At 42.9% G+C, this 72,089-nt stretch overlaps 1 long non-coding RNA gene across 1 annotated transcript in view; it reads left to right on the forward strand.

The window, feature by feature from the left end:
* Positions 1 to 917, forward strand: part of LOC101700052 (uncharacterized) — an 11,388-nt gene extending 10,471 nt beyond the window's left edge. The window contains exon 2 of the long non-coding RNA XR_001182637.3: positions 1 to 917. This exon is cut by the window's left edge and continues 370 nt beyond it. This is a non-coding gene — a long non-coding RNA (uncharacterized LOC101700052).
* Positions 918 to 72,089: the final 71,172 nt, after the last annotated feature.

Below are 72,089 nucleotides of genomic sequence, written 5' to 3' on the forward strand. Positions count from 1 at the left end.
TTTGCCACATTTCCGATTCCAGGAACCGGCTGGAATAACAGGAGATGCTCACCTCCAGGAGCCTGGCTGCAGGACTACTTGGCAAGACGAGTCCTCTGCCGAATGGAAAGTCCTGCTGTTGTGCTTCAAGTGAGCTTCCCTTGGAGGGCTCGCTGCCCAGGAAGTCAGTGCGGGGCTGCAGTGTGGAAGGCTCAGGACCAGAGCCTGGCTGCTTTGAGTGGGAGCCAGCTGAGGCTGTGCAGGGGGACCCGAGCATGCTTCACGGCCACTCTGGGCTGCATTGAGGAGAAGACACTGTGTTGGTGGGAAACGCTGCTGTCTGTCCTGGGCAGTGAACAGAGAAAGGCCTAGGAGCTAAAACAGCTGCTCTGTCACTTGGGCTCCTGCTAACCCTAGGCCACTGAACTGGCTCTGTGTCCTTATCTGAAAAATGAAGATCTACATAGTACACCTTCGAGAATAAGCCACATGAAGAAAGACTGCTAGTACTATGCGCAGGGCCTTATAGGAAGGGCCAGTTATTGGTTGAAGGGTCATGGCTGTCTAACAACCATAACTCCCAAGAGGTTGGGGAGGTGGAGAGGAGACAGAAGGCCAGCTATCAAATGAAAGGGCAAGCAGAGAATGAACTTACCCTGGGGCAGGCATGGTGGCGCACGCCTGGGACCCCAACACTCAGGAAGCTTAGGCAGGAATATCAATGTCAATTCAGGTATAGCCTGGGCTACACAGGGAGTTCAAGACCAGCCAGAACTACCTATTGAGACCTCATCTCAAAAAACAAACACAAAACAAACTAACAAAAAGAATAAACTTACTACAATAAAGGCATGCTTACTTTATCCATCCAGTTATCTAGGATAAAGATGGCTCCTGAGTACTTGTTCACCAAATGTACACAGATTAAATCTTCTCAATGACTCAATCCTGGAAGCATCTTCTTTGAAAGTATCCCAGGGGGAGTCTTTTGGGGAGCTTGGTGCTGCTGCTGTTTACCCTGTAATGCACAGGGCTCTTAAGTGGGAAGAGGCACTTCCTTTGTGGCTGTTCAGGGTGGCTTTCATGCTCTTTCCTCTTTGTGAGACTGAATTGTTTATTGAACCCCATCTTCCAGCAGTGCCTTATAAATGATCTTGGATGTTTGAATACACACACTATCTCACTGGCTCATCGAGCAATCTAGAATTGTAGATGAGAGCTAAGCTCACGTCCCTGTTTTACAGGTGGGGAAGCTGAGGCTCGGAGGGATAACATAGTTTGCTGAGGTCCCACAGCTGGGAAGAAAGGGATTTAGAATCTGGACCCCGCTGGTCTGACTCTCAGACTGGTGATTATTCTTCTCCTCTGCTGTGAGCTCTGCCCAGGGACTTGCTGAGCCCAAGTCCTGGCCGGTGTGGGAAAGGCAGGCATGGACGACCTCGAGGGTGGGGGAGCAGTGGTGTTTCACTGAGCAGGGGTGTTCTCTGAGCACTGTGGGTGTCTTGTCACGGGAGTATGTAGGATCCATGCTCAGGCAGGAGACTCCCTTCCTTTGCTCTCCACCTGGGCTGTGTGGGAAGGAATTCTGGGTCACAACCACCATCATTAGAATATTAATAACATGTTCTTGGGAGAACAGCCTAGATGTCCTCCCACCCAGCTCGGCACCAAATTCTTGGTGTTAGACAAAGGGCTCCTCGAGGATTAGCCAGACATTCCTCCCAAGCCTCCTCACAACCTCTCCCAGCCTGCCACCCTCCCCCTCAGAGCCTGGCACTGTTGGACGGGGACATCTGGGAGCTTGAGGGCCACTGCCCAGCTGCGGTCAGACATGGAGCTCCCTCTTGGCACCCAGCTGGCTCTCACCAGCCAGTTTCCCTCCTCACACATGATTTTACAAAACCAAGACGCGCTTTCTCACTGGCCTCACAGGGAGGTCGGTCTGGCTTTGAGTTCAGGTGCCACCGTCTGGGGAGATGGGCTGTGGGTGGAGGGGCTCAGGGAATCCTGTCTGAGAGGATGGCTTGCAGGCTGGGCTCAGTGAGGAAAAGGGGAGGCACAATACAGAGGGAGGGAAGAGCAGGCAGCAGGGCCCTGCGATGGGAATGAGGTCAGGGAGCCCCTGGAGCAGGGGCAGGGCTGCGTGAGTGAGGGGGGTCGAAGGAAGCTGCAGGGGCAGCGGGGCAGATGCCAGAGTACAGGCGTCCCTTCAGGTGCCAATCGCCTCCCTCCCACGGGCCCCCACAGGGGTGAGAACCTTCCAAAGTCGGATTTCATGCCAGTTTGGCCTCCTGTGCCATAGTACCATTTCTCCCAGGGCCAGGGGACACCCCAATACAAGAATGACCATAGGGCTGCGTGGTTTTCCTGATTCTCCAGCAGTGAAACAGGTGGGTGGAGAGCAGGACCCACAGATCCTGGTGTGGCTGGGATGCCTCCCCCGTGGGTGTGGAGTCCAGTGAGGAGCACAGCCAGCCAAGCAGGTGGTCAGGGCGGCAGCTTGTCTTGGAGGGCAGGGCACAGAGGGTACAGCCGGAGCCCAGACCCTTTCCCAAGCACTGGGGGTGTGCGCTGTCTGCAGATGGCCTTGGTCCTCCCTTTTGGGGAGCAGCCCTTTGGGGAGCAGTGAGTCCTCAGACCACCACTCGCCTTGCTCCAATTTATCAAGTACACGTCTGACTCCTCTCTTGGCAAGCAGACTTCGGGGGAGACAGAGAAATGACCTTATTTCCCTTGTCATTAAGGCTGAGCAGGGACTGAATTAGCTAAGATGAAAAACACCAGTGGCTAGCTTTGTCCTCATCCCCGGAGCTTATAATTAGGCAATCATTTCTCAGCTCTGGCTCATCAGCCTGTGCATGAACCTCACATAATAATTACAGATGCGCTTTAGAAACGTGCTGAGTGTCTCCTCTGTGGTCTAAGCCCAGCCAAGTCCCAAGCACTGTTTTAAAGGGGACATTCACTGTTGGCCTCTTTCCTGGACTGATGCAGAGCCCCTTGCCATCTGCGTTGTTTGCTACTGTTGGTTCGGGCTGCTTTCAAATTCATTGCTGCTGCTTCAATTTCTGAGCTTGCCCTGTGACCTTGATAACCAACTCTATTGTGTCCACTATCACTGGGGTTCCCTCTCAACCTGTGCCTGGGACCCCTCTAACCCTGGCACTCTCCCCAGGGTACAGTCTCACTATGTCCTCAGGGAGCTCCCAATGCTCAAATTAACAAGAAGAAAGCTCTTAGCATATTGTCCTTTAGAACCATCCATGTTGTCTTCAATGACAGAATTTTATTCTTGTTGTGACCTAAAAAAGCCTACCACGGTGTATGTAAACCATATGTTCTTTATCCATTCATCGGCGGAGGAGCCCTTAAGCTGTTTCCATATCTGGCTATTGTGAATAACAGTGCATGACGAAGAGTGGATTGCGATATTCTTACCACTGGCAAGGATAAGAGTGCTAGGTGAAAAATACGTGGACTAGCCGGATTTAATCAGTCTGCAATGTTTGCATGTATCATAACATTACCTTGTAGCCTGTTAAGTATATATAATTGTTACTTGTCCATTTGAAAATTAAAAATGAAAGACAAACAGAATACAATAATGCAACTGGCCACTCAGCCTGTTGTATTCCAGTGCCCCTGCGGGATGTGGAGTCTTCCTCCAGCTCTAGGAAATGGACTCACTCAGCATCTGCACAGACTTCCGGGGCCCTGGCTCTGTGCAGGTGGGGAGCATGAGGAGAGGGCGAGCTGTGCAGAGCAGAGAGGAAGCAGGACCGAGTTGAAATGAGCTCTGCATGGACCGGTGACACCATGGTCTCATCTGTGTCATGGAGGCCACGATTGCTGCCTTACACGCTAATGGGTGCTTGGGACTCGCAGCAGCAGAGATATTTAAAATACCCGGTGTTCAGGGATGTGTAAATGATCAAGAGTTGCGTACAAACATGGGCACACTTACAGACATACTCACATATTTTGTAATGAAAAAGAAAATAAAGCGCTATTGGCAAATCTTGAGAAATTAATGTTTCTTCTGCTTAAAAAAAAAAATCCTGTTTTTTTCTCCCTTGCCTACCTACCAGCAGGTAAATTGGATTTATCAAATGAGTCAGTCAAAATGAGATTAGTAACTTACTGTGAGTTTCCTAATATAAGGGCCCAGTGTGTGGTTTTGTGACTAGTATCAGTGCCTATGTGTGTGTGTGTGTGTGTGTAATAAAATTAAATTCTTATATCCATGCAACATTGCAGGGCCTTTTTATATGCGTTCTCCTGTTTCACTTGTACAGCCACTTGGTGAGATATGCTGGATTATTTTCACCTGATGGATGAGGAAATGGCCAGGGATTTAGCTCAGTGGTTCTGCCACCTGCCTCGCAAGTGCAAGGTCCCGAGTTTGATCCCCAGTACCAAAAAAAAAAAAAAAAAAAAAAAGAGTATCTGAGGGATGAGGAAATGAATCTCAGAGAGATTAAGGGATTTTTCCAGTCACATGAAGAGTGGATGAAACAGACAAGGTTCAATCTCAGTTCCCATGGCCCCACATTGGGGTTGACAAACACATACACATAAGTATATACTAAAATATGGGCAGAAAAGTAGGCCATGGTGATCTGTATACACATGTAAATCTCTACATAAATATCACTTATTTATAGGTATGTAATTATAGGTGTATCATTTTATTTATTTATTTATTCATTTATTTTAAAAAATTCTTTTATTGGTACATTGTAGGTATACAACACATTTACATTTCTCATTGGGAATTTATACCTTTACATGATGCATCTTGGTTCTTATTTTTTCCCCCTTCCTAGCCCTCCCTTCCCTATTTACAAAGACTTTATTTCCATTTTTTCCATTTCTCAGCATTTTTCCTTTCCCTTCTTTCCTTTCCCCTGCCCCTCCCACTACCCCTACCCCTACCCCTTTGGACCTTTTCTTCCTATTTTGCATTATCAATTATTCATTATAATCATTGGTACATTTTAGGTATACAATATAATGACATTCATCATTGGAAATTTGCAGCTTTACATAGTCTCTCTTGGTTCTTATTTTTCCCCCTTGCCCAGCCCTCCTTTCAATACCTTCATTCCTCCCTATTTACAAAGATTTTTTTCCTATTTTTCCATTTTCTCATATTAATTCCATACCCTTCTTTCCTTTCCCCTACCCCTCCCACTTCCTTCCCCTTTGCCCCTTTTCTTCCTATTTCACATTACCTATTATACCTTTTAGTCCTTATTTACACTTTCAGTTTCTCACACCAGAGAAACTATTTACACATGTGAGTCCTATTCATTTCACTTAAGAGTATTGCCTCAATGTGCATCCATTTAGCTATAAAGGTCTCTAATTTCTCATTTTTTATGGCTGAGTAGTACTCCATTTTATAAAAAAAACAGATTTTCTTTATCCAGTCTCCAGTTGATGGGCATTTGGGCTGTTTCCAAGTTTTAGCTATCACAAACTGTGCTGCTATGAACATAGGTGCACATATATCACTGTGGTATGATTCTTTTAATTTTGGGGGGAAGATCCCCAGCAGTGGAATAGCGGGGTCAAATGGGACTTCCAGTCCTAGTTCTTTAAGGTATCCCCATACTGATTTCCACAGTGCTTGCACTAGTCTACACTCCCACCAGCAGTGGAACAGGGTTCCTCTTTCCCCACAGCCCTGCCAGCAATTGTTATTGGTTGATTTCATGATAGTAGCCATTCTTTCAGGAGTGAAGTGAAATCTCAGCATTGTTTTCATTTGTGTCTCTCGAATGACCAGTGATGTTGAAAATTTTTTCATGTATTTATTTGGTGTTTCTACTTCCTTGTCTGAGAAATGTCTGTTCATTTCAGATGCCCATTTTCAGATTGGGTCTATAAATTTGGGAGGTCTGATCTTTTTAAGTTCTTTATAGATTTGAGATAGTAGACCTTTGTCTGAGGAAAAGCAGGTGAAGATTTTTTTCCCACATTGTGGGTTGTCTCTTCACACTGCTGGTGGCTTCTCTTGCAGTGCAGAAGCTTTTTAATAAGAAGAGATCCCACTTGTTGATTGTTTGTGCTAGCTCACGGGCAACTGAGGTTTTGTTCATAAAATCTTTTCCTACATCGATGTCTTCAAGAGTTCTACCTAACCTCTGTTCCAACTGGTTCAGAGTTTCTATTTTAATATTTAGATCTTTAATCCATTTTGATGTTAGTTTAGTGCATGGTGAGAGATACAGGTCTAATTTTAATCTTTGGCAAGTTGGAACCCAATTTTTCCAGCACCATTTATTAAAGAGGCTATCTTTCCTCCAGTGAAGGTGTTTGGTTCCTTTGTCGAAGATGAGATGGCTGAGTGTGTCTGGCATTGTTTCTGCATCTTCTGATCTGTTCCACTGGTCCTCAGGTCTGTTTCTTTGCCAGTACCATGCTGTCTTTATCACAGTAGCTTTGTAGTATAGTTGTAGGTTGGGGATTGCAATACCACCTGCCATGTCTCTGTTACCTAGAATTGCTTTTGCCATTCTGGGATTCCTCTTGTTCCAAATGAATCTTTGGATTGTTTTCTCAAGGTCCGTGAAGTATGCTGCTGGGATCTCAATTCAAATTGCATTGAATCTATATAGCAGTTTTGGAAGTATGGCCATTTTCACAATATTAATCCTTCCTATCCAGGAGCAGGGGATGTCTGTCCATTTTCTGATATCATCTTCAATCTCTCTTTTCAGAGTGCCATAGTTTTCAGAGAAGAGGTCTTTGATTTCTTTCATTAGGTTGATTCCTAGGTATTTCAGTTTTTTGGATGCTATTGTGAAAGGAATTGTTTGCCCTATTTCTCTCTCAGTGAGTCTGTCATCGGTGTAGAGGAAAGCTATTGATTTTTGTATGTTGACCTTGTAACCAGCTACTTGACTGAATTTGATTATTAAGTCTAGAAGACTTTTGGTGGAGTTCTTGGGATCTTCTATATAGAGTATCATGTCATCTGCAAATAATGACAATTTGAATTCTTCATTTCCTATCTTTATTCCTTTTATTTCTTTCTCTTGTCTAATTGCCATGGCTAATGTTTCCAGAACTATATTGAACAAGAGTGGTGATAGTGGACAACCTTGTCTTGTTCCTGATTTTAGTGTGAAGGATTTCAGTTTTTGACCATTTAGTATGATATTGGCTGTTGGTTTTTCATAGGTGGCTTCTATCAGTTTGAGGTACAGACCATCTATTCCAATTTTTTGTAGGGTTTTTATCATAAATGCATGTTGGATTTTGTCAAATGCTTTTTGTGCGTCTATGGAGATAATCATATGGTTTTTGTCCTTGGCTCTATTGATACAGTGTATTACATTGATTGATTTGCATATGTTGAAGCATCCCTGCATCCTTGGGATGAATTCCACTTGATCAGGATGTCTGATCTTCTTGATGATCTTCTGCATTCTGTTTGCCAGTATCTTATTAAGGATTTTTGCATCTATGTACATTAGTGAGATTGGCCTATAGTTCTCTTTTTCGGTTGGGTCTTTCTCTGCTTTGGGGATCAAGGTGATGCTTGCTTCCAGGAATGAATTTGGGAGTATTGCTTCCCTTTCAATTTCATTGAAGAGTTTAAACAGTAGTGGCAGCAGTTCCTCTCTAAATGTCTTGTAGAATTCAGCAGTGAAGCCATCAGGGCCCGAGCTTTTCTTAGTTGTTAAGTTTTTAATTATGTTTTCAATTTCATTGGTTGATATTGGGTTGTGTAGAATTTTTAAGTCTTCTTTGTTCAGCTTTGGTAATTCATACATATCTAGGAATCTGTCCATTTCTTCTGTGTTTTCCATTTTATTGGAGTATAGGTTCTGGAAGTAGGTATTGATGATCCTCTGGATTTCTGCTGAGTCTGTTGTAATTTCACCCTTTTCATTCCTAATTGCATGGATTTGGGCCTTTTCTTTCCTTTTTCTGATAAGGTTGGCTAAGGGTTTGTCAATTTTGTTGATTCTTTTGAAGAACCAACCTTTGGCTTCATTGATTTTTTGTATCATTCTCTTAGTCTCCATTGCATTGATTTCTCCTCTGATCTTTATAATTTCTTCCCTTGTATGAGCTCTGGGGTTGCTCTGCTCTTATTTTTCTAGAAGCTTGAGGTTCAGCATCAGGTTGTTTAATCAGGCTCATTCTGTTTTCCTAATATGCATATTCACTGCTATGAATTTCCCTCATAAGACTGCTTTCATTGTGTCCCATAGATTCCAATATGTTGTATTGTCATTGTCATTTAATTGAAGGAACTGTCTGATTTCTTCTTTAATTTCCTCTGTGAGCCATTGGTTATTCAGAAGTGTGTTGTTCAATTTCCACATGTTTATGAAATTTTTCCAGTTTCTTTTCCTATGGATCTCCAATTTCATCACACTATGGTCTGATAATATACAGGGGATAAGTTCAATTCCTTTGCACTTACTTAAACATGTTCTATGTGCGAGTATGTGGTCTATTTTGGAGAATGATCCATGTGCAGCTGAGAAGAATGTGTATTCTGATTTTGTGGGGTGGAAGACTCTGTAAACATCTGTTAAGTTCATTTGTTCAAGAGTTTGATTGAGTTCTAGTATTTCATTACTTATTTTTAGTCTAGTTGATCTATTTATTTGTGACAGTGGGGTGTTGAGGTCTCCCACTACAATTGTATTAGTGCATATATGACTTTTCATGTCTGTTAGTATTTGTTTTATATAGTTGGGTGCACTAGTGTTTGGTGCTTAGGTATTTATGATTGTCATCCCTTCCTCTTGGATTGTTCCCATTGCAAGGATATAGTGTCCTTCTTTGTCTCTCTTCATCAGTGTTGGTTTGAAATCTACTTGATCTGCAAAGAGGATTGCTACTCCTGCTTTTTTTTGGGTTCCTGTCACATGGAGTATTGTTTTCCACCCTTTAACTTTCAGTCTATGAGTTTCCTTTTGAATTAAGTGTGTTTCTTGTATGCAGCGTATTGTTGGATTTTGCTTCTTGACCCATTGTACCAGTCTATTTCTTTTGATTGATGAATTGAGACCATTAACGTTGATGGTTATAACTGAAACGTATTGACTTGTCATTGCCATGCCTTTTTCTTTTTGTTGGGTTCTCCCCCTTGACATTTAATTTCTTGTCATGCCAGATGGGTTCATTCTGCTTTGCTTCCTGGGGTTGTAATCTTCAATATCTGTTCCTAGGATATTGTGTAAAATTCTTTGGCGTGCTGGTTTGGTATTCATGAAGATCCTCAGGTGCTCTTTTTCATGAAAGTATCTTATTTCTCCATCAATTTTGAAAGATAGTTTTGCAGGGTACATCAGTCTGGGTTGGAGGCTGTTTTCTTTTAAGGCTTGGAATATGTCACTCCAAGCTCTTCTTGCCTTGATGGTTTGTGTTGAGAAGTCTGCTGTGATTCTGATGGGCTTTTCTTTGTATGTGATTTGTTTCTTTTCTCTAACTGCTTGTAGAACTTTGTTCTTCTGTTGAGTTTCTGGAATCTTAACAAGTATATGCCCATGTGTAGATTTTTTTTTGATCAAGGCTATTTGGAGTCCTATATGCCTCACTTATCTGTATGTCAAGCTCTTTTCCCCTGCTTGGGAAGTTTTTTTTATGTCATCTGCACTCTCTCTTGTTTCTTCATTGACTCCAATCAGTCTTATGTTATTCTTCTTTGCATCGTCTAGCAGCTGCTGGATTGATTTCTCATGTTCCCTTATAATTTTGAAGCAATTTTTCTTTTCCTGGTCATTAATTGCAATCTGATTTTCTATATCTGAAATTTTGTCCTCACATTGGCTCATTCTGCTGTGTAGACTTTCAGTGGAGTTTTTCATGTCCTGGAGTTCTATTTGCATCTGTTATATGGATTCCATTTGTTTCCTATGTTGGGATTCCATCATGTTCCTCAGCTCCTCTCTAGATTTATTAATCATGTCTTGCACTAGGAGCACAATTTCTCCTGTTATCTGAGAAATTATTTCTGATTTCATTTTTTCCAGATCCCCTTTTGTTGCCAGTTCAGTGGGTCCAGGTGGTTGAGTATCAGAGTGTTCCATGTCATTTCCCTTTGGGGTTGCTGTAGGTGATCCGGAGGTCTGGTTTTGAGACTTATTTACATGTTTTCTCATTTCAACTCAGAGGGGCAGGGGGGGTGCTGTTGGCATCCGCGCAGCTCACCTCCTCTGAGCTGGGAGAGGTGGGCCAGGGGCCGGGAGCGGAGGGACTTTTGGTGGCCCAGAAGCCCCTTCCTCTGGACCAGGAGCAGTGGGACGGTGGCTCAGAAGCCCCTACCTCTGGGCAGGAATTCTTTAAATGCTGAGAACTTGATTAGCTCCAGTACAGTGGTCTGGTGGTCCGGTGTCCTCTACATCTTTGTAATGTGGAACCAGGTGGCTGTACAGAGAAGAGGCCAAAGGAGCCGGGGGAGATCCAGTGGATTGCTGCCAGGGCGCGGGCTGATTCAGTGTTTTCCACATCACTGGCGACCTCGGGACCAGGACCGAAGACCTGCCTGTCTGCAGCGGGCTGATTCAGTGTTTTCTGTGAGACTGGCGACCTTGGGACCGCATCCGCAGACCCCCCTGTCTATATGTGTATCATTTTAAAGAGGAAAGAGGCATTTGCCTCTTTATCTCATATGGCTGCTGTGAGAAATTGAAACAAGAGATAAAAATGTCCCTAGTGTTCATGCCATTTTGGGAGTTTATTTGGTCGAGCTGTGGAGTTAAAGGATGGTGAGCAGGCTTGGGAGGAAGTTGGACAAACTGAGAGTCGCCAGCTGAGGAACTCAGGTCTTGGCTCTCCCTGCTGCTTCCCCAGTGATACCAGGCAGAGGATAGCACAGACACCCGAGGGTGCTGGGTGTGGCAGGCCCGCTGTGACTCTCCCTGTCCCCATGGCCACACCACACCCACCTCAGGAAACCTCTTCCTGCTTCCTCTTTGTGTCTGTCATTGGCTCTAACTAAAGGCTTTTCTCCCTCCCTCCTTCTTTCCTTCCTTCCTTCCTTCTTTCCTTTCTTCCTTCTTCTCTCCTTTCTTTCCCTCCTTTCCCCCATTTTCCTTCACTTTTTCTTTTCCTTCCAATAACAGCAACTACCCTATCTCTAAAGGCGTGTGCCCAAGGAGGAATTCACTAGGAAACTGCGCCCCATGTTCTGGCTGCCTGCAGAACTCCCACTGGTGTCAGGGAGATTTCTGGACCTTTAATGAGGGGAGAATTTGATCCTCAGACTCCTTGTTAAGATAAAGGTCTGGCTGGTTTATTAACTCCATCCAGCTGGGCATAGACTCACAAAGGATTAAATGCTCCCTGCTTGAGACTGATCAGGGTCACAGAGAAAACCTGGCTTGGATCTCGTGGGAAAGGGGAGAAGGGTGATTCTCCACCCTCTGCAAGAATCCTTTCCTGAGAGCCTAGAGCAGTGGGTGGGTTCTCTTCTCTGCAAGAACAATGTGGTCTTCCTCTTCCTTTGGAGCTTTGCTAGGTTTGGTGCAGGGATGAGGTGCTTAGAGGAAAGTCATCCAGCTCGTTCATACCAAACAGAGGCAGAGGACAGGAAAGAAGCCCTTATCTAGGGCCACAGCATCAGTGGGGTAGTGGGGTGGCTCTCACCCCTACTGTATGCCTCCTCCAGCCAAGCAGTCCAACCTCTCCCTCTCCCTTCTCAGGCCCTTTTGGGTGAGCCTCCTTGGGGCTGGATCTTTGGAGTTAGCTGTTGGACCATGGGCAGGCACCTCAGGGGTAGAGCCAAGCCTGGAGTCTGGGCCAACCCTTCACCCTGTGGGCACCTCACGCCGATTTCCTCCCGCACTGCTTCCTTCCAAAGCCTCTGAATGTGTATTCAAACACACATCTCTATTCGAAGTCTCAATACCTCGACATTAGCAGTAATTTAGTGTTTGTGTGATTCATAGCAATCGATATTTTTAAATGCTTACTATGTGGCTGTTCATGTATTTTTATTTATTAGTCCATGTTTGCAGCACACAATGTTTACAGTCCTTGTGGAAAGTTGTGCCCGTGCATAGTGCATCTTAATTCCCTTTTTATCCCTTTCCTTGCCCTCCATTTCTTCTCTCTTTATCTTCCTTTCCCATTTGAGAAAGATATGTCTCCCTACTTCTTATCTTTTATTTTGCTTTTTTTATTTGGATTTCTCATATTGAAGCAATATTGAAGCTTGTGTGTCTGATTTATTTTACTTAAAATTACAGTATCAAGGTGCATCTTTTTTCCTACAAATGACTCCAGTTTATCTTTCTTAATGGCAGAGTAGTACTCTATTCTGGGCAAATACCAAATTTTCTTTATTTTTCATCTGTTGATGGATATATAGGTTCCTTCCAAGATTTAGCTATTATGAATTGTGTTGCTATAAACACGGGTGTGCACATATCACTGTAATATAATGTCTTTAACTCTTTCAAAAAAATACAGAGAAGGGAGATCCCTGGGTCAAATGGGATTCCTAGTTTCAGTTTTTTAGGAATCTCTATAATCGATATTAAGAGCGATCACTTCAGTGATCTCAGACTTCCGGTTTGAGAACTATTTTCACATACTTCTGCATGTTCAGATGTCCTCTATGATTTCTCTGGCATTAAATATTATTATTTCTCTTCTCTGTAGGTAAAGAACTTGCAGGTCAGAAAGCATTGCCTTAAATTTCAGCAAAAAGTACAGCGGAGACATGATATTCAAGTGTCAGTCTTTTTTTTTTTTGGTACCGGGGATCGAACTTGGGTCCTTGTGCTTGCACAGCAGGTGGCCAAACCACTGAGCTAAATCCCTGGCCCCTCTAGTGTCAGTCTTGTGACCACCCTACTGTATTGCACTGCTTGCACAAGTAAAAAGCAGAGTGTGATGCAAACTGCAGATAAACCTGCTGTTGAAACAGCTGGAACATGATGAATGAAGCAGGGTATGGGGGACTTTACACAAGAGGTAGAGAGCATTAAATGAACTTAGAAGGAAGAATATTACTGAGGAGAGAGGTAAAGAATTAGGAGTGTGTGTGTGTGTGTGTGTGTGTGTGTGTGTGTGTGTACCATTCCAGACAGAGGCAGTAACCCTGGTTGTCTTGGGGAATCATGGTATACCTATGGCACGATGAACTTGAAGGCCCACACCAGAGGTGTATTCATGAGGTGGTGAATGAGGAGGCAGGTTGAAGGAGACGGTCCCTGAGGTTGATGTGGGGAAGCTTGGATGCAAATCTTCAGCTGTAACTTGCTAGCTGTGTGACGCTGGGCAAGTCGAGAAACTCAGCTCGTTCCTTTTGTGCAATATGGGTCTGATAATAACTACTGCAACGCATTTTCAAGCAGGAAGCGTACCTATGTATCAACACCACATGGCCATCATGGTTGTTTCTATCTAGAGGTCCCCCCAAAGCCTGATGTGCTCACAGGTGGGGTTTGGGGAGGTGTTGGATCACGTGGGTGTGATTCTTATCAGCAATTGGTCCACTGATGAGTTCATAGCTAGATGTGATATTGGGAAGCGAAGCCTGCTGGGTGGGGGGAAGGGGTCACTGGTGTTTCTATCTCTCCTTCTCCTTCCCTTGATCTCTCTCTGCTTTTTGCTGCATGCCACCCCGCCTTGGAGCTGCTGACTATGGACTGAAAATCTACAAACTGGGCCAAAATAAACCTCTCCCCCTTAGTTGTAGGTGTCAGGTATTGTGTCTCAGCGCTGCAAAAATCACTAAGACAGCCATCTCCAGACTACTTTCGTTGCTCAGGAACTACTCACTCTTTAACCATGGAAGGCGCCAGCTTGTGGGGTTGTGATGCAAGGTGTGTAACAAGCTTAGGACCAATCACAAAACTTGAAACCATGGACTGGAGGGCGTGAAGAACATTCTTGATCCAGGAGATATTGGTGTTTGTGAGAGATAAGCAGACAACTGTTGGTTTGTTTGCTTTTGCTTGTTATTTGTTCTTAGAGAGCTGTGATCAGGCTGGCTTGTACGTCAGGAGTCTGGAGAAAGACTAGGTAAGGGTTGCTTAAAGTACCTAAACAAGAAGTTTCCAGAGTAAGGGAGAAGAATGGTGGGGGAGGTGGAGACAGAGCATGAGACAGCTCACGTTTATCGAACACTTGCCGTGCACCAGATACTGTTCCAAGCACTCCAGTCTTCAGCTTACTTAATGTATCATAAATATTAACCTGGGCTGGGGATTTAGCTCAGCGGTTTTGCCACCTGCTGCGCAAGCACAAGGACCCGAGTTCGATCCCTGGTACCAAAAAAACAAAAACAAAAACATAAATATTAACCTGCCCATTGACACTTGTAACACACCATCGCTGAAAACTGCCCTTATCCACATTTGAAAGTGAAGAAACTGAGACGTGGACAGGGGAAGGTGCCAAGAATGCGTGTCTTCACCCCCTTTATAGTCAACTGGATTTGTTTTTATTCTCTAGGAAGCATGCCCGTAACGAAAATTCAGCAAAGATATTCATCTCTATTGCCCTTTCATATCCAGTGTAAGTTGGTATGTTTCCTGTTAGAATGTTGTAGACTGCTTTAGCCACTACTTACAAATAATTGCAATCATGGTATGCATTTTATATGAGTATATTGTCTTCCTGACTGCAGTTTTAAACGGTGGTTTAATATTTTGTTGGGTGGGTATACCAGGACAATGCTTTCTGCTCACAAGAATATCTTAGGGCATAAATCTTTGCCAGAAACTCTTATTTTTAAAAAAGTACACTTGCTGAAGTTGAATTATTAAATGAAACAGAGTAGCCAGTTTCCTGGCTCTTCCTTCTTATTGCCAATTTGCTTTTCAAGATTGAAGGCATTTACAATAGCTTGAACAGTGTAGCAGATCAACACTCCAAATGCTGGAGCAAAGAGGTCTTTTCCTGGAGACACAAAACACAGTGGCTGGCCAGTCTCACCTCTTCCTGTGCTGGGAAGACCAGCAAGACCTTTGGGTTTGAGCAAATAAAACATGGCCCTTGCTGGTAGGACCAGATACACAGCCATCAGCTCCTCCTGGTGCAGTACTCAGGGCTCTCGGGGGAGCAAAAGAGAGCTGGTAATTAAGAAAGATTCCTTTCCTGAGCTGCAATGGCTCACAGTGACTGTCAGGGGCAGAGGATTGAGGGCTTCCTAAAGACCACCTGAAAAGGCAATTGACCAGCAAGGGGAAAAACAACCATGGCCACCCACTCACTGCCTCCCGAGTCTCCAGCCAAGGGAGCGGCTTGCAGCTATCTGCACCAGATGTCACTGGTCTCATTTTATAGTTGTGAGGAATCCTCAAGCAGCCCGAGGATGCATTCCTTCGCTCATAGGCATTCTCTGCCCCATTCCTTGACTGGCTATGTAGGGGTGACTAAGACCTGGTTCACCTGTCCTCAGGGACTTAGGTTTCTACAGCGGCCACGGTCATATTCAAGATTCTGAATGAGCCAGGCCTTCCACTTCACAATATGCGTGTGTGCAAGTTTCAGACTTTAAGATATTTATGACTTAGAGCTCAGCACATAGTAAATGCTCAGCAAGTGATTAATGGACTTGCAGCTTATGTGGCGTCATAGGGAAAAGGTGTGGGATCAAGGATTAGGAGCATTAGGGCTACAGCCTTTGCCGAACAGCTTTGTATCTGTAAACAGGCCGATCTTCTTCTCAGAATCTTGAATTGGGTGCCCTGTCAAAAATGAGGGTGAATTAATTTTCTTTGAAGATATTTTAGATCTAAGATTAGGATTTGCCAAAAGGTCTAAAAGGCCTCAGTAAAAAGAAATCCCCTTCCCCAACTGCTACTAAATGCCACACTGTGGTCTTCTTGAACAGGTAGGATAGACGGTTTAAGGGAAGGGACCAGATGAATGCCTGCTTTCTTGTGGAGGTCACTCTCTTCCCTCAAATTCCTCAGATCCGGATTTCTCCGGAGCTCAGCTGTATGAGAGGTTTGGCTGGACAGTTTCCGGGACGCTCAATCCGGGTAACTTCCAGTGGCACCCCAACCGGAGGCCGTGCGAGTCACCTTTGCTGTTTCCGGTACACGCAGGCGTCGTGAGGTGTGTTGGCTGGAAAAGTGCGACCGCAGAGCTTTCCTGCATTTGAAGCCAAGTGGGTGAAGGCTCTGTGGAGCCCCAGCCTGGAAATCAGGGGGCTGGAATCCACGCTGCGAAAAGGAAGGTGCTCTTTTTGTTGGCTACCCCCTGAAAGAGACCTTATGGGTATTTGCTTTACCTATGTGAAGTTCCTGCTTGGGGAGCACCTGGCCCAGAGTTTTCCTAAGGATGCTGCCTCCATCCTCGTTGCCACCACACAGGACAACTGCGCAGCCTCCTCCTGCAGCGAGGGTCTCCTCCAGTCTGGAGAAAAATAAAAGAACACCCCAAATAAGCTAGGTCATGTGGTCTCCCTGCAGGGAGCCCTCCGGAGTCTCCCACTGAGCTCAGTGGACACGGAGACCACGGTGGCCTGCGGGATCTTTCTCCACCTCTCTTCCTCTCACTGCAATGCTGCCTGGCATCGCCCATTCCATCCACATCAGATTTCTTGAGTTTGTCACATTCCTGTCCAGCTCAGGGGTTTGCCTAATTTTTTTTTTTCCCCTGCTCAGAGTACTCTTCTCTTTCCTCTTCCTTGTTTTCTCCTTTATTTTATTTTTTTGACTTTTATTTGTAGTATATGTTTGCAGTACTTAACAGTTACATTCATTGTAGAGAACTGGGACATGTACATAACACATTTCAATTCTTTTTTTTTTCTTCTCTCCACCAGGATTGGATTCATTTATTTATCTTATGAGCCCTTATAAAATTAATTATCATGTATGCAGATTAAAAGCCAGACGAATAGGCCAAAAAACACATAAAACAATAAGACAATTGTACTAAGTCCAGGTTCACATTTAGATACATCGTTCACAGTGGGTCACAGTAACATTCCTTCTCTCTTCTTTCTTATTATCACTGGCCATTTTAAAATTAAAGTGCTCCCTCCCCCCCAAAATTGGTTTATCTCCTTATACATTATAGTGTGCAAATATTTATGTTTTTTATTTGGTTGTGTTTTCCTCACCACCCCTACTAAACTGTGGACCGAAAACTCTAGGAGGCAGAGATAATTTCTGTTATTTACTACTGAACCCATCTCAGTGCCAAGTAGATAACAGACGCTCAGCTGCCTGCTGTGGTTCTGGTTAACTCCCTAACAACTCCCGCCTGACTCACATATGCCCAGTGTGAAAACAGAAGGGGAATGGTGATGGAGGCAACATTGAAAGAGTTGGGAGGCCGGGAAGGACCCTGGACTCACACATGTCTGAAGCCCCTGCCTAGCTGAACTCTGGTTACTGCCACCCTCTGCAGGCACCTGGAATGACAGATGCCTGGGCAATTAGCCTGTGCCCAGGGACTCAAGATGCCTATCAAGAGGTCTGCAGACTCCTGCACTGTGGATGTTACCGGTCAGTGTACACATTCTTTCCTTTATCTTCTATCAGCCACGTAGGCCCTGTCAAGCAGTGTTTACATTCTTTTCCTGGCCAATAGAACTTTCTCTTCCAATAATTTTAGTCATCTCGTAATGAACTAAGAGTTTTTGCCTGCTTTTCCTACTTCCTTTGCAACATTCGTTCAGAGCTTTCTGAACCTGTGTATTCCAATTGCAGTTCCTAAGACCTCAAATAAAGTTCTTTATTTTTATAGTTTCTGAGTGTGAAGTGACGCCAATTATATCAGAGTAAAGTTCCCCTAATATGTAGCATTCTTCCTAACCTCTGATCCTTCACTTGTACTGTTCTTTCACCTGAAATGTCCTTCTTCCCATGTTTCTATAGAAAGATGAACTTATCCTTTGTATCTCACTTCCAATATCATCTTCTTGATGCTTGTCCTAATCCTTCCTGGAAAGATTAAAAACTCCAGGTCCACTGTGTGTACATGTTCCCATCGCAGGCTTTGTCCCTCTGCCTGTCTTATCTATTTCTATACTTATTTCTTCCATCAGACTGACAAGTTGGGATCAAGGAAGATGTCTGATTCGTGTTACATTCCCACTTCTTAACAGCATTTGTCACAGTCAGCACTTGTCAAATGTTTGTGGAGAGAATCCATACATTAATAAATAAAGGAACTTGGTGAAAATTCAGCATTTGGAGTCTTTCTCTGAGAAATCCATGTGCAAACCCTTGCTCTTTGAACATTTCATCTTGGATATTTTCTCTGTGGTTACTGGTTTAGGGAGACTATCTCTCTGTTTTGTATTTTCTAGTTTTGGTTTAGTTTACAAAAATGTTCTGCTGTTGCCTTCTTTAAAAGCAACCTAGCAGTCAATAAAAGCAACCTAGCAGAAATTGAGATTGTGATTAGGGGACACCTCCAATTCTAAGTACTTAATTTTTTCTACCTTACCCATAGAACTGGTTAAAGATTCATTCATTCATTCATTCACAGTGTCTGTCATTCATTCATTCACAGTGTCTGTCATTCATTCATTCACAGTATCATTCATTCATTCACGCAGTATCCATCCTTCCCCTGCTGTGTCAGGCACTAAGTTGGGGCTCTGAGAACAGAGATGGAGACACAGGATAATGGTCCTCTCGTGTCAGTGAGGAAGTGAAGACAGACAAACAAATGGAGGGTTTAGTGTGATCAGGGCTGAGTGTGCAAAGTCACATAGAAGCAAAGGGAAAGGATGGCTTCCTCCATGGAGGGAGGTTAAGGAAGTCTTTGAATGGAGGGTCTTTATGCTGACTGTTCACAGATGAATAGATTTGCCCTCGTGATCAGGGAGGTGAGGAAGGGAGAGAGAAAGCTCAGGACAGTGGAGAGAACAGTGTCACAAGGGCATGAGGCCAAGAGCAGAGTAGCAGGTGTGTTTGAGAAATTACGAGCAGTTTGTGAATCACTGTCACCCAGAGTTATGCTACTGAAGGTTTGGCATGTGTGCTGGCGGCATGGACATTGCCTGGGAACATGCAGGAATAGCAGAGCCTCTAGCTCCACCTGAATTGGGAGCTAGAATCTGCAGTCAACAAGACCCACAGGTGGTTCCTGTGCACATTAAGGTTTCAGAGAATTGGGTAGAGAGGTGTTTCTCAAACTATAGCATCTATCAGAACACTCAGGCGCTTTGTCAAAAAAAAAAAAAAAAAATAGGTCACCGGGCCCGCACTAGAGTTTCTTAATCAGCCACTGAGAGCTTGCATTTTTCAAAAGTGGTCCATGTGCCATTTTGAGAATCACGGGGTGGAGGATGGTGGAGGGAGGGGTACATTCTGGCCTGTGAGCTGGGGCAGGTGCAGGGAACCCTGGAGGGCCTCGCCTGCAGCAGTGTGAACTTCACCCGGAAGTGCTGTAGACTGCTGTGGAGACTACACGGGAGAGTGACACATCCCAGACACAATATCATCAAGGGGACAGAAGTCACTGAATCCAGATGAGAGTGGTACACTCTGAACCAACTCAGTGGTGGTAGAGATGGTCTCAAGACACATCTGGGCGTCAGAATCTATAAGCATCGGAGGCCAAATGCTTAAAGGTGTGGGTGGGAATCACAAACCTCCCTTACCCGGGGACCTGGCTGCAGGAGTCGGCCTGCCCGCATTCACTTCTGGGCTTGTGGCCCTTTCCTGCCCAGAAATCTACCCATGTTATCTGTCTTCTTTTCACAGGCCTGCCCCTGGCCTTCTGACAAGTCTCAGCCTGCAGTGTCTAAAAAAGAGCGCAGTAAACCATTCAGAAACAGGATTTATTGATGGGAGGCCTCTAATTACTGCCAGACGCAACAATCTGAAGAGTTTATGGCCAAAGTGTTGGTGCCATTCATTAAAACCAAGTGGGCTCTTGGCATGGATGCTGTCACCCTGTGACCAGACCCATCTGTGCCTGTGCATGCCCCTCCCCCTGGTCTGCAAGGGGAGCCTGGCTGAAGAGGCAGTGGTGATAAATCACCAAGCCGTGCATCTGGCACTGGAGCTGGGCCTTGCTGGGAGCCCTTGGAGTTGCAGGTCCTGGTTCCAGAGCAGGGCCCCTGGGGGCATCATGACCTGTCTGTTTTTGTCCCTGGGATCTCTGATTCCACAGAAATGTGGTAGACCCTTTAGCGACAGTGACTTCCCGCACTGTGACTTCCCCAAGGTCTCCCTCTTTTCCCTTTTGCATCAAACTGGCTCCCAACAGAAGATAATGCAGACAGCAGAGGTTAGGATAGCCTCTTGGCAATCGAGAGGCTTGGTGAGTCTCCTAAAGTCACATGGGCAAAGGAACCAGGGCGTGCTGCCTTCACACGAAGCTATCCTCTCCTCTCTGCGAGCAGCTGGCTGTCCCAGCTTGGCGATGAGTGTGCTGGTCCGCTCTGAGCACAGACAGACTTGGCTGTGAGAGGCCGTGGCTGCTGCAGGGCTCGAGTTTAAATCCAGGATTTTTCTTGAGCTGTCCTCTGAATTTGAGAGATGCTCAGAGCCTCACCTATCTCCAGATGTGCAGCGGGGAGAGGGAAATGCGTTCCCTCCTTCCCAGGGTGCTGTCAGGGCTGACTGGCATTGCAGCGTCTGGCACTGGTCTCCCTTGTTCCCCTGACTGGGGACACTCTCTGCACCTCCCAGAAAGCCCCACATGACTCGGACAGGGCTGTGGATGCTCAGATGAGATAATGGAGGGAATAAGCTTTGGAAAATCCTTGCGCTCTATTCAAATGTGAGGTAATTATAGGAAAATAGACCTGCCACTGCCCTGCCAAGAGCCAGTAACTTTGAGACAAAAAGCAGACCCGAGAGGTCTAAGATCTTCACCATTGTGATTAATTGTGATCAGAGGAACTTTTATGTCTTTTCAAACATCTATCGCAAATGGTTGTTTTGTGGACTCCAGAGAATGAGCATCAAGTATGGGGACACATGGTAAGGCAGTGGGTAGCTGGCAGGGATTTGCATTCTAAGATGTGGCTCTGTCCAACCATTAGCTCTGCCCAAGAGCCTGGTATCTCATTTTTCTTAGCCTTCCCTTGTCCCTTGGCGTACAGTAGGTGCTCGGCAGTTCTTTAAACTAAACTAAATTGGCTCCTGTCATCTTCCATGGGTTGTTTGAAATCAGAGCCTGTGTTTTACTTATTTCTCTCTTTCCAGAGCCAAGCCTCATGTCTGGCACAGAGTAGGTGCTTAGTAAAGTCAGGTTGGATTGAAATTAAACCCTGTAGAAGAGAAGGCAGACTTACCTAATGTCTGCACTGCACCACAGTACGGGGAGCTCCAGGTGGGGAAGGAGGCTGGGGTTTTCTGCCTCAGTAGGGACTGGCCAAGCAACAGGCTTGCTTTAAAGGCACATGCGGGGGAGTGGAGGGGATGTGACCAACAGATGCCTTTCTGCTGGTGGCAGTCTCTGCCAGGGCTCCAGAGACAGGAACTAACCAGGCGGGGAGAGGAAGCAACCCGAAGGAGACAAGATGCATTTAAAATCTCCTTTCCTCTCTGCAACCATAGGAACAGATGTGGCAGCAGTGTGAGTGTTGGAAGGAAACACCTTGCAGTGAAGTAGATCTGTGTGCAGAGCCTCCCAGTGCAAGTTGAGGTCATGGGAGCTTGAATGTGATACTTTATTTCTCTGAGTCTCCATTTCTTCATCTAAAGATTTGCCCCGTTCCTTCTTATTGTCCATAGTTGTTATGGGCATCAGAAGTGTGTTTTGCAAGCAATAAAGCTGCCATTGATTAAGCACCTGCTCTGTACTAGGCACTGAGCCTAGTAGTGGTAGGGATTTAATTTGCAGTCCCCTCACCATCCTGCAAGGTGGTCATTATCATCTCCTGCCTCCATTTAAATGGAAGAAACCAAAATTCAGAGGCTTGGAGCAATGTGCTCAAGTGGCAGCTCTAGAATTCTAATCGCGGTCTTCCGGCAAAGACCGCACCATGGACACACGAAGGACAGCTACATTTCACGAAGCTGAGACAAGCCTAGAGCTCTCCCAGGGTAGCAGTTTTCCTTCATTGTCAGCACTTTTCCTTCTCCCACTTGGCTAACCTGTCTGTCTAAGGGAGAAGGGCGAGAGCCACTAAGAGATCTACAGATGATCCGATTCTCTGTTCAGGTGCTCTTTGAATTTAATGGGCCATGAATCAGGAAATTATTTCTAGGTGTTTATAAGAGGGAAAAGGAAAGGCTGCTGAGAGTTAAATATTTGCATGACTGGACATCTGAAATATCAAAAAGTATTCTTCCAAAAGAAAACGATCAACTTCTGTGACTTTTTTAGTGTCTTTCTTTAAAGCTGTAGCCGTGCATGAGATAAATGTGAAAGCATGGGAACTTTTGCTGATATCTACCCCATGCACACACATTTTTAATGTATTGTCCCCTCATCCTCACTGCGACCCTGTAAGGTCCTGTTAGCCTATTTTTCATATGCTGAAGATGTAAACGTTTGTTTGGGATCACACAATAATAAGGCATCAAAGCCAAGATTCAAAGTTTCATCTGACTGCTCCAGAAGTTTAGACTCTTTTTTTTTATTACATTGTTTTCTACCTCTTTCTGCCTCCTAACATGTGAATCTCCTAAATGCTCCTCCTTCGTGAGCCCATCCCTTGGTTCTATACATTGCTAGAGAGACCTAGCAGGCTCAACAGGAATAGAACTTTTAGCTTTGAGGCTGCCTGGGATTCACGAAAGCTAACAGTGAAAAATGTAGGACCCAATGCTGGCAGGTGCTCTTGGCAGAGCATACGCGAGCTGGATGGTCTCGTTTTGGATGTCGGCACAAGCATCAGGAATAAGCTGTGTCTTTTTGTAAATTTTTGCTTTGGCATTGTGGGTTGGGCTTTGGGGGAGGAAGATGTAAGAATTAAGCAGAGAAAGGGACCTCCTTTCAATTTATCCAACTTAAAACAAGTATTGAGGACTTAAGTCACCCATGTGTGGTTCCCATCATTAGTGGTTTACTCAGACACAGCTGCAGTAGGTGGCAGATGTCCTATGTGTCCCATCTTGTTGAATGTTTAGTGCACTCCCGAATTACAGCTGGCAGAAAATCAAGAGAAACTATTTGTTGTTCACCTTCCAGCCTCAGAGACCTCTTTCTGGAATATACCGAGCTTGTAGGCTTTGGATTCAGGAGATACAAGTTTGACTTTCAGCCATGACACTTCTCTGTATGGCTTTGGATAAGCCACCCCACCTAACATCTCTGACCTCAGATTCCTCATCTGCAAAATGAGTACAGCGATGCCTGCATTTTAAGGTTGTTGAGGTTGTCAAGTGCTTCATTCTTGGCAGACACCCTACAGATTATTTATTTTTTCTCCCTGTACCTTGAATTGCAAGCTCTTTATCTGCAATTCTTAGGTAGGGGGGTGGGCATAGATGATGACCTATATTTTTTAGGACAATTTGGATCCACCCAGATTGTTGGCAGGGACTTTCAGCCACGGTTTAAGACTTAAGCCAATGCCCATTATGTCATTACGGAACCTGCAAAAGTGATTACCAATGTTACTTTTCCAGTTCACTGCAGAGCAGAGGGGAGCGTTTTTCACACCGCTGGTGTTTTGTTGGAGCACGACGATACGAATCACAGATGGCTTCCTCAGCAGATGTGGCTCTGTCGAACTGCAGTGCTGGTTTACAAGGGATTTAATGAAAACCTGGCACTCTTCCAAGCTTGAATCAGTGCTCTGGGGTTCTCAGCTCATGCACATACAAACCAGGCTTCCAGTGTCCAGCCTGTAGATGGCGTGGGGACTGGTGGGGCTAAACAAGGAAAACAAAGCCAAATGGAGCTGGCTGAGTTCACAGGCATGAGGCTGAGAGCTGGAGCAGTGACGTGGAAAGGAAGTTGGTAGGAGGAGAGTGTGGCTCCATCTGGAGGGTGTCCAGGTGGCTGCTACCCAGCAGGGCTGATCTGGGCACAGGGTGGAAGGATGGCTTTCCCATGTGCTTGGGGCTCGCGGTGTTTTCTTCCTTGCCATGGGTTAGGCTAAAGAGACTGAGCAGGCATCACAGTGGGGGATTAGTGATAATAATGGATTCAATTTAGCTCATGGTACATGTTGGATCTGGATTTGCATATTGTTGTCTCTGCTTGAAATGATCTTACTCTTCAAGCGGTCAGCTTGCTATCTCTTTTCTCTTTTGTTTTTGCTTTGATGGCATCTCTTAAGAAATCTTTCTTGATTTCCTCCCTGTAAGAAAGCCTTTAAGTTCTTTGCCATATTCTATCTGAATTGTACCTGTGTTGCATAACAGATAAAAATTTGATTGCCTCTTTGCTTTCTGTTTTGGTCTTTTATTAGAATTTAAGCTTCTCCTTCTCCTCCTTCTTCTTTTCCTCTTCCTCTTTCTTCTCTTTTTTTTGTACAGAATCTTTTTTTTGGTACAGGCTGGCCTTGAACTCACCATGTAGCCCAGGCTGCCCTCAAACTTGTGGATCCTCCTACCTCAGCCTCCCAAGAGCTAGGATTGCAGGTGTGCACCCCCACACCCAGCTCAATTTAAGCTTCTTGAGAGCAGGAACTCTGTTCATTCCATTCACCATTGTAACCCAGTGCCTAATGGAGGACTTGGGACATAGTCAATAGTCAATAAATATTGTGAGGTGGATGAATAAATTTCAGGATTAGAATAAGATAGATCCATGTTTTCAACTAAATGCCACCATATACAAGCTGTATACCTATCCACATTACTTAGTCTAGACTCTTCATATGAAAAAAAGGGACAAAATACAATAGGGAGCAGCTGTTTACATAGAGAAGCATTGAACATATTAAGAATGCTCAATGAATAGAAGTTATCAATATGCAGCCATTGAGAATTAAGTTATTCATCAACAAATATTTACCAATATTTCTTTTCAGCTAGTATCTATTGATGATCTAACATACGCCATGGCTATACCAAGCACTCTTTCTACATTATCTTTGTGATTCTTCCCACCACCATGTTCCCATTCTAGAACAAAGGAAACAAAGACTAGGGGAGACTGAGTGACTTGAAGAAGATTCTGTAGCTAAACAGCCACAGAGGCAGTATTAATTCTATTTCTATTTTAAAGCCATATTTCCCCCCGTAATTCCAGGCTGCTTCTTATTAACACTCACTCTGGATAAATAAACATAAGGAAGCCACTTTCTCTGTCTTCTGGGGGCTCTGGTTTAGGTGATAAGAAATATGTAAGAGTAAAATGAAAAGTGATAAAAACCAAAGTTTTTAATACTGCTTTGAAGTTTACAAAACCTGTCCCAATATTTACAACACATTCAAGTTTTAAACGATTAGTATCTTGGATATATAAATAATCCATACAAGTCAATACAAAAAGGATAAACAGCACTGGGGAAAATTCCACAGATTTTTGAACAGGCAATGTGAATGATCAATAATCACCTGAAAAGATGCTTGGTATTATCAGTCATCAGAGATATTCAAATGCAAACAATAAGATGCCATTTCCCATCCATCAAATTGGGAAAAATAACAGGGAAACCCAAGTATTGAGGAAGGTAAAGAGAAATAGAAACTATCATTCCATGCTGATAGGACTTTAATTTGGCAAAATCAGTGTGGGGAACAACTGTCTAATAGGAGTAAATATGAACAAGGCTGTGGAGCCGAGGTTCCTCTATGAGGTAAAAACCTCAGTGGGAAAACTTTTGGATACATGGAAAAAAGATACGCAAAACCATTCCATTTCAGCATTTCATATAGCAGCAAAGTATTGAAATGAAAATAATCTGAAAGTATAATAATAGGGGTATGGATAGATTGGCAGGTCATTTGTAAAAGGAATATAAAACAGCAGTTGAAAGAATAAATTAAAGCTATAATTAGCAAAGTGGATAAGTTGTGGAAACATATTGCTGAATACATACGTAATAGTCAGTTGGAGAAAGACACAGCCAGAATACCATTTATTCTTGTTTGAAAAATACACAGAACAATGCAGCATGTTTACCATTAGCTCTATGTACCGCAGAGTCTGGTCAGAAAGAATGCATGGTGCTATGTGGTAGGAAATATTTCTGGAGAGGAAGAGGCACAGATCAGGAAAGCCTGAAAGGACTTCTACTAGGTCTTCAGCTGGATGTTTTAACTAAAAAATAGACACCCCCCCCCCCAGAGCAAGCAAACAGAAACACTTGAAGCAAATGGTGAAAATTATGAACAAAGCTAGATGGAGGTGGCGGGTTCAGCATGTTCAGGATATTTCATAACGAGAACAAACACCTCACTAGCCCAGTGCTTTTTCCCAAGCCTTAGCTAATTTGATCCTTGCGAAAGCCCTAGAGGCAGCAGGGAAAGGGAGACTTGGAGCCCTGCAGTTGGTTTCAGCCTCCTCTCTCCTGGCACCCACCCTTGATTGTGCTTATCAGGGTTGCCGAGCAGGTGGGGAAAGACGCTTTAAGTTTCAATAGGAAAGGGCCTGCCGCTATGGCAGAGCTGAGATGGAACTGAGATGGGAAGGGTAGAGGGAACCAGAAGGCAAGGGTGCTGAGGTCTTGAGAAAAGCACAAAGAAAAAAAAAAGCAAAAAGAAACTGGGCTTCAAAGGAAAACGTTCATTTGTGCTCCTATGGAGGTAGAATTAGAGTTTGAACCTGCACACCTACCTCCACATATAGAGAAAAATCAAGAGTGTACAAGATGCAAGAGCAGGGACACTGGATTTGAAAAGGTCGTGTTCAGATCCTAGCTCTGCCATTTGGTATCTCTGGGGCCCTAGGCAGCCCACCTAACTCGTGAGTATGTGCCACTATTTCTTTTCATAGAGGAACAGAAACATAACATGGCAAAGGACTAGCAGGACTGGCACTATGTTGAATACTGGTACTTGCTCGACCCAACACTGACTATCATCAATATCAGAGTCTCTTTAGTTTTTTCAGCCATTCTTCAGTAATTTGTTTTTTTTTTTCCTTCCCCTCACTTTTCTCTCTCTCTTCAATCCAAATCAGGATGCTTTACCATAGCCAAGATCAGCTTTTTCACCCATAACGTAAAAAAGCTGTTTAATTTTGGCTCACAGTTTCAGAGGGTTCAACCCATGGTCCACTGGCTCCAAGGCAGAAACATCATGTCAGAAAGGCATGGAGGAGCACAGCTGTTCACTTCATGGTGGTCAGGAAGCACAGCACAGGGGAGTACCACCAGAGAGGAAGGGGCCAGGGACTAGATATAATACCCGATGTCATGGCTCCATGACCCATCCAGACACACCCAAAAGTGTGCTTAACTAATCTCTCAAGCCAGTGAAGTTGACAATCAAGATTAACTGTCACTGCAAGCACCCAGTTTATCAGTGTCTAGGAATTGATGTCAGCTTTCCAGTGAAGGCTACCAAAACTAGAGATGAGCAGGAACATCATCTTCTTTTCTTTAAAGCTTTTACTCCTGTGAATTCTGTCTGAGGCCTTATCAGTTTTAGGGGGCAGCCAATTCCCACATTCCTACAGAATCATTAAGGAAAACCTTGGCATCTTTTTATATACCTTACAATGAAAAGATGCCTTTTGCCAAACCTCCATGTTGGGTTTTCCAACTCAAATGAATAGAAAAAGAAAGAAAGACCAAGATACCAAATGATTCCCTAGTACTGTGGAGGAAATAAAGTTGCTCTTATCTGTTAGTATTAGAGGATGGCCTATTTTTCTCTTTTCCAAGAATTCTATGACATTAAAACTTGAAGGCCGTAGATCGAGCCCAATATTCGTCTTTCTTTTCCTAGTAGAAACTCTTTCAAATAAAGAACTATTCAAAGAACAGCTCTTGCATCCTTTACCATACCCAATTGTAAATTTTATTTTGTATTGTCAAAGCCTTATGGGTTCTTTTCCTTATAATTGTTAAGTGTGTTAAAGATTATTACCGTCATTATTCTCTCAGAATTCCCAGTTGATTCAACCAGTGGAAATTCCTCTACATGGTTCCAATGTTCTTTTGATATGTCTCTGATGTGTGACTATTGGCTTATTCTCTGGCCCAATAAATATTCTAAATTTATCTTGTCCTTTCTCTGCCCTACACCTAGGACTGACTAATTTTCCATGGAACATGGAGAATTTATTGGGTACCACGTGTGCCTGTCACTTCTGGAGTATCATTGCTTCCGGGTCCTTTCAGTAAAGAACTAAAATAATTAAACATGTTTCTCTCTCTCATTTTCTACACACACACACACACACACACACGCACAATACATAAGTGTGCATACACACATCCTATTCGTTCAGTTTCTCTGGAGTACCTTTGCTAATACTGAATCTGGTACTTCCAGTTCAATCCAGTTCCTAGAGGTCTTGCTCACTCTACTCATTTCTAACCTGGACTCTTCAAAAGTGTCACGTCATAAAAGAAAGTAAAATGTCAGGTTAAATGTTCTGCATTAGATATAACTAAAGGAACTGACAACCAAATGCAGTGCATGATAACTTGTGTGGATTTTGGACATTATTGGGGCATTTTATGTATATTAGATAATATTTTATGAACTTAAATGACTTGGGTCTGAAAATGATATCATATGGAAGAATGTAATTTTTGTAAGAAATAAGAGATGCATGTTGAATTATTTAGAAGCGCAGTGTTTTTATGTTGCCAAATTACTCCTAAATTGATATATATATATATATATATATATATATATATATATTTTTTTTTTTTTTGCAAATAGGGTAAAACACTAACATTTGACAAATATAAACTTAGGAAAGAAAATTACACTATTTTTTCAACTTTTCTTTTGAAATCGTTTCATTTCTTCTTTGAAACAGATGGGGAAATAGTGGCAAGCACTGGTCATGAGGTATTAGATGTGTCTACCAGCCAGTGTTATAGAACAAGGGTTGAAGCGGGCATTATGTGTTTTAGCATGGTGACTTGTTTAATCACCACCACAATTCTCTTAAACAAGTGACTTTGTTATTCTGCTGTGTGGTGGGGGGATCTGAGGCTCATAGAGGAATAGAAACTCGCCCAAGTTCCCTGAGCTTGCAGGACAGGAAACTGAGGCTCAGGGAGAAAACACCTTGCCCAGGCTATCCACGAGGCAGTGGCCACAGCAGGGCTAGGTTCTTCCTCATTGTTTTCTTGCTGACTGGGGCTCCATTTAAAGAAAGATTTTGCCCATTCTACTAGGCTCATTCTGAATAGAAAAGCTTATTCCCTCATAATCCTTTGAAAAGAAGATAAGGATCTAGCTTCCTGTTCTCGGGTCCTTCCCCAGACCTTTTATTCTCAGCAGTGCCTCTTCTCTGTGGTTACTGGGTCACAACTTTATCAGATTCCAGAGATGTGAAACCCAGGCAGGCAGCAGGGGCTCCAGACCAAGGGCAAACATTCCCATTCATTAGCAGAGGGACAGCGATTCTTTGTCTGCTCCTAGCTGTTTGCATGCTATTCTATTCATTTTATCCACAAGCACAGAGTTAGCCAGCAGTGTTCTGCACACTGGGGGTTATGACCCATTATGGGATCTCTTGAAATCAATTTAGATGGTGGCTATCAGCATTTAATAAGTGATTTAAAATCAAATTGGACAGAACAAAAAGTAATTATGAGTATATACTCATTATAAAGGTGGGTATTCTTTTGTGAGTACACACACACACACAGAGGTACATATCTGTAAGTCTGCTCTGGGTGAGCGTGTAAAATTCATTTCTTATTTGAGTCACAGTTAAAACAATTCAAAAGCTACTGGTATAAGACGGGGATGGCAAACATTTGTTTTTATGAACAAAGTTTTCTGGAACATAGCCATATGCACTTGTGCATGTATTGTCTTTTCTGTTTCCATACTACAGTGGCAGAGTTGAGTAGTTGCCATACACTGTATTGCTTGCAAAACCTTAAATATTTGCTATTTAACCGTTTCCAGAAAAAACTGTTTTCTCCTTATGGTCTATGATACTGAAGGAAAAGCTTCAATTTTAGAGTCAAGTAAAGCTCCTATGGTATATAATCTCCAGAATTTCTATCTCTAGGGTTTCTCCCCCAATAACCATTTAAACTGTAGTTCTCACCTATGGATTCACATAAGTGCATATGTAATTCCAGGCATGTATGACAGGAGCAGTGATTGCTTAGCGAAGGAGCAGGACTGGGTGCAAGGTCCTCCATTACAGCGCCAACAGGATGACCATTCCATCCTAGGAAAATATTTTGATGTTTAACCTCATTGCACTCAACCAGATGTCTCCTTGCACAAGTTTTCAAGTGAAATATTTCAATACTGCATTCATCTTGGGGGCCACACGTTCTATCCAAGTTAAATATTTCCAGAAAATAAATGTCTAGACACCGTCTCATATAAATTAAGCACCTAGTTTTCAAAAGACTCTTAGCAGACCTCCTTTTTGTTGTGTTGGTGAGTCTGATTTTACAACTGCAAAAAGTGCTGGGAAGCCCGATGCAGCTACGTTAGTGCCCCTGCAGGTGGCTAACAAGCACTGCTTGATCCTGACTGGATATCACATGGTATGTGTGCGTGTATGCACGGTGTATGTGTGCTTGCATGTCCTTGTGTGTGCATGTGTGTGTGCTTCTGTGCGTGCGTGATGTGTATGATACGCAGGGGGTGGCATGGGGAAGACAGACTCAGCAGCATATTTCAGAGGCCACTTTCCCTTTCCTTGAGATGGTCATTGCTGAAACTTTCGGATGAAAAACACATGTCCATTTCCATCTGCCTTTGAGAGGCTGCCATGTTGGTTAAATACTCTTCAGAGAATAAGACCATATGGGTGAAGGATATGAAGATAGAATTCAGTTTATCTCTTTGACTTTTCATTTTGTTTATGTTTAAAATTTTTCAAATGGGATTTAATTCTGTGCTTTTGAAATTTACATTTTTCTTATTATATGCTTCTGAGTCACTGGGACATACATTACAGTTTTTTCCATAAAAAAATGAAAGTTTTAAGAAAAATAAGACTTAAAAGAAAAATTAAACATTTTAAAGGCATTTTTATTACACTTTTATAATGTATCTTTATAACTTACATAAATGTTATATGAAAAAATGGAAATAAAGCCCTTGTAAATAGGTAAGGGTGGAGGGGGTGAAGGGAGGGCTAGGAATGGGGACAAAATAAGAACCAAGATGCATTATGTAAAGGTACAATTCCCAATGAGAAATGTAATTGTGTTGTATACCTACAATGTACCAATAAAAGAATTTAATACAAAAAGGTTATAAATACAAATATTCACATAAAATTTATATTTATGTAAATATAATCATAAATGTTATAAATTAATATTATAAATTATTTATACCTTATAGAAATATAATAAAAATATTTATATTTCATATAAATATAGTTGTATTTTATATAAATATTGTATATATTATATATTACAATAAGTATTCAAGAATAAATTAAAGCAAAATCTGAAATTTTATATTATATTTTATAAATATTCTCATATACTTTAGCTACATTTATGATAAAAAATAATTTCACAGGTGAATTTACAATGAATATGTAGAACCACTTGAAATTCTATGGAGAGGTGATTTAAAAAGTAGTCATATTTTCCTTTTCTGGATTTTTGCAAAATCGTGCACAACTTTCTCTCTGTTTATATTTTTTTTAGGAGAAAATTTGGGAGAAGATTTAGGAAGTAATGAAGACAAAGAAAGCAATTCTACATTTTATTGAGATACTTGTAAAAGTCCTCTGTTTTCCTTAACCGGAATCCTTCTAATAAACGCATCTCTGGAGGTGGCATTGCTTTTAACATCCTCACTCAGTGACTGTCCAGTGGATGTCTTCTTGAAGGTCACTTGGGGCCAGGCACCAAGTGAGGTTCCTGAGAACAGGAAAATCGAGGTCAATGCCCTCGTGGTTCTGGGGATCCAGGAGGAGTGAGATGAGTACAAGAGCTAGAGCTTAACCAGGTGAACTGGGTAATTTCAGACAACAGGGATATTAGGAACAGAACAGCAGCAGGTAAGATGGCAGATGGAGTGCACACCTTCACCTGGGTTATGTGGGAAGGCATCTCCAAAGAGGTGATGGTGGAACTGAGCCCTACATGGAGAGAAACCCAGCCTTGAAAAATCGGATGGAAGAGTGTTCAGGGCAGAGGGACGAGCTGGTGACAAAGCCTGAGGAGGAACTTGGAAAAGAATTCATTCTGAGGTCACATCCTGGTCTAATAATAACCTTTGAACGCTATTTGGGAAATTGGGTCTGAGGAAACTTGTCCCTTCAGAGTCTCATAGGAGAAGGAATCTGAGGTGGCCTGGGGACGAGATGAGGCCTGTTAGCCAACTGGTTATTGTGAGCTCCATGGTGAGAGGCTGACACAGCTGACTCCTAAACAGAAGGTGTGAGAGATTGTATTTTCCAAAGATGGCCACAGTAACGTCTCCTATCCTGCACGCCCTTCCTTCCATATGGCCTTGACACATTTGATTTAACTGAGGGTTTCCTGCCCTTGAGTCTGGGTGTGCTTATGACTCAGAGGCCAGGTCATCAAAGGCAATGTGGCCACCATCCGGTTCTGGTGGAAAGACAGTGCATAATACCTGGCCACCACGTGTTGAGGAAGCATGGGCAGCAGCGAGGACTGGCTGCACGTGGGTGTTCTCACTGCAGAGAGCATCAGTCCCAGTCATGAGGTAAGGAGACATTCTGAGACTCACGCTTCCACTTTCCCAGTTACTCTAGCCTTTGAGACTTCCAGCTGGGGCCCAGATATTGTAGAGTAGAGAAAGTTGCTTCCTCTATATCCTTCCCGGTTCCCAATTCACAGAAGTCATGAGCATAGTGGGACTGTCAATGTATGGATGGCTTATTTCACATCAGCAGGGACCTGGGATAGGTGCTTAGTGCCTTTATTTTCAGCGGTCAGTTCTTCAAGGAGGAGACGATGCCCCTCAGGTCTGGGCCAAACAAGATGGCATCTCAGAGGCCATGTCCTTTACTACCAAGATGAATGGGCAGCCTGGAGCATCCAAACGGCCCACACTGAGTGCTTCCCCTTCGGCGACAACAGCCACCATCTGTGTGTCTGTACCTCTATTTGCCACCCTTTGAGGGTAGTCTTCAAGCCCCAACTCAAAGGACTTGTTCAGAGTATTTCTTCTTGTGGCTCAATGCCTCCATGCAAACACAGCCTCCTCAGCTGGGGAGAGTCTACTGTGAACCCCTTTGCAGTTTCTGGCATAGAATTTAATACAAAGCCTTGGTAAATATCCTGCCTCATTCAGATTCTTACTCAACAACTTGCTAAGATTGTGAACACATTGCTTAACATTCTAAGCTTCAATTTCCTCATCTGTAAAATAGGGACAATGATAAACGGAGCATATTTCATGGCAACATTGTGAGAATTAAATGAGTTAATTTATGGGAACATTTACAGTAATAACTTACTTATAGGATCTATCTATCTGTGCCTGTGTATGCCTATGTATGCCTACTGTGTGCAGGTATAAACAGGTATATGTATAATATATGCATAAATTACATATACATACATTGATATCAGATATGCTGGTTATATATAATATATGCTTCCATTGTATATATTTTTCCTTAAGGCTTTCACTGCTGTCAATATTGCATTAATTGCATCATTGCCATGTGGTTATGCATGTTCTTTATCTCCTCCTCCAACCCCCTGCTCCCCAGCACTCTCATTGATGTGGGTGATGCAGATCTTACGCAGAGATGCCTTATGTTACAGTCAGCGTAATGCTCAGCTTCCTCTGGAAAAGGGCACAGGCCTTCCTTATCTTGGTGTCCTCAGAATCCAGCACGGGCTTGTTTACCATAAGAGCTCTAGAAATGGGTTCAAATTAATGAATGGCCAAGTGATCCATCTGAGCCATGACTAGGATGTACAGCCTCACACGATAATGCTAGAAATCAATTTCTACTTCCCTGAGCTGTCCAGCTGTCCCTGGCCTCAAGTGACAGAAGGTCTGAGACAAGCCCCAGTGATCTGACATGTCAGGTTCCAAAAGGGAACCAAGGTCAGAGAAATTTGAGTCAGTCATTAGACACGAAGATTTTACTGTGCTGTGACATTGTCTCTCATCCATTTACATGGGTAAAAATGGCTTACCAGTGGCCCAGGGAATTTGGAAAAAAACCCAAAAACACCTCACCCAGGAAATGACTTGGGCGCTGAGGTAATTTTCCTAGATGGGCTTGCAAATTTCATTTGTCGTCAATTTCAAGGCAAGGGTGAAGAAACTGGAAGCTGGGATATGGATGGTTCTGGGAAGTGAGGAGCACATGGACACCATACTTACCACCCACAGTCCCAGAAGGAACCTTTGAAACATGACATCAGAAGGCTAGGGCCAGGCCAGATTTGATGATAAGGCTCTTGAAGATGGAATAGACAGAGGAAGGCTCCCGCCGTGGGGTGGACGCTAGCTATGACAGGCACCAGTAGACATTTCCATTCATATCAATGTTCCATTAGCTGCCCTCTCCACCAGGCAATGTGGAGGACACAGAGATCAGCCCAACCTCTGGCCTCAAGAAACCCAGCATCGAATGCCAGTGTAAGCCGGTGATCCCCAGAAAGTATGCAGAGGGGGAGCCCAGATCTAACCTGCCACTGAGTAGTCACCACCAGAGTGGGAAAAGATGCTTCACTTGTGATCTCCTACATGCTGCCTGCCAGGAGACCTTCCTAAATTGCAAACATGACCACATTGTTTCCTTCTCTCAATTCTTTCTTTAATAAAGATAATTCTTCTGGACTAAATGTTTGTATGTCCCCCAATTCATGTTAAACCCTTAGTCCCCAATTTGACAGTATTTGCAGGTGAGACCTTCAGGAGATCAAGGATGAGTTCAAGAAGGTGAAGCCCCCGCCGTGGGGCGAATGTCCTCCTGAGAAGAAACCTAGGAGCTCACAGTGCTCTGTTCTCCCTCTCCCTCTCCCTCATGTGATGATGCAGTGAGAAGCTAGTTCTTGAAAAATGAGGGAGAGGGTCCTCTGCAGACCCCAGCTGTACTTGGCAGCTTGATTGCAAACTTTTAGGCTCCAGAACTGTGAGAAATAAATTTTTATTATTGGTAAGCCACTCGAGTTTTGGTATTTCTTAGAGCAGCACAGGCTGATTAAGATAATAATTTAAAAGAAGGACAGCTAACGCTGAGGACTTATAATGCACCAAGCTCCATTTAAATATTTTTTACACGCGCGCGCGCACACACACACACACATACACATACAAATGTAAAAACATTGTATCATCAGGTGCCTATTGCTTATAGGAAAGACTTCCACTTTCTTGGCAAACCAAGGGCCCCAAGGAGCACCCCAACCTTTGTCTTCTGGTTTCATTTTCAGCTGCGCCCTCCTGCATGCCAACTGCATCAGCTGCCTCAAGAAGCTTCGCTGTGCAGGTTTCTACCCTGGCCTCAGGGCTGCTTCTGTCATTCATCAGGGCTCAGTTGACTGGTCATGTTCATCCAGAAGCCCCCTTTCCTCTCCAGGAGAGAATCCACAGTCTTGACCTCTGGGCCTCTGCTTATTCTGCACCAGAGGCCTGAATGCTTTTTGCCTGGTGGTCGGCCACTTGTCTTTCAAAGCCTTGGCTGACTCAGTGGAAAGAACTCACCTATCCTCCTTGACACGCCCACTTGAGGGATTCTCTTACACCCTGGGTTCTCCACTCTGAGCCCTTTAAGGTGGTGGCTGGGATTGCATCTCCAAATCTCCCTGGGTAATGCTTGGGAAATGAAGAAAGATGGATGAATTTATCACATCACATTAATTAAGCTGCCTCTGTTGTTGTAGGTCGATCACTTTATATCACTAGCCCTTCAAAGGTGGCGTTTTTCTTCGTTTTTATCTCGTCTTTTCCCATCTTTTTCTCCCTTCAGCATTGGTATCACACTAAGAGGCAATGTAACTCTCAGTTTAGGGAAGTATCACAATTAAGACTATGGTGGAGTCAAAAGAACACCTTAAAAGAAATCCTAAGCTCTGGGCTTTGAATCTAGAATCTTTACCATGACCTGGGTCAACTATTCACTCAATTTGCATCTATTTTCTTGGAATGATTTGTCTGCTACACTAATAATATCTAACACACAAGGTGGTTTTTGATGATTAAATAAGACTTAAAATGCTTGGCACTTGAAGGTGCTCAGTCAATGTTAATTTCCTTTCACTGAGTTGGTGTCATAACATGACTTCAGTTTGATTAGTTCCTATAAAATAAAATTGGGTAAGTCTTTGCGCCTTTCAGACACAGACTAGGTTATGTCCTTCAGGCAGCTGGACGTTAAATGGTGCCCTTGAAACCTGACACTGGGCTCTGCCAAGAAGATATTAGCCTCCTCCATCCAGACTCATGCTATTTTGGGATTTGATGGCTTTGGAAAGAAGATAACAGCTGACTTTTATGCAGATAGAGAATTGCTGTGCTCTGGACGAAAGTGCCAAACCTCAATTATGCCACTTGGAAAGAGCTCAGCACACTCTGAACTTGGGTATTCAAAGGCTATTATTTTTATGCCAACATAAGAGTTTATTCAGGAAGTTGCAAGAGAAAAAAAAAATCTCATAGCAGTGAACTCCAAGGGAACTGGAAAGTTCTTAGTCTTGCTGCTTGTCTGTGCTCAAGAGTCTTGAAGGTGAAAAGAAGGGTCTATTTGTCAGAAGAGGCTAAGTATCCCTGTAGTCACAAATAACTTCAAATTTCCCATGACTCAGAACAGCAAAGATTAATTTTATATTTGTACTCTGTTGCTGACTGTGTGAGCAGGTCTGCATCATGTTGTTTTCACTCAGGAATCAAGGCCAGCAGAGCCTCCCCAAGATGTAATTCTGTCACTGTGTCAGGGCCTATAGGTCAAGGCCACTCATGTACTTCTGCTGAGTAGTGACATATGTCATATCTGCACGTAGTTATACAAGCAAGCCATGTGGCCTTACCAACGTCATGGAATAAGGAGGTGAAATCACACTATCAGTTCCAAAAAAAAAGAGCGCTAGAAATATCAGTGAAACACAATAGAAAAGAAGGAGTTGATTCAAATGCTATTGGGGAGTTAAGAGAATTTGGGTACTATACTGATGGACTGTAGGGTAAAAAGGAAAGAGAAAGTCCAGGGTGATGCTTTGGTTTTGGGTTTCTCATTTGGTGATGGGGCAAAGATGGCAGAGTTCGCTGAAAAAAATGTGCTCAGTTTGTGGCATTTACATTTTCTCTGCTGGAAGGAGAATTAAATGGGCAGTTGATTAAATGAGTCTGAAGCTTAGGAAAAAGACACAAAGTGGACATAAACATTTGCCCAACATCAGCTCAGAAGTGGTGATTGAAGGAAGCTAAAGGATATTGGATAAGGTAAAAAAAAAAAATCAGAAAAGTATGACAGTATTAAGGCTGGTAAGGATGTTAAACAACTGGATTGTTTATGCAATGATGATGAAGTACAAATTGACACAATTATTTTCAACAATAATTTTCAATTACCTTATAAAAATGTGCAAACCCTCTTACCCAGAAATACTAGTTCTGGATCTATATTTTAGAAAAATTCAGAGAAGAAGTATGAAAAAAGCTCATAGTAGCATGTCTGTATTAGTAAGAAATGAAAAAAAAACCCCATATACCCAACAATAGAGAGACTAAATCAACTGTGGAGTGTTTGTGCAATGGAATGATGCAGTAATAAAAAATAATGAAGCAGTGCTTCAGAAACAACATGGATGAGCCTCAAGAAAATAATGTTAAGTGGAAAAAGAAAGTCACAGAAGAGAACATCCACTATGATGCTTTTTATGGGAAGCACAACAAATGCTTATAAAACTGAACACATGTGGTCACACTGAAGAAATAAGTGTGGAGATGATACACACACAAATCAGAATAGCGGGAAGGGTAGGGGTAGGATCCCAGTAGTGCACCCAAGCGATTTCAAAAATAATTACAACAATGTGTATCTTCAAAAGGGTGGGAAGAAAAGGGTCTAATCTAAATTGTGCTTCTTTTCTTTTTTATAGCTATTTCATAAATGCTTTATTGCTTTAACTCAATACTTTTTTTTTGGTACCAGGGATCGAACTCAGGACCTCGCACTTGTGAGGCAGGCACAGCGCCACTGAGCTAAATCCCTGGCCCGACTCAATACTTTTTAATATTTTATTTTTACACTTGATCTTAGCCAAAAGGCCAAGAAGCGATGTTTAATATTTTACTTTAAAAAGTATTAATCTAAAATGCAAAAGCAAACAAAACAAAACAAAACAAAGGAGTCTTAGACATGAATTTTCAAGGATTTTATGGTCAGAAGACAAGAAAACTATAAACAAATTTCTATCTATGTTCATACTTTTTTCTTCTATTATCTTTATCCAGTTTTAGGATTAGCACAATGTTGAGTTCCTAAAATGAGGGGAGAAGTGTGCCTTCTTTTTTCTGCTTTAATTGTTTGATATAATTTATCAGTTAAAATGTATATGAGCCTGCTGTTGTCATATAGGTAGGTTTTCAAGCTAGGAATATACTTTCTTTAATAGGCGCTATTCAAATTTTATATTTCCTCCAGAGTTAGTTTCATTAATTTGTCTTCCAAGGTACTTCTTAGAAGTTGTCAAATTTATTTCAAAACAGATTTTTGTAATATGCTTTCTATATTCTTTTAAATTCTGTAAAATCTGTGGTAATGTCTCCTAGATCTTAATATTGTAATTTAAAAAATGTATAACTGATATTGTGTAACAGGAAGAAAAGGTCTAAAAGAGCAGGGGAATTGGGAGGGGTAGGGGAAGGGAAAAAAGGGAAAGGAAAAAATATGAGAAGAGGGAAAAAATGGAAACAAGGTCTTTGCAAATAGGGAAGGGTGGAGGGGGTGAAGGGAGGGCAAGGGAAGGGGAAAAAAAATAAGAACCAAGAGACTCATGTAATGGTACAAGATCCCAATGATGAATGTAACTGTATTTTATACCTAAAATGTACCAATAAAGTTAATGGGAAGGGGGGGGAAGAAAACTTTAAAGGAAATGCACTTAATGGCCAGAGACAACCAGGAGAGAATAAAGTCATGGAAGTTTAGACATGATCTTAGCCAAAAGGCCGAGAAGCGAAAAGCCATGGAAGTTTAGAAGAAAAGTAATAATCATGGCTATCATGTATGAAATACTTTCTGTGTGCCAGGCATTTCACTAAACATCTTTTGAATGTATTTCATTTCATCTTTCATCAATATTATGAGGTAGATATTATTATGTTCTTTTAATATATGAGAAAATGAGACTAAAGGAGCCAAGAAATTAGTCCAAGGCCTTACATTTATGTAAGATTTATGTAAGTGGCAGAATTTAAATTAAACAAAATCTAATTTGACCAAAGTTTGGGCTCTGAACCACACGTTATGTTCTCTCTCCTCCAAGTATATGAGGAACTTGAGGAGGAGGAAAGAGTTGCCAATATTAAATGTTGTCCAGAAATAGGAGGGAGCAGAAGAGCTTCCATTGGATTTTAGAATGAGGAAATATTGCTCAGTTCTGTCAGCAGGGTCAGCAGTGACAGTGGAGTTAGTGAAATTCAAATTGTGTTAGACAAAAGTATGAATTGGAAATGAGAAGATAAAAATGGAGGATACCCCTTAGAAGAGAAAAATAACCCTAGGCAAAGGCTGTCTTACACTGATGATAACTAGAGATTTGGCTAAGCAGAAAACTTGTCAACCAGGCCTCAGAATCAGGACCTGATTTTAGTCAGGAGAACAAGAGCTAGAGACATACTAGAAAGAGGCTCAGGGAATAAAGGATCACAGTAGAGTATTTTTTCCTTCAGCCATAACAAGAACAAGCGACGAACTTAGCCTCCTCATAACAAACAGCAAGACAAGTTACATAAAGAACTGTTTTCCAAAATTGGACAACAGTGTGATCCCTGAAATAAAAGCAAACACATAAGATGGCCCCTAAAATTGCCATAGCAGTCAGCGTGAAGCCAGCTTCTCAGGAAGGGAGAACCCAAAAATAGACTGAAGATGAGATCAGAAAGAAGGAAGAGGTAGCAGGAACTTTCAGGGCAGAGATGTAGAGAAGGGAACGATGCAGTAAAAGATCTCCAGAAATCTGCCCAGGGGTACTTTTAAATACTGAGTAAAAATATTGCATATTTATAGAACGAAACTGCAGAAGGTCAGGCAAAGGATGACCAGGAGGCAAGATAATCAGAACCATTCCTAGAGTTCACAGAAGGCAGGGCAACTTTCAAGCCCCAACTAATCAAATTAGAAAGGCCCTGATTATCAGCTAGGGCATTCAGTGAAAACTCCAGAGGGATTACATCTTAGTTAGGGGTTGAACCATCTCTATGATAATGCCTGTTCTAGAGCTACTCCAACAAAGCTTAAAAACAGTGTGTGTTAGTTTTCCATCACTGTGACAAATGTCTGGGAGGAAAAGTTTATTTTGGCTCATGGTGTTGGAGGTTTCAGTCCATGGTTAGTTGGTTCCATTGCTTCCAGTCCTGTGGTGAAGTGAAAACATCATGGTGGAAGGTTGTGGCAGAGGAAAGCTGCTCACTTCTTGGCATACAAGAGGAAGGGGGGGAGAGGGGGAGAGGGAGACAGGGAAAGTGAGAGTGGGAGGGAAGAGAGTGAGTGAGAGAGATAGAGAGAGAGAGAGGAAGAGAGAGAGATTGTCGCCTGGAGCTGGATGTATTTATGTGGTTGTTCTTCAAGTTTCTAGAATGTGTTCCCAGGATCCCCCAGGTCACCCATCTGGCAGGCTCTGTGACACTGTGTTTCAAGATAGAGAAAGAGAGGGGAGAATGGAAAGAGAGAGAGAGAGAGACAAATAGAGAAGGAGAGAGAGGGAGGGGAGAGAGAGAGAGAGAGAGAGAGAGAGAAAGGAGGTACCAGCAACAAAATATATCCTTCAGAGTTACATCCCTAGTGACCTGCTTCTTCCAACTGGGCCCACCTCAGAATTCCCCTACCTCCTAATAGCACCATAGGCTGGAGACCAAACTTTCAGCACATGACCTTTGGGGAAATTTAAGATCCAAACTATAACACTAAGGAATAAAAGGGACCCATAATTAAGCCAACTGCTTGAGAAAATTAAGTCCAATACTCTTTCAAGGAAAACAAGAAACTCTAGAATCTCAGTGACATACTAGTCAAAATGTCCAGAATCCAGTGCAATGTTGCAAAATATAAGAAAGCAGAAATTATGATTTTGAGCTAGAACAAAAACACTGATCCACCAATAGAAATAGGCCCCAAAATGACATGATGATTTTGAACTAGCAGACCAGAACTTTAAAATAGTTATTGCTGTATAATTCTGTGCAGGTATTGAAAGAAAAATATAAAATAAGGAGAGAAATGGATATATCAAATAAGACCCACATGGAACTTCTAAGGGTTAAAAAAATGAACAATATCGGAAATGTGAATTTCATTAGAAGAGGTTAATAGCAGATTACATGTGATAGAGAAAAAAATGTGGATTTGAAGAGATGTCAGCTTGAAGACATAGCAAGAGAAGGGATTTAATCAATGTTGACATCTTTGTTGAAATGTGCATTTACTAGATGTTGCCTTTGGTACTTCTTTTTATTTTAAAGGAGAATGATTTTGGTTCTTGTTTTGCTTCTGCTAACCTTACGAACTTGGATAAGCACTTTCACTTCTCTCCGCTGACTTTTCACATTTAAATAATGAGAACGATAAGAATTAACACAAAGGATTCTTGTCAAAGTTAAATGATAGAACATCAAGAACTGTTGTGTTTAAAATTAAGTCGGTCTTTCCCAAAACATGGTCCCAAAACTGTGAAGAGGCATTCAGGACTGGAGTACCTGAAGATGCTATTTCAGAAAGATTTCATGGACAAAGAGTCAGTTTTGGGGTCTGTGTCTGATAGATAATCTTGGAAAATCAGAATGGGTTGTGATAAAGCAGAGAGAGGCCCAAATCTTTTCTCTCCCCCTTTCTTTCTTCCAGAGCCATCTATACATATCTGGCTTAAATAAGCAGGTAAAATTAATTTATCAGCTTCACCTTGTTAACATCTTTCTTTACCAACGCAGCCCCCAAATATCTTAGGTGCAAATCAGCAAAAATGGCAGTTGGGGCCCAGAGAATATATATAGACCAGGAAGGAGATTTAGGAATGAGTGAAAGACCATTCAGTGGTGTCATCTGGAAGTATTTAGGGTGCACTACACAACTATACTTGTGCGAGAGCTACCTCTAGATTTTATAGCAGGTGTCAAACTTTTCACCCTGCAAATAGCAACAAAACAAGGCAAAAGAAACCAAAACAACTGCATTGGTCCTTTTTCTCATTCAACGTGAAAAACTTAGAGCTGGGGATTTAGCTCAGTGGTTCCACTGCCTGCCTCGAAAGCACAAGGTCCCGAGTTTGATCCCCGGTACCAAGACAAAAAACAAAGTGGAAAGCTTAGATAAGAGACTCCCTATGATAACAACTACCATAGCCTAAAGGCACGTGCTCTGGCTTGGATATGGTTCCCTGACTGTTCACGTGTTGGAAGACTGGTCCCCATTGTGGTGATCTGAGAAATGGTGGAAGCTTTAAGACATGAGGCAAGGTCGGGTACAGCAGGGTATAGAGTGACACTCTTGGGAGACATTAATATGATTCTCTCAGGACTCTGATCAGTTCTTGTGAGAGTGAGTTCTTATAAAAAGAGGAAGCCTAATGGCTAAATCTCTTTGACCTCTCACTCACCACATGATCTCCACCATACAGGAATTCTTGCCACGGTGATGCCATCTTCCACAAGGCTCTCACGAATGGCCAAACAGATGAGACCGCTTGACTTGAACTCCCAGCATCCAAAACTTTGAGCCAAGTAAACCTCTTTTATTTACAAAGACTCATTCTCAGGTATTTTGTTATAGCAACAGAACATGGATTTTCTTTATGGATGTAATCATTCATTGTCTCATTTGATTCTCAAGGCAAGGGTGTGGAGTAGCTAGGGTAGATATCACTATCCTATGATATAACTGAGGAACAAATATTCAAGTCCACAAAGGTTAAATAAATTGTCCAAGGTGACCAGCAAAGATTAGGTAGACAACATGGGAGTTGAACCTTAGCCTCCTAATTCTAAATCTTTATTGAAAGATCAAGGCTCTTTCTCTCTTCCATGCCTCTATTTACATTGTCCCCTCTGCCTGAAACAATTTAAAAGATAGAAAGAAATTTCTAGTAGCTGCATTGCCTAAAGAAGGAATAAGGTAATGAGCTCCCCATTGCTAGAGGAGGGTAGGCAGATGGTTAACTACTTGGCAGGGACAATGTAGATGAGATCCAGTTACTGAGTAGAGCATTGGACTTGACAGCTGCCAGTCTCTTTCAAATCTGTGATTCAGAATCATTAACCTGAAAGTACTAAAGCTGGCACGTAATCCTAGACATGGAAGCCAGAAGAGGGGAGTACAGAGAAGCTGTACAATCCCCCCTCCATCCATGCCAGTTAGAACAGCCCTAGCCCTTGGACAAAGAACCTCATGGTCCATCTGGCTACAAGAATGTAGAAAAACGACTGGTCTTAGCATGGACCAGACCTGGAGCAGGTTTTAGGAAAGGGCTTTTCAGAGGCCAGCTGGACTGCAGCGCCTTCTGACACAGAGGAGCCAGATGCTGATCTGAAGGTTTAGCAGGGCAACTTGGTTGGACTCTGGCTAAAGCTCATGGAGAAAAACAATTCACTTCAAAGCCTAATCAGTGAAAAAACATCAGTGTGATCAATCAACAAGTGAGCAAGGGCCAAAACACCTCGGGTTACTGCTTTTTGGAGCACTGACTGATCCCAGTTCTGAGATTCATAGCTTCACATTGAAAATCTGGATCTGTTTCTGGTCAGTTAATCATCTTTTCCCCTTGTTTCCTTGTCTGCAGCTTAGGGATTACCCATGCCCATGTCTCAGTGAAGTAAATGAAGCCATAGATGTGTACACACACACGTCACAAAGCAGGTGTTCTACAAATCCCAATTTCTTTCCGCCTCCCACATAGTAGCAGAATGTCCGATAATGGAAGAGTAACATCTTATATAACACCAACAATCCATTAAAAATGCTACGAAAAAATTTAGAAAACTGTCTAGTGTTTTTCTTACATGGTTTGAGTGAGGACCAGTGGCTAACATTTATCATGCATCATTTAGTGCAATTTGAAACAACCAACAGCAAAAAAGTGGGAATCTGGGGCCCTTCATGTGGCTCAAGGGGTCACTCTGCCCGAAGCTGAATGAGCTGCTCCGCACAGCTTTGCCCTCCACTCAGCTGCTCCCTCACCCCGGGGGCTCCTCCCCCACCCCATGCTCCCTGTCAATATGACTGATGAATTCAATATCCCCCTCTTTCTAGCTGACAGCTCAGCGAGCTGACTCCAATCAGTGGACCCCCTGGTCGCCCGACACAGGGCTCCCCAATCAGAGGTAGAGGCTGCTGTGGACAGACAGCCGGGGCTGCAGAGGCTGGTAAGTAAGAACTCCCTGAGTGCCTCTGCCAAGGGCCGATTTGATGAGGCCACCGCTCACCCTGTCAGGCTGCGTGTGGGATTTGTCAGGGCCCAGCCCCGTTTCTCCTTCACCCCATGAAAGTGCCAGCAAGGATTTTTCTTTCAACTTGATTACTCCAAAGGCATAGTATTCACCAATCTGTCACAGCCGTTTATTCCAGAAGCCTTTAGGCCCCAAACTAGGAAAGTTTTCTTGGGACAGAGGTTCCTTCGTTTATTGATTTATCCCATAAATCTTTACTCAGCCTGCTGTTTAACTATGGAGATGAACTGAGGACATGTTTGCCCATTCCATGAAATGAAATCCAGAAATTCTGACTTATGGATTACTGATATTGAATTACTATTGAATATTAGAGCCAGGCATTTTACACGCATCCTGTGGTTGATTACTGTACGCAGTGCTGCTATCTTTACCTTATAAAAGAGAAAACTGAGGCTCAGAGAGGTTCAGCAACTTATTCAAGATCTACAGCTAGAAAGTCACAGAAATGGGATTCAAATCTGTCTGGCACCAAATCCCATGGTCAGAATGATTGTTTGCTGCATTTCCCATTTCCACACCTTTTAAAAAAGTTGTAGATAGGAAAAAAGGAAGACTACACTGCTTCTGGAAGCACTCAGAGAACTAGAAGGGTCTCTGCTGTAAGAAAATAGTGGGTTTTTTCGGTATCTGGGATTGCACTGGGTTAACTCAGTGGACAATGGAGCATTAGGCCATTGACCTCTCTCCAAGTTCAGGAGGCCTCTCAAATTTCAGGCCTTGAGAAGACCCGGGAGGCCTGGGATTCTGAACTGTTTCCTTCTGTGCTCCTTCCTGGCCGGCCCAGGCTCCAGAGTGTGGCCTGAACCTCATGCACTTTCTGCCGCATGGAGAGATGAAGTCGGCCCCAACTCTGGCCTGGGGTTTTAATCTAAATAACCACTGGAATGGGCTGCATTCAACCTGGTGAAAATGTTTATTTCTTATATCTATTTGAAGTAAACTTCCTTTCCACCCCCCACCCCCCAAAGAGGAGAAAAAGAAGACTTTTCTATGTTCAGGGAAATTTCTCTTGTGTTTCTTAACTCTTCGTTGTAGGGGTTGAGTTTTTCAGATCCAGAGCCAAGAGGATGGAACGTTAGGAGACAGAATGGCTCAGAGTAGCAAGAAATACTGAGGGGGTACTAGTCCTCTCTGAGGCCCGTGCACTTAATGACTCACTCACTGCATAACTTTGTGTGCATCTTTTAAAGTCTCAATTTCCACTTCTCCAGCTATATGGAGGTGATAATGCCTTTTCATCTTGCAGCGCTATCGTGCAGATCAAACGTAGTAACAATTTTACACAACCCCTTCTTTTATTCCTTAAGTAACTGCTAGAAACTTGAGAAACAGTGATGAACAAGACAGTCATGGCCTACATTCGGGATGCTGACAGTCCAGTGGAAGAGAGAGACATGCAATTCAATGTTGACAGTAACCACTGTTTAAGGAAAGGTTATGAGAGGTATTAGAAGGAAAGTATACAGGTTGCTTCGGGGGCCTGTGTTTGAGGTGTCGCAGAGGGTGAGACTTGAAGGGCCTCACAGGTGGTGGAACATGGAGGGAAGGAGGGGCATCTTGCTTAAGTAAAGCAGCACACGCACAAGTTGCAAAGGAGTTTGGCATAAACCAAATGTGGAGAGAAGCTCACTGTGTAGGTGACACATACACTTGCTTGCCAGAGGTAGACCCAGCTTGAGCTCAGAATGCTCATTTAAGAGTGCCTTCTGGTACTCCCTGAGTTGTCTCCACTGGGTGAGAACTTACACAGTCATCTTGCTAATGTGGCTGGTGGTAGTGAGCAAAGAGGAAGGATAGGTTGAATGAGGAGCTGGGATAGATTAGGTTGTAGACCATGCTGAGGAGTCTTTATTCCAGGAGTCCAATAGCAGTAATCACAAATTGAGGGGTAAAAAGTAATGCTGGTAAACAGTTATTCAGGATTTCTATGAGCCTTCCTTCTGACATAAGCTTTGGAAGAGGTAGGTGCTATTGCTGTCATCATTTTACATCAGTGGAAATGGAGCCTCATAGAGATGAAGGAACTTGCCCAGGGCCTGAGGAATGGTTAGTGGCAAAGTGCTAACTTGAAGTCAGGCCTTATTGCAAAGACTGGTTGCTTGGCCACTCTGACATCTGCCTCCCAATTGGAAGGCATTTTGCTTCAAGGGCTGTTACATTTAGCTGATTTTGCTGCTTGCTTATTGAATGAAGCAAACTGAAGCCTTCATTACATGGTCTCTCTAGACAAAAGTAGGACTGAGTGTTAGAAACATCAGTACCAGAGTAGTAACATCCACTGTAGCGTCAGGATTCAGGATCCAGGCCCTGGTTTGCCAGCTGTCACCTGAGCCCAAACACTTCCCTTCTCGTGGTCCAATTCAACTTTCCAACAGGAAGAAACCTGGTTCCTCACAAGGCTGTGTCCAACAACATACCAGATGTGAAAAGACTTCATGAGCTCAAAAATGCAACAGGGATAGCAACAACCCAACGAGTAGCAAATGTTTGTTAAGAATTTCCTTCTTGGTTGGGGATGGAACTCAGTGCTTAGCATGCGCAAGGCCCTGGGTTCAATCCTTGACAGCAAAACAACACACGAGCAAATAAGCAAACAAATGGAAACAAATAAAAAACCCACAAAGCTCAAACCAAAAATCTTCCATCTTACTGAAGAAATTAATGTTAGGGAATTTGTAAAATCTTTTCATCTACCCTTTTAAATGACCCTACAAGGTAGATACTATTATCATCATTTAATGCATATGTCATCTGAGTCTCAGAGAATTAAGTAATTTGTCCCAGGACACAGAGCTGAGACTCAAAGCCCAGCCAAGGCTTTGAGCCATTATATAAATTATTAAGCAATCTTGTCCACTCCAAAGAGAGAAGTGTACCCAAACTGGGACACTCTGAGCCATTGCTCCTAACAGATTAAGAGCCCAGGCAAGAAGGGTTTCGGAGAAGAGGTGGCGAGTGGAGAGGCACTAGATTGTGGGAGTATATCCGGGAAGAGAAAAGCTCAGCCAAGGGCCATCTGAGGAATCTGGAGTGAAATTTAAATTTGACACAAATGATGTATTCTGTTTGGGAGACAGATCTCTCTTTTGCCCCGAATGGCACAGTAAATGAGAATGTGACTGCCATTCTGGTGAGTTGTCAAGTGGATGATATTTAGGAGTGATTCAGCATGCCATACACTTTCCTTCATCAATCAATCAACAGACACCACACCAGCCAAGACTTCAGGAAAGTGATGATTGTCATAGTTTAAGAATGAATTTATTATCCTCCCCAGCACTCGGGAGAATAAGGCAGGAGGATTCCTGGGAGTCCCAGGCCAATCTGGGCTACATAGTGAGTTTAGGCCCAGCTTGGACTACACAGTGCGAACCTGCCTCACCCCCCCCCCAACCCCGTGTCCCCCAAAGAATTTATGACTGATCAACAACCATTGCATATTCTTTACACAGGTTATTCCGATAAACTTTCAAATCCGATATTAATATTAATTTTACAGACAAGGAAACAGTACAGAGAGATGAAAGCCCAAGCTCTAGGCCCCGTAGCTGATAAGTGGATTTGAAACCAGGTTGCTGTGATTGCAGAGTTTGTGCTGTCAATCCCTGGTCATGATCACCTCCACTGACAGAACACCAATTAGAGTTAATGCATCTTTCAAAAATGGAGTTGAATTGTATTGACCTTTAATAATAGAAAGGAGTTGGTAGAGAGCGAGGAGTTGAGTTGGGTGAGCTCTGTGCTTTCTCTGTGAGGCTCTGAACAAGTCAGTTTGTCACTCTTGGGCCTTAGTTTCCCTATCTGTAAATTGAGACTCCTAGCACAATGCCCATGCCCGCTGATTGTAGCAAGATTAGCTGAGAGAAAGTATGTTAAGCGCCCAGTACGCTGCCTGGCAGACAGTAAACCTTCAATAAAAAGGAGGAAGTATTGATGAATTGAAGTATTGATGAAAATTGTTGATTGAGAAGGGGAGCATAAGACCCAGTGAGAGCCCCCTCCTGCCTGACTGGCTGGGCTGGGATGCCAGGGTTTCCCTACCTTCAGGCACAGATGAAAGGTTGCTCTTCTTGGCTCTTGGCGTTCATTTCAGGCTGGAACTTAAAGTATCGGCTCTCCTGGTTCTTGGCCTTAAACCTGGACTAGAACTGAGGATTTTCATAGGTCTTCAGCTTGCTGGCTGCAGATCTTGTAAGTTCCCAGCCTCTGTAATCAGGAGTCAATTCCTTATAATAAGTCCTCTCTTCTCCTCTCCTCTCCTCTGTCTCTCTCTCTCCTCCCTCCCTACGTATCTACCTATTTCTAGCTCTGTCTATATATCCATGTGTGAGTATAATTGAAAAATACTGCCAATGTTCGCATTACAATTTAGTACAACAAAAGACACATCGCCATTATTTCCCCTCAAAATACCCTCATTCCAAACACTCTCATGTCATTGTTCTTGTCATGTTCTGAAGCAATTCTGGAAGTCTTTGCTGAATGTCTATAGTTGTGCTGTCGTGGTTGCCTCAGTGTCCTGAATCCATTCAAAATGTTTACCTTTCGCTGTCATCTTGATTTTGGGGAAGAGTTCGAGGTCAAGCAGTCCAGATCTGGTGAATGCGGTGGGTGAGCACACACCCGAATGTTGTCATGACTCTGCCTTTTTGCTGAATGGTCCTCTGCAGCGGCAGCCACTGCATTCTAACTCACAGTTTGTAAAGACGCTCATGAAAGAGGACTTCCAGGATTGCTTCAGTAAGGGACAAGAATGATGGGATAAGTGTGTTTGAAGCTAGGGGGAGTATTATGAGGGGAATTGATGGCGATATGTCTTTTACTGTAATAAAATTTTTAAATTACACCTCATAGACATATATGTAATATCTGCCATCTATCATCTATCAATCTATCTACTCCCTTACAGTTTCTGTTTTCCTAGAGAACCCTGGTTAGAGCAGAGGGTAATAAGGAAACTACTCTTGCTGAGTCTGTATGCGATAGGAGCTGGCCCAGATTATTTATATCCATTGCCTCTTTCTTTCCACAGAACAGTTCTGTGAAGGTGGATATGATTTTTAACTTAGAGGCAAGAACTCGGAAACTCAGGGAGTTAAAACCACATTCCCAGTGTCACACAACCAGAAAACCCCAGTCAAGTTATAGTCTCATTTCCTCCAACTCCATGGTCCCTGCCAGTTCTCTTCCACTCAACCACATCCCCTTCTCTGCAGGTTTTATTTCTATTATACAGTCAGTTCTTTGTGGGTAAGAATCAAGCCTAATTATTGTATCTCTACCTGCCCATTTGTAATTCTTGTGCCTAACCTGGTATCTGGCACATGGAATTGAGCAGGGGGTTAAAGGGGTGGGCTCATGTTATGATTTGATCTTCTTGGGCCATGGGATTTTCCTGTAGGAAAGAACTTCAGGGACTACCTAACTAACTCTACCCTCCTTCCTGCTACCTTGTTTCTAGTCCAATTCCCTTTATTCTACTTCCTCTTGATTGTCATATGGCTTCGTATCTCCCAGGAACCACAGGACATCCCTAAGTAGGTAGGGGAGTACACCTCTGCAGGAAACACCTCCCCAGGCCTCTGGCCCCTCTGGGCCCTCCCTGCACCACCTGGGCCTGGGCTAGATCTGTAGTTGGGTGGAGCAGGGAGGAAAGAGTGTGAGCTGAAAAACACAGGGAGACCCTGACAAGCTCCTTGGGCCCCTGGTGGTTCAACTACAGCTATAAATAGAAGGAATACGAAGGAAAATGTCTTTTTAATATGCACATGGAATTCATTTATTTAATGAAGAATTTTCCTGGAACAGAGAGCTTGCTGTCAGAGCTGAGCTATTTTTGAGTAGGATGTGAAGGAAAAACTCAAGAGGATTATTTGCTGTTCGGATTTATGCTTTTGAAATAGATTGAAATAAAAAATAAAACTATAGGGGCAGAAATCGGATCAGTATTTGCCAAAGGCTGGAGGTAGAGGCAAGAGATTGGATGGAAAAAGACATGAAGGAAATTTGGGGGAGGGTGGTAGCATTTTATGTCTATTTTGTTAGTATTTATGTGGCTGCCTGCGTTTGCCAAAACTTGTGGAACTGTTCATCCAGAATGAATGAATCTTACTGTATGCAAATTATTCCTTAACAAAACTGACCGATAACCCACTCTTCACAGTGTACCCTTTGGGGGAGAAAGTAAGGGGTGGGGAATGAATGCTTTCAAACACCTACTTTGGGTGTGGTTCTCTCTCTGTATTTTCTAAGACTAGTCTTATTTAATACCTGCAAAACACAATGAATTAGAGGTTGTTATCTACATTTTGAGGAAAGGCTTGAGGTTTGGTGACTCTAAATTCATTGCCCAAGGTCACACCTTGGGTCATCCTGGGCCACATAACAAGGTTGCAGAATTCTCTACTGAGATCCCTCCATCTACCTGTATGTTCGGGAAATGAAGCCCAGAAGTGAAGCCTTGGGAATACTCGCTCCTTAAATAAAATGCTGTCTGACAGCCCCATGTTTTTTCTCCAAAATGTTCCTCCATTCTGTATTTTTTGGGCCTGTTTCAGGCTGCATCTTGGAAAAGGTCTTAATAAGGTGCGAATGGCCTTTAACAGCTTTATTTAGTGCCCTTGAATCTCCCTTTTTATCAAGTGGGAGTGGCTTTGGGGAGATTTGGAAATTTTAAAGAAAGTGGGGCTTGCTCTGCAGGACCTGCCATCTTTCCCAGATGCCTTTCCCACGGCTGATGGCATTCATCAATCAAGATAGCCCATGAACCCCAGCTGCCCTTGCTGTCCTTCACAGCACAGCCCTTGGGGGCAGTAATTACAAACACATGGGACCAGAAGCCTGTTTGGTGTTCTACCTGTGTTGTTAAGCCTGACCTAGGTACATGTGAAATTGAGGGTGCAAAAAATAAAATAAAATTGAAGGTGAAATCTTCCCCTTTCAGAGTCCAGCTCTGAATGACTCGGAAATAACCTAACTTTCCAGAATAACCTAACTCAGCAAGTCGGGGTGAGGACTGTAGGATGCAGTGCTCCATGCCATGCTGTCACGCTGTACAGTAATGTCTCAGGGATGGCCACCTTCTGGTTTCCAGGACTCTGAGTCCTTGAAGAGCAGGGCCAAGATTGATCCAGTCCCACGTCCAGAGCACTTAAAGCCAGGGTTGGCCCAGAACACGAAAGCAATCAACAAAGAACCCATCTATCAAGTGAATGACTTCATAGTCCATCTAAGAATTGACTTAGTTCTGGCTTAGGCGGTGTGCTTTTATCGTATCTGAGAAGGTAACTGAAACGATGGATACTCTTCCCCACCTCCTCACTTCTTCCAGTTGCCTTACCCCTGTCTTTCCTCAACCTGCCCTGAACAGGACAAGGCCTGCCATTTTGGAAGATCCTTCAGACTTAAGTGTAGGCCTTGCTATGTCTCCTGATGTCCATGTCTAACTTAGGGTGTCAGCTTTGCTTCTAACTCCTTACTCATGATTGTGAATAGTTGGGCCTCATTTCTCCCATTATAAAATTAAATGGTTTAACAGTATGATTTCTGAGGCCTTTTCCAACTCTGAGATGCTAGCACCTTCTAGCCTGGAATCTAGAATTTCTGGTGAATTCTCTGAGATGTGATGGACTACTCAAGCCCTTTCTATTGGCATCTTTCAGCCTGTTGATTGCAGCCCAGGCAGTGAACAGCTGCAGAATGGGATTTTGCTCAGGTCTGCTCTCTGGTGGGGCTGTCTGGCTCACGAGCCATCTTCCAACAGGCTTTAGGGGCCCACATGGGCAGCTTGGTCAACCCTGGCTTCCGGAAGGGTATGTTGGATGGGAGTCCAGTTGGACAAGGCATGCGTGGGGAGCTCTGGAAAGCAGGGCAGTTCAAAAGAGAGGGCTGTGCTGAGGTTTCCAAAGGCACTCACTGTCCCAGGCTTCGAATTCAAGCTCCATCGGAAAAACACAAGTGTCTGATTCCAAGGGAACGGCTTCTAGTAAGAATAATAAAAAGGGGCTTTGAAGGGTTCTTGGAAATCAGTTTCTGTGAAACACTGTTTTTGAGAATTTGAGCACAAGTCAAGCAGAAATACAGACTGAAATTTTCCTCTTCGTAGTCATTCTTTTAGAATATTTTATTTAAAAGCTATGAGAAAACAATGCGTGCATTTGGTTAAATAGTACAGTGTAGAAGAGTGTAAAATGAGAGGTATGTCCTCCTTCTCCCCTCGCTTCTCATCCCCCGTGCCATGCAGAAAGAACTTGTGTATGTGTGTGATTACTATGTAAGTTTCACAAAATGAAAACAGTCTTTCCTCAGGGTAACATATATCTAATATAGAATTTATCATTTTACTTGTTTTTAAACATTCAGTTCGGTGGCATTGAATACATGGAATTGCTGCGCAGCCATCACCACCACCAGCATCTCCAGAACCTTTCCGTCTTCCCTAACTGAAACTTCGCACCCATTAGATGCTAACTGCTGGCCAGTCCCTGGCTGCCACTGTTCTAATCTCTCTGTCTAGGACTGCGACTATTCTGGGAACTACGGGAAGTGGGATCATGCAATATTTGTCCCCTTGTGACTGGCTTGTTTCAAATAAGATAAACAACTTCTTCTTGATTATTTCTTACTTCAGGTAGTTACTACCATAACTCTATGTGCTTACAGGGTGTTATTTAATCTCTCAAGCTGAAATAGTATCTACTGAGTCCTTGTGATGAAAGATTTAGCAGAATTGCCCCACTTCTCCCACACTTCCACACTCCCCATCTCTTGTGCTGTTTATTATTTTTAGATTTTTAAGTAGGTGTTCCTCTCTGCTGAACCCCAGACTCGCATGCTCAGCTGCCTGCTTGCTCTCTGTCTGGACTTGGGTATCTAACAGACATCTCCCACCTGAAGTGTTCCTACCAAAAGTCGTGGTCTCCCAGCCTATTTCCCCTTTGTCTTTTCCAGTCTATTCCCCACTGTCTTTCCCACTCAGTAAAAGTCAACTTCAACCTTGTACTTATTTATTCCCAATCTTGTAATCATCCCCCTGTCCTTTCTGCTTCTCTCATACTTCATAAATGAGTTGATGGACACTCATTTCCTTTACTTCAGGGAGCATCCAGACTCTGAACACTTCTAGCTAACTCACTCTGATCCAAATCATCTCTCACCTGGATTATTGGAATATCCAGTTTTCTCCTGCACCATCCTTTGGCTTCCTATAGTAACCATAAAAGTAAAAACCCACACAATGATTTAAAACAACAGTCATACCAGGTCATGCTTCTGACAGTAACAGCCAATGGTTTTCTGTCTCCTTTGGAATAAATGCTGAAGTGCTTATGATGGCTCAGGAGGCGCCATCTTGGTGCTTTACAAATTTTAATCTGCACAGGATCCACTTGGGGATGTTGTTAAAGTGCAGATCCTGTTTCCCAGGGCATCTGATCCTCTTGGTCCAAGGATTCCATTTACTGCAACATTCCTCAACCTCCTCTCCAGACCCCCGTTCCCATCTGGCCCCTGGGGCCATCATTCTCTCCTTCAGTTCCTCTGGCGTCTCCTCTCATCTCCCTGTTTGGAAGAAGCAAAGCTTCTCTCTATGATTCTCCCTAGTTCCAATTGTTGCTTAATCTTTCTTTATAGCAAAAGTGTCCAAAGCATGGCATGCAGGCCATGGGTCAAATTGGCCCCACAACCTGTTTTTGTAAATAAAGTTTTACTGGAACGAAGTCATATGCATTTATTTATATACTGTTTATGGCTGCCACAATGGCATAGTTAAAGACCAAGACAGAGGCCAGTGGCCTACACAACCTGAAATATTTGCTTTCTATCTGTTCTTTACAGGAAGCTTTCTGATTTCTGCTTCATAGCATTAATCACCATCTAACTTACCAGAAAGAGGACTCATTTATTTGTTTATAGTCTATTTTGTAGCGTTAATCACCATTTACTTAGTAGATAAGGAACTCATTTGTTTATAGTTGATTTTGTCTCATGAGAATGTAGACTCTGATTAAAAGTACTTTGTTTTGTTCTTTTTTTTTTTTCCTTAAATTCCTTTATTGGTACATCTTAGGCACACAATACGTTTACATTTACCATTGGGTGCTTGTACCTGTACATGGTGTATCTTGGTTCTTATTTTTTCCCCATTATTTGTGTGCCCTTTACCCTCTCCACCCTTCCCTATTTACACAGAGTTCTTTTTTTTTTTTTCTTTTTTTGAGAGAAGGTCTTGCTATGTAGTTCAGGCTGATCCTGAACTCACTGTATAGCCCAGGCTGGCCTCAAACTTGCTGCAATCCTCCTGCCTCAGCCTTCCAAGTGCTGGGATTATACACTCTTATATTCTTAGTACTTAGAAAGATGGCAAGGATAGTCAACGAGTACTTGCTAAATGAATGATTATGAGTTAAAATACATATATTAAAATGTTTATTTTAAAACATGTTTAGACAGTATCTCTGACTTTCTGCTATGCAAGGGGACACTGAGAACTGTATATTTTTCCCTCATTCCTCTCCTCTTTCCTGATCCTGATGGCCAACATAATTTTCATATTGCCAGTGTTGATACCAATTATATCAATTGTAATTATTACTAAATCTGAATTGCTTTGTTCTTGGATTGATTCTAAAAGTGGTCAGTTCCCCCAAACCATTACAAGTGTTTTGACTTGGTAAAAATGTTTCCTATCGGGCTGGGGATTTAGCTCAGTGGCTCCACTGCCTGCCTTGCAAGCTCAAGGACCCAAGTTTGATCCCCGGTCCCCCCGCCCAAAAAAGAAAGTTTCCTTTCAACTCTAGGGATATGACTGAATCCAAGGAGAAGATACGGTAATTCTGCCATGGAACATGAAAGGGAGTGTTTCTGTTATCAGAAGCAGACAGAGTCTTTTCTCAATCTCTATTAATTTCTTAAATGAATATGTATTTGAGCCATGACTTTTGTATACAGCTTCTAATTTTTCCTAAAGTTTCCAATTAATCTTTTTTATTTTTTACTTCATCAAATTTTTAAGATCACTATGCTTCTCAATCCAATACTTTTTGAAATGGGATTCACTTTGTTCTTTAAGATGTTTTCACAAAACTTAACTTTTTATTCTGATGTTGATAGAATGCTGGCTGGGTGTATTACAAAGTGGCCAACCTGCCTTTACATTTTGCTTCTGGGCAACTTTCCATGTATCTTGTATCATAGATGTTTGTCTTTCTTAGCTTCCATTCTTATTTTGCTAGATCATATCTTCTGGTAATTACTTGCAGCAGAAGTGCCTGAGAGGTAACCACTGCCTTCTGGAAAGATACTGAGAGAAGTATGGAAAGTAACTGCAATTGCTCACATTCCTTGGTGTGTGGCCTCATCCTTCCAACCTTCACGTCCAGCAACATTACATCTCTCTGATCACTCTTTTGGAGGGATGTCTCCCTCTCACCACCGTGTGATGATGTCCTGCTTTTGAAGGAAAAAAGATATTTTTTAATAGACAAAAATTGTTTATATTTGTGGTGTACACCATGATGTTTTGAAATATGTACACATTATGTAATGGCTAATTAAATAAAATTAACTTATGCATCAAGGCTTCCAACTCTTAATGATTCATGTCAAAGTTGTTAATTTCATCATATCTGCAGTTTCTTTGATCATGTCATATTTAGTTGCTTCTGGAATTCAAGTGTGGACTCTTTAGTGGTGAATTATGGGGCACTATCATTCTTTTGCATGCCAGATAATTTTCTGGAGTCCTAGAATTTCTTTAATTAGCTTTATGCTTGTAGAATTTTATGTTCATACCAGGTTCTCTCTTAACTCCGCCACTGTCATCTGGGATCTAGGATTGTTGATGAGAGACCTGAGTGCAGTTTGACTTTTGTCCTTTGTAGGTACATTTACTGTCATATTTTTGGGCAACTTTTAGGAAAGTGGCCTTGAAATTTCAGTAGATTATGCCTGGGACTCAGGTTGTATTTGTCCGCTTTGTTTACATCCATTATGTGTCCCACTAAAGTGGCTCTTCCAAACTATAGATTTGCATCTTTATTTAGGATAAAAAATTTTTTTTTCCTGTTTTTGTCCTTCAATAATACCTGCACCCAGGGGGTGAAGGGAGGGCTAGGAATGGGGAAAAAGTAAGAACCAAGATGCATCATGTAAAGGTACAAGTTCCCAAAGAGAAATGTAAATGTGTTGTATACCTAAAATGTACCAATAAAAGAATTTAAGTAAAAAAAAAAAAATACCTGGACCCTTGCGGCCTCCACTGATGTCTGCATCTATTTTTTCCATGTCTGAAACTCCTATTGGAGGAAGGCTGAGCATTTGAAGCTTTTCTCCTTTAGTTTAGCTTTTAATTTTCTCATATTTTCATTCTCTTCAACTTTTGTTCCATGCATCATGAGATTTCCTTGACTTCACCTTCCAGATTGCTAATCTGGTCTGTAAACATGAGCAATCTATATTCTAGGCCACCTACTGATGGTTAAAATATGTTGCAAGGGTAGTTTATATTTCTAAGCACTCTTGACTGCCTGTTCTTCCTAGTGACAATGCATTCTTAAATTTCTCAAAGGCCCTTGATTAAATTTAATCTGAAAATTCTCTTTTGGTTCTTGCTTCTTTCTTTCTTTTTTTAATCTTTGTTGCTTATTACATTTAATTGGTATTATGGCTTGTGTCTAGATGTCCCTCCAAAGACTTATGCACTCATAAGTGGGGCTTTTGGGAGGTGGCTGGATCATGGGTGTGTGATGCTGGACTAGGGTGTGTGATACTGAGATTTAAGGGTTTGTGATAACTCAGTTGGTTTAGCATGGTTCTGGTGTGGCTAATGGGAACCCCATCCTGGGTGTGGGTGGCACCAGTGAATAGGCTTGTAGCCTGGATGAAATATAAAGGGACAGAAAGAAAGCTGCTTGCTGCACCATGCCTTCTGCTTGCCATGCCATGAACTATTTCTCCTTGATCATGCCTCTCTGCTGCACCACTGACTGTGGACTGAAACCTCTACAAATTGTAAGGCCAAACGAACCTTTCCTTATTTAACTTGGGGATGTCAGGTATTTTGTCTCAGCAATGAGAAAGTAATTAAGACAGTTGGTTTATAATATTTGTCTTAGTTGGTTTTTAATATTTATCTCTTTCTTTCTCCTCAGTTTTCTTCAAATATTGACCAAATCCTCTTACTTTTATTTCTGAGTCTCTTGTTACATGACTCAGGTAGCTTGCTTGGGTTCCTTTGGTAACCTGCAGGTTTGTTTTCCCGCAGGCCTGGTCTGCAGTTGGGAGAACTGTGTAGAGGAGCAGGTGCTGTTGAGTGGTGTCAGTGGGAGAATCCCAGTCTGCTTGAGCTCCCACCATCTGCACAGTGAGTGGGCCAGGAGGTTGGAGCCCTGCAGTGCACTTCCTTCCTGTCTCTGTATCTTTTCCTTTTTTTTTTTTTTTTGGTACTGGGGAATCAAACTCGGGACCTTGCACTTGCGAGGTAGATGGAGGAACCACTGAGCTAAATCCCTGGCCCTGCATTTCCCTTCTGAATGGAAGCATCTTTCCTCTTTTTCTACAGGGCAAGCTTGGTTTGTGAATTTACCTTAAACTCTTCTCTACCTCTGTCCATATCCCCTGTTTCTCCCTCTCTCTCTACTCAGACTTGCCAGGGCCTCTTTTAAAGACTCCAGTAAAAGCACATGGTGCTTCCTTTTACTATGACCATGGCAGTGAATGCATGCACACCTACTCTGCAAGTGTGGAATTCAAGGCGATAGGGTGTGGCTTTATTTTCCTGGAATTCAAAGCATAGAGGTAAAAACACATGCAGGTAAATATTTCTAAGAGTGTTGGTAGAGGGGTACAATGTGTGGAACCAGAGGCAAGGGAGCAGATGACTATGCTGGGCGCTGGGGAGAGAGGCCAGAAAAGGCTACAGAGGAGATTACATTAGTTTTGAGGGGTCCCTAGGGGCTCTTAGGGAGTTTAGGTGTCTTAGAACCTTTCTGAAAAGAAAGAAAATCCAAAGTTGGGTATGGTTGGAATATAATGGGACAGTAGCAGGAGACAAGTTCTGAGAAACAGAACTTGGGCACTAGAAATATACCAAGAGGGCCAGCAGCTCAGGGCAGTATTGTGCATTTAACGAGAAGTCACCAGAAGCTTCCAAGCAGGAAGTAGTTTGATCCAACTGACTTGGGGCAAAGACTTTGATTGCATTGTAGAGGAGGGACTGGTAGAGTCCTGCAGATTTGGGATGTGAATGCAGTAGCCTAAGGTGGGGAGTGAGAGGACTCAGCCAGGGAAGTGAAAAAGGTGACAAAGGGAAAGAAACAGATCTGGGAGAAGGCAAGAGGACAGAATGGGTAGGGTTTGGTGGCGGCTTGACAGGAAGAAGAGACAGGCAAGCTTTCGGACTGCCCTTCCAGGCTGGGGTTCTAAGATCCAGCATCTGTAGAACAGGATATTAGAAATACATGCACTAAAGGCAGAAAATGGAGGAGTGATTTATGTGAGTGGATAGGCTGCTACGATCCTTCCCAAAGCTGCAGATCCCAGCAGAAATGAGGAAGAAGCGTGCCTTCACTTCTGTTTCTGACAGCCATGCTGCCCACTTCCTTCCCAAGAAACCGTCTGGGAGGAGGATGTTCTGGACAGATATATGAGATCAGCTTCTTGTCACGTTTGGATTAATTGTTAAAGATTAGATTAGCATCCAACTGAAATGGATGTCAACTTCTTGGAATGCATCTTTGGATCTGAGTGATTTTGATATGAACCAAATGTGATCGTCTTGCAAAGTTTTTATTCATGCAGAAGCATCAAGATATTTCAACCACATCCCAAGTTTAACTCTTATGTGTCCTCCAACAAGAGGACCATGTTCCACCTGCTTTGTCTATGAATTTCTACTCCTCATCATGTTTCTTTCCTGTTCCTAACCATGAGAGCACAATGCAAAAATGCTCAGGACAGGGGAGGGAATAGTTCTTACTATGGACTCTATGGATTAGGCATATCCACTAGAGTTATGGTATAAACCCTCAGACTCACAGTAAAAATAAGAATTGCTATCTCCCTTTAACAGACATGGAAATTAACTTTCAAGGGGATCTTTAGTTAGCAAATGGGAAGGGGGATTCAAATCCAGACTCATATGATATACTGAGCTCCTATTAATCACCTGGCAACATACCAGTATTATTTCATTTAATCCTCACAGCAATGTAAAATGCAAAGGCTTAGAGAGGCAAATAAAAAGAGGCTTAACAAGATTAAATAACTCCCCCAAGGTCACTTACAAGAGAGACCCTGGCATTCTTTTTCCTGTTTTATTTGTAAGCCAAAGATAAACATTCTATGCTCAAAGGTGTGTCGAGCAGTTTAAGGTCAGTATTATATAGCATTGCTAGGGAAACTCCTTATGATGCTATTCAGACAAAGAGAGACATTTTCTACAGTTGGAAGTCAAAACCTCTGCTTGATGGCCATTCACAAAGCCCTTAGAAAGGAGAGAAAGGGAAGTAAGTTGTTCCAGACCCTGTATTAGGCTGCTCCGTATGCCATGTGTAATCCTAATATTCCAAACAACTCTTGAGGGTGGTGTTAACTATTCTTGTTTCCAAGACTAAGAAGCTGAAATTCAGAAAGTTTATGTGAAGGTTAAGTAATTTGTCCAAGGTTCCTACCCAGGTCTACCTGACCCCAGAACCACAGATTCTCAGGATGATACTAGCACTTGGACAGCACTTAGAGAGACACATAGCAAGGAAGATGGTGATCACAGCATGCCCTCTGCCACTGGTATTTCACTTGGCTTGTGGTGTTTCCCTGGGTAGGAGGTGAATAACTGCCCTTTGATGAAATTTGCAGATGATTCTAAATCAGGCCCTTAGTAAACATAAGCAACACAGAAAGACAATACAAATGATCCCAAATGCAGGAGGTTGGAAGTGCAGACAGGAAATAACATGATGAGCCTGATTACCACACAGGAAATTCTGAATTAAAACCTTAGGGCAGCCAATGTGAAACAGGCATTAACATAACCCCCTTTCAGTAGCATGGAGTGCTGCAGTTGGAAGGGCATGAGCAGTCAGTGTATCCAAGTCTTTCACCTACAGATGAGGAAACTCGGGGGAAGATTATTCAAGGCCTCAGTCAAATTCACGACAGAGCTGGATTAGTGCCATGTCTCCAGCCTCCCCACTGACTTAGTTCATTACTGCCTGTGGGTTTGGCAGCCTATGGTCTTAGGCCTAAGTGCGTCATTTAAAAGCCAGTTGTCTTCAGGTGCTACTTAACCTTCTCAAAACCCAGTTTGCTTATTTGGAAAATGATAAAGTAATACTTATTTCCTAGGTTTATTTCGGAAAATAAATGAAGTACAGATTGGCACCTGGCATGTATGGGTTCAAGAAAGATGAATGCCATAGAGCAACAGTTTGGCCCCAGTGTGTGCTGGGTTCTTTGCACCATGCATGCATGGATGCAATGGGAAAAGGTGATGGGGTGCAGCTGCAGAGGGTGTTTTTTTTCCAATTAGTGAGTCTAAAATCAACCAGAGAGGATCTACAACACACAAGGCAGACTTTGTGCCACTTATGTGGCTTGGACAGCAAGGGATGCAGGAGGGCAGGGTAGAGTGACAGCACCATTCACCGAGACCATCTGGGAAGGCAGCCTGAAGGAGGGGAGACTGGAGCCTTGAGAGTCATTTCGGAGAAGAATTCCATACAAAACCCACTGGGGAAATGACTTGTGTTCTGTACACTGGCTAATGTAAAAGTTGGAAGGCACGTAATTTGTCCATGTGATAGGGTGTTCAGATGAGAGTTTTAGCCAAGGCCCCAAGATTATACAATGTATAGAAGAAATAGCCCCAAATTGATCTTGTATCTCTCTAAGATATAAAAGATTGAGGAAAGGAGGCTATAAAAGATAGGAGGCTAAAAGAGGATTTCAAGGACAGCGTCTTTGCCATAGGTGAGTGTATTTGGTGAGAGGTGAGCTTTGACCCCTCCTACTCAAGGAAGTGGTAGAGATCAGGGCATACCCTCTTTCCTTCAGAGCGGGAGCAAAGGCTTCCATGGGATCACTAGTAGAGGTTGGTAGGGTCTTCTGCAGCAAGGCTGACACAGGCTCTCGGCCCTCCCTGGGAAAGCGGCCAGCAGATGGCCAAGGTGAAGGACAGGCTGTGGGGCGGGATCAGTGTGCCTCCCAGAGTTTGTCAGGGTAAAGATTTGTGTTTGCAGTTCCCGAAGAACAGATATGGACCATGTAGGAGAGAGAGAGGGAGAGACTGCTGCCACTGAAAGTTCTACTCAAGTGAACTACTGTGGTGGGATTTAGGACTTCAACTAAGTAGGACTAGGCTGCTGGAAAAATGGGGTTGGACCCGGGAAATACAAAACAAGATTATAATGAGATGCTATTTGTTAATTGAATGGCTATTAATAAAATCCAGACCAAAAAATAACAAATGGTGATGAGGATTTGAGATAAAGAGACTGAGTATTACACCCATACAAGCGTTGCCTTTGGAAGTATCTAGTAAAACCACCTCTAGCTCAGTATCTGGTAAACAACTTTTTTCTTTCTCTCTCTCTTTAAACCCTTTTCCTCTTTATCTTTCATACTTGAAACCCAAGTAGCACTTGGGGGTGGGAATCATGGAGGAACATTCAGTGGCAAAGGTCAAGGTCAAGGATATGTAACTGTGTTGGAGGAGAGTTGAAATAAAACTACTGATATCATAGTGCAAAGAATATGAGAGTGAGATGATTTGATTTGAACTCATTGCTGGCACCTTCCAGCTGACAGTGTTGGCAAGTTAGTGAATTTTTGGAATCGCTCTTCCTTTACCTTTCAGTGAAGTTAATAAAATGTCTGCATCCATTTTGGGAGAAGAATCTGTATCTCATTTATCTCTATGTCCTTACTATCTATCTGAGCATTTAGCACAGAATAATACTAACAATATAAACAATGATAAATGATGCTCTTCTAAACATTTGAAGGTACCAATTCACTTAATCCTTACAACAACACTGCGAGGGAGATACACTTAGTTTTAATAAGTACTTGGGAAATGGAATGTTACTAATGTATCAGTAAAAATCAAAAGTGGTAATGTCAAGCAGAAGCAATTTGTAAACTTGAATGCCATAAAAAGATAAAGTAGCATTTTGGCTCTGAGTCTCAACTTGGCCCAGGGGATATATTTCTTGAGAAAGAAAGATCATTGGTAGATTGGACTAGAGTCGCTCTCTGTTTAGGCTGTTTCATTTAATCTGCACTGAGATCTTTAAGGAAGACATAAATATCCTATTTTATAGATTTAGAAACTGTAGCTCAGATAAATATGTAATTTAGTAACTTGCTCAATGGCCACCCAACTTGAAGTGGCAAAGTTATACTAGTCCCCACCTAAGTCAGCAATCTCCAAAGCCCTGGCACTCCCAGAGATGGCTAGGAAAGGGGAAAAGAAGCAGGAATGATATGAAAAAGAGAGTTTCCGGTGACTGCAGTGCTCTAGGGGCAGGAATGAGTCAGAACAGGGCCTAAAAACATCAACAGAGAACCTGGAGCCCTACACTCCTCTGCTTCCAGCATTGTTTCAAATGCTCTTCTTATCCCGAGAGTCAGAGGATGTCCCCTAAACACCTCCATTTCCAGAAAAAGCCCAGTGGTGACTTCTGGGAGCTGTAGAGGGTAGGAAACTTGTATTTCCAGAGAAATCTGAGAGGGCCAGAGGCAAGCAAGGGCTAGATGTGTGCGTTTGGGCTCCTAAACATGGACATGGTGATATTTTTGACACATACTTTTGATTCTTTTCCTGCATGCTGGGCCAATGGCACAGTGCAAGGGGGAGGAAAGAGGGACTGGAAGTCAGGCGATAGCTCCTGGGACTGGAACCAAGATCTGACATGCTTTGGGACGTTGGGGCCTCCCTTCTAGAGGACCTCATTTTCCACCACTGAATAAGTGTGGGCCATGCCAGCAGTACATAGAGGCCCTTCCTGCTCTGTACTCTATGGCTTGAATTCATTGTTTTGTATTTAACTTTTCACACCTTGGGGAGGGGAATTCAGATCCAACACTGGGAGAAGAGGAGGCATTCCAGACTGCTAGATTTCCAGCTCACAATCCTAGGTCAGCCAGTGTGGAGCCTTGAGCAGTTACTGACCTCTCCAAGGTGTCAGCTTCGCCCTGCGTGAGGAGGATAGTGATAGCACCTACCTGATGGGGTGGTTACCAGGAGACAATGCACCCATTTCTCTGAACACTTGGAAGGTCTGGCCCATACCAAACACTCATCAATTGTTGCTTTTTCTAAATTCTTATCAACACTCTCATTTTACTCATGAGAAAATGGACCCTCTAAAAGTTTAAGCAACTTGCTCAAGGACTTAGGATAGGCATATGGTAGGAAGAGGGGCTAGAGTGTTAAGGTATTGGGATTGTGTTTCAGCCCCAAACCTAGAACTGCCAGGATGGTGCCCGGCTGCTCCCTGCCCCTTCTTCCCTCTGCCCATTTCTGCAAGAAAAGGAGGCAGAGTACAAGTGTGCTGGCCCGTAAGGCACCGTTCCCCAGCCAAGTGTAGCATGCTTCTGAAAAGCCAGTGCCCTGATGATCAGGCTAACCATTCCTGCTAGGAGCCAGGAAACTGGTGAGTGTTGGGTGGAAGCGTTGGATGGGGTCCTGCCCCGACAGAAGCGATATTGTCACTGCCTCTGTTCAGTGTCGTTCACCAGCTGGCCTGATCCTGACTTTTCAACCTCATCTCCACAGTGTTTATTTGGCTTCACCTGTGTCCTGGGCTCTCTGAGTACTAGTACCAGTCAGCCTTGGTAGGAAACAAGGTGACTTTACCACCTTCTCCCTTTCCATTCCTTCTTGTTATGACAACAAAATCTGATTAGAAAGTCCCATCCTTTTGCTAATATAGATTTTTGTCTGATTATCAAAATGTATTAGAATTGCCAACACCTTTTCCAGGGTATATTGAATGTAGATGGAGTAATTATTGCAAAATAAAATTTGGCAATGGCTCAAACTGCCTGTGCTAATTTGGTTACTGATCACTCTTCTGCAAAAATAAAAGCTGCAATGAGTTAATCGGTTTCCTGTTAAAATTAGATCTCCATTATTTGATGTGAGAACTTGGACCTTGTACGAGTGATGGCCGCAAAATAAAATTAGCCGTGAAGCTGTCGTTAATAAAATGGGATGAGGCAATAAGCTGATTCAGCAATCGAGCCTGTAGATGACTGAAATGAAGATGATTTCATTCCTAAGAACAGTGGGAGAAATAAAAGCGAACAGAAGAATATGAGCACAATTGCCTGTAGTATAATAATGATTGAAGTGGCTGCATCCACAAATGTCTATTCATGAGGGAGGACATAGCCGACAAATCAAAGGCATAGGATCAAATTCTCAAGGACAAAGTGACTTCTGCTTGGCCTGTTAGGGTAGTTTGTAGGAAAGGCTTGATGACACATCTCCCTAGACCAGCCCATCGTGGCTGGGTGCACCATATGATACCTAATGAGATAGTCGTGTAGCTCTGCATTAACTCATCATTGGCTAGGTGGGACTACTTGTATTTTCTGAAGTGATGGAAGTAGCAGCAAATAAATTAAGTGCAAACATAAAATGAGCACTTTGTTTTGCTGTGTGGTCCAGCCTCCACTAGATCACCCTAGTGTACCAGCCAAGCCATGCTTTTTGGGCTCTTAGGATCGAAGTAGGTAGTCTCAATGGCTGTTTTTAAAAAGTGCCTAAGTTCCATATGCATGAAATTGACCCATAAAACCTCCTTCCAGAAAACAACACATTCTTTGAATGTCTTTTGTGACTTTAGTCACTTGCTAGTCAATAGCTAAGTAGGCCAGATGCATTCTATATGGCTCATGCCTTCTAAGAAGCAGGCCACCGTCCTTCATACAAATATGTTAAGTGCTGATTTTAATAAGGAATATACCTAAAATGCAGAAGAAGTGATAATCACTTTTGCCAGAAAAGTCTTCAAAAGTAGTTGCCCCTTAAGCACAATTGTTAAGGTCAAGTGGGTGAACGAATTCAACCTGCTAAACAGTGTAGGCAGGACAGAGAAGAAAGGAAAGGACTTCAGGCAGCTGAGGGGTTGTTAGTCTGAGAGCAGGGTCTGTAATCACTGCTGCCATGTTCACCTAAGAGACAAACAAAATGTTAATTGGAGATTATGTTCAGCAAGCATCTCATCCTGGGTTAATATAAAATCAGGGAGAAGTGTGTTGAATTGTGGACTAACTCTTTAAACAAATGTTTGACTGAATAATTTATTCAACAAAAGTTTTTTTGATTCCTTCATTCAGTAGCTGTTTTATCAGACTCTTACTTTGTAACAGGCACTGCCTGAAGACTTCAATTTGCCAAGTTGCATAAAACGTTTTCTGTGTCCTCAAAGGCTCCTGGGCTAGAAGAACCACTGGTATCCTTGGTTGCCGCGGTGGTCCTGTTATCTTTGCCTCGTGACAGCTAGAGATTTCTAAACCACAGAGCAAGTAGGCCATTCCCAAGTTAGATCCTGCAATGTCTCTTCCTTATGAAGAGGAAGTCTCAGCTCCTTAGTGTGGCATAAAGATACCTTTCTTCCTCCCCAGCCCCATAGTCTACTTCCAGTCCAAGCCCACCACTTCCGGCCTCTGCCCCCAGGTAAACTGCTCAGGGCTTTTCCTGAGTGCACTGTGGCATTTTGCCTTTCAGACTGGCCAACTCCTCCTTGGCTTTTAGGTTTTTACTAATACGTTGGTGTCCCTAAGAAGCTATTGCCCTAAATACCCCTTCCTAGGCCCACTTTGAACCTCTTTCTCATAATTTCCTTCTGATCTCTTTCATTTGTTTTATTTGTCCTCATGGGTTGTGAGTCCTCTGTGAAGTGAGGTCCATGTTTCTTCATGGGACCTACCTGCCTCCAATCTGGCACTCTTGAAAGGCACTTTTCTCTTCTTAGAGAAAGACACCATTCTCTCTTATCCCAGGAAGATGATTAGACAATTAGCACACATTTTGTAATGCGAACAAGGTGAGCTGGTGAAACTTCAGCCTAAAACAACAGCAAGAAAAATCCTTTTCCAGTTCACTGAGCATGGAGACCCTATTATGAGTTCAGTATGAATGCCTTGAAGCTTTGTGAAATTTTGAGAGTAAGAGTCCCTTGAGTTGTTCAACTATGAGGGATTTTTTTCTAGGACTTTCTTCACCAGTCTGAACCCCAGGGCTCCTAATTATACCTCAGGACAGCAGGGAGGCAGTGAAGGAGGAGAAATCAGTGGAAAGAATTCTTATCATAAGCTCCCTCTCTAATTTGGGGAAACAGAAATCGCTGCATGTTTTCTCAATAAGCACTCCATCAGAAGCCTTCTTATCCTGACAGGCCTTGCTCTTTCATGAACACAGCAAGCATAACCTCTGGACGCTGACCTGCCGTAGTCAAGTATGAAAATGTGAATTCCACGGGTCACTGTTTTTGCAGCCGCCAGATGTGGATGAAAGGGGAAGGATGTTTTATTGTGTTTTCTCAAGCAACAGAGAAAGGTCTGTCCTGAAATGGGCCTGCTTCCCTCCCACACAAGTGGCCACCATGTGGCCAGAGGACAGCTAGCAATTTGCAAGATTAAGCTTTTCCAAATATTTAGAATTGGTCTATTCTGTCTTCAGCTAATAAAATAGATTTTTGCTCCAAAATGGATTTAGGAAGCAGACACAAGAGCCTCTAAGGGCTTGTTGGCAAGTTACCTATTAACAGGGTCCATCTCTGAAATGGGTGGGCTCGGCATGGCTTATCTCCTACTTGACTTCCCAAGGATGCCTACCTTCCTGCAAAAGTCTGGCCAAGGGAAGATCGTGCCCAGTGCTAGCTGACACTGAAACATGCTTGGGACATAAGTGTCTTTTCTCTGTCTCACACCCATGTCCTAGAATAAACATACACTGAAGGGCAAACCTATGCACAAAATGAGGGATCCACATCGACTGCAAGTATCTTTATTCAATTCCATGATTCAGTTCAGTGATGAATTAAGTACTGAGGGTCTACTCTGTGCTATAAACTCCATTAGGTACTGGGGAAACAGATGAAGTAAGACATGGCCCCTGCTGTAAAGAAGTTTATAGTTTATTTGGGGCGACAGAGTTATAAACATCTATCATATAAAGTGCCATAAAATATGAGCTGCAAAGAGAGCTTTGAAGAAAGAGGCCAGCATCTGTCTGGAGGAAGCAGGGAAAGTTTCATAATGGAAGTAGCTCATGAGTTGGGTCTTACAGAAGGAGTAGGAAATTGCCAGTGGGGGAAGCATGTTCAGAGTGAAAGTAGAGTCCTGTTAGAGTGCTGAGTTTGAGGATGACTAGTCACCCTGGACAGTGAAGTAGCAGGAAAGTAAGAGAGGCTCCCAGGAAGGCAGGGGGCAAGGCACTGGGGCATGAATCATGCTGATGAATTTATAGTTGGCTCTGTAGGCAGTCGAGGGAGGTGAGACTCTGGAACATATTGAGTAGGAGAGCAACATGGCCACACTATGGTATAGAGGGTGCTCGAGAGGTGAAACAGCAACTATTCAGCCCAGAGAGTGGAACATGCCTACCAAGAATTACAGGGCAATGAGCTTTCATAGAATGAGCTGTGGCTCTGCCCTCTGCCCCTCAGATCCACTTTCCAGCCTCTGTCACCCTGCTCTGTGCCCAGGACCTGACCTGTGTGGAGGGCATCAGTGGCTTCCTGGGCCTCTGGATCTAGTCAGTTCTGCTAGTGGAAGCCCTGGCAGGAGATGGAAAGGAGAGATTTCAGTAAAGTCAAGGTATTTATGTATTCTCCTGGGTCTTTTCCCAGGGCTTCCCCTGGGTGCTGATTTTGGCCCTATGCAGAGTCATAGTCCCTCTCGGGGTGGGGCCTGGTGGGGGGAAGTGAGGTCACTGTAGCGTGACCTTGAAGTGGACACTGGGACCCCCAGCCTCTTCCTCTTTTGCTTTTGCTTCCCATTCACCGTGAGGTGAGCCTTCTCGGCCACCTGGGTTGCTAAGCCGCTGGCCCAAAAGCAATAGGGCCAAATGATCAAGGACAGAAACTGCCAAAACTGTGAACAAAATGACACTTTTCTCTCTCTCTTTTTTTTCTTTTCTTTTTGTGGTACTCGGGAGTGAAACCAGGGCTTTCACACTGAGAAACATTATTTTTTTTAAATTTTAATTTTTCTTGGTACCAGGGATTGAACTTGGGTCCTTGTGCTTGCGAGACAGGTGGCAGAACCACTGAGCTAAATCCTCGGCTCGCTACATTATTTTTTAAGACAGGGTCTGGCTAAATCACCAAGCCCAGGCTGGGATTGAACTTGTGATTCTCTTACATCAGCCTCCCAGAGTGCTTTTCCTCAGTTGTTTTGTATCAGTGATGGAAAACTAACACAGGCATCTTGGACAGCAGGAATGGAACCTACAAATAAATAGCAGAACCCAGGAAGAGGGTGTTGGAGGGAGCAGTAGCAGAACAGTGGGGAGGGCGGCTGTAAAGCAAGACGAAGTACAGATGGTCACAAGAAGACAGAAATAAAGATGGGTTGGGTAGGAGGAGTTTTGGATGCCAGCTTAGGACTTTGTTTTTAGATTTGGAGAAAAGGGACAGGAGCAGTAAAAGCACTGGGACTGGAGGCATGGAATGAGGAGTGAGAAGATAGTCTGATGGTGTTTGGCTTCAAATACGTGGAGGATCTGGATAGTAATATGGCAATGTGTACTGTGAGTTCATTTTTTTTTTTTGCCCAGTAATTCTGTCAAGGAATTTAGCAGAAAGAAACAATCCCAAAGGAAGACAAAACCTTCTGGACAAAAGCATTCATTAATGTATTATTTTTAATAACCAAGAATTGGAGGTAAGCTAAATGTTCAGTACTGGAACAGTGGTTAAATAAATTATAGCAGATCTTTACAATAAAATATTATGTGGTTGTTAGAACAAAATATAAAGAATTTGAAGGTGTGAGGGCATACTTTTAATATCATAGTAAGCGGAAAAGTATGAGATAAAATGTCTGTAGGATCTCAGTGAGATACAAAAATATGAACTAAGTAAAAATGTCAAAATTTTATGCATAGTTATTGTTATGGAGGAGTTTTGGGGTGACTGATATTCTTGGGCTGTTCCAAAGATCAACTGTACATAGGAGTTAGGAATGGGCAGTCCTATAGAGATAAGGACCCAGCCTCCCATGTGAAAAACACCAAATGGAACCCCTAGTATTTTAACATGTGTTTCATGCTATTTGTTTATCATCAGCACCCAAATTTATTGAACATGTACATGTGTTAGGCACATACCATTTTTTCTGTATCTTAGGTGTTTTAATATCTTCAATTCTGAAAGGTAGGTTTTCTCACTCATATCCATCACACAGGGAAGCCAGAGCTCAGGAGGTCAAGCAACTTGTCCAAGATCACACTGGGAGTAAGTTTCAGAGTTGAGGTTTGAGTTCAGCATGCTATACCCCTAGTCCATCATTACTTTTACAGTTGTGTAGTGGTCTCTAGCCATTGGCTAGAAGTCTTTCATGATAATACAACTGCAATGGTCAAAATGGCCCATCTCCTTGGTAATGCAGTCTAGATATCAACTGCTTTTTAAGTAGAAGACTTAAATGGGACAAAGCTGTATGATGAGGCGGGGTCATAGTAAATGCAGTAAAATCTTGTTTAGTAAAAGTGAATAACTAATATTTATTGACACTTATATGTAATGGAGTCTTCCAATATTTTTACATATATCAAATAATTTAACTCTTATAATATTCTACAAGTTTAGTGCTAGTTAATCTTCATTTCATAGAAGAAGATACTGAGTCTAAATAATTTTCCCAAGACCATACAGCTAACCAAGGTTTATGGCTCCCGCTACATTTCTTACCCCCATTTCATATAATTTCTAAGTGCGTGTAAAGAAATGAAAAAATAAATTGCAAAAAATTTTAATTGCAGGCACCAGTAGTCCTCTCAGGGACAGCTATCTTTCTTTATAAAAATACTTTGATACACTATTTGGGAATAAAGTTGTTCGTGAGAATTTCAGCAACAAAAACATAGGCCGGCTCTCTACAGGAGGAAGTGAGACAAGTTTGGATTTTGCTCTAGAAAAAGAGAAAAGAGGCAGCATCAGAGTGCAGCAGGGTGGAGAGGCCATCGAGGGGAACATGGGACCCAGAAATAGGATGAGGAGGAGGCCAAAGGACACAGAAAAACAGGTCACATCTTAATTTCAGTTGGAAGTGATCTGTGTTTGAACTGAAAATCTCTCCCTACAAAATATAAATACTACTGTGCTCAGAAACACTGTAATTAACCATAGTATTGTCCTTGTTGTTACTATTATTAGAAATTGAAAAGAGGCTGCCTGTCATATCTGACTCAATAGCACATGAATTAGACTTGGCAAATTTAAAATAAGACCCTAGAATCATGTATATTTGAGTCAGGGATGTCCTGGAATTTGCAGAAGTTTGTGGGGGGCTTCAGATATTCAGGGTCTTGGATGGGAACCTCCCGGAAACTCTTCTAGATCTCTCCAGGAGCAGCGCTCCCAGTGGTCAATCCCTGAGTTACTTGCTCCTAGTTTAAGCCTCCTGATCATCCCACCCTCTCTTACTATGTTCTGAGAAGATTCCCTGGGTCCACAGCAGAAAAAAAGAGAGAGCTGGGATTCATAGCCAGGCCGATCTGATTAGAAGACACGGCCATCCCAGGATGCCCACTGCCTCCTCTGCCTTCGATTCGTTTCTTTATTGGACTTCAGTAGTGGAGACACTGCATCCCGGGAATGGAGGCGGCCCAGGGCTTAGTTCCTGGGTCAGGCCTGGACAGTAGCTCAGCAAGCTGGTGGACTTGCTCAGATAGCTATTCAGGAAAGCAAGAGGCTGCAGGCTCCTTGAAGATTACAATGGGCCACCATCTGCAGTCTGGGAAAGCTTTTAAAAGTAACAGTTTCCCAGTCTTAGAATGTAAAAAAAATCACATTTCAACATATAATTTTTTTTCAGTATCGGAGATTGAACTCAGGATCTTGTGCTTACAAGGCAGGCACGGTGCCACTGAGCTAAATCCCCAGGCCTCAATATAAAAGTTTTAAACATATTGTGCCTAACTTTGTAACAGATTCTCATAATTTTAAAGTCTTTTTTAAATTAAAAATCAGAACACATTAATTGGAGAACATTTAAAACACGAAAAAAAGTAAGGGCCAAAATCTGAAGGAGCTCTAGCTGGCATGATCACTCAAAATACCTTTCACAATTATGGTTTTGTTGGGCCGGGGATTTAGCTCAGTGGTTTTGCCACCTGCTGCTCAAGTGCAAGGACCAGAGTTCGATCCCTGATACCCTCCCCACCAAAAGACAATTATGGTTTTGTTGCATTGAATACTTGCACCTCACGCCTTTCCATAGGTTAACTGGCTGAAAACTTCCTTTCTCTTTTATAAATTGTCTTTTATTTCACTGATTCCTTTTTTTTTTTGGTGGGGAGAGGTTAGGGTTCTTGTTTAAATTGAAAATAGAACTCTATTACAAGCCACAGAAAGA

Source organism: Heterocephalus glaber, unplaced genomic scaffold (genome assembly GCF_053883595.1).
Source record: "Heterocephalus glaber isolate CG9 unplaced genomic scaffold, H.glaber_assembly_v1.0 deba00001447, whole genome shotgun sequence".
NCBI classification, from domain to species: Eukaryota; Metazoa; Chordata; class Mammalia; order Rodentia; family Bathyergidae; genus Heterocephalus; species Heterocephalus glaber.